Here is a 69,833-nt window from a genome sequence, read left to right as displayed (position 1 = left end):
TGTGCTATATAGTACCAATTTGGAGCCAAATTTGAGTCGATCTGGGAGGGAAATCTGCCGCTATTTTTTTTTTATGATTCAGACAACAGATTATTCTTGTAACCGTTGTGCAATGACCTTCTAAACAAAAACTTCAGAATTTTAACCACCTTATACAACGTAAGTTTACTAAACATGTTGTGTGATTCACTTTTCTTCATCACACAACACATTTTTTTTTTCGTTGTGCAAAAAGTGTTGTCTGATAACAAAATTGGTGTAGTGTATATTACATACCGTCAAGCATAAGCAATAACCTTGTAGGTCGCTCCCGCGACATGGTTAGTCCTGTCTACGATATGCATCCGGTAGACCGACGTCCGAGCTACCTCGCTATGGTGGAGGTCAGCCAGTATCTTGCCAGGAGGCCACCCTCCCATGCTCTTCAAGTGGCTTCAAGGGAAGCAAATATGTGCATTGTATCCCACATCGGAAATATAGAATAGAATGAGAGCTCCTTTAGCTATTAAAGGAAGTCCTCCCCTTCTTAGAAGGGATGAGATTCATGATCCCCCCACACTTGTATACTACAAAGGCTACTTGACCTCACTCATAGTAGAAATATCTAAGTGGAAGTAGCCTTACCTCAAGGGTAAGGTGAACCACTATACATGCTTGTGTCTTTCTCTCTCTCTCTCTCCCCATCATGATCCATACTTAGTTCCCGTTCCGTATTCTCACACATAAACAATATGTATTTGTTTTTTTGTTTTGAATAGGATTTGATGTTATTAGATATCAAAGCCATGAAAACAGGCCAGAGTCTAACATACACTTACATAAGAATCTGGTGAACCGGATAAACCTATCTAAGCCAATACTAAACTCATTAAAGTCTAAAGGGACGCTCGCCGGAAAGCAAGCCTAAAACGAGTAAGAACAAACTCACTATTCTAAGGAAAAATCATTCATCTAGTCTAATTTGCCAACATGTAATATGTATTTGTTGCTGATTGATTTCCTTAATTTAATTTTTTTGGGCTAAATACTAGTTACTACCCTGTAGTTTAGGTTCAGAATCAATTCAATCATTGAACTTTCAATTTCATCAAAAACACACCTGCGTTATAAAATCTCGTCTAATAGGTCCTTCCATTAATCATCCGTCAACTGAAGCCGTTAACTCGCTGACGAGGCATGCCAGGTCAGATCATGTGGGCCCCACCTATCAGGAAAAATTCCAAACTTTCCCCTGCCTCTAATCCACCTCCAAATCTAGGGCTGTCCTCCATGGCTACAGGGGGTCGAGAAATTGCGTCTCTTTGGATTAAGGTAAGATTGATTTACCTAGTTCACGAGGTCGTAATTGTTGAATATCTTGTACCTACCATCTGGTTTTGAAGATATCATTTTTGAACCGTTGAAGCTGATGATATCAGCAACACTAACACTTCCCTGTTAAAGATCGAGAACTGGGTAAATCAATCTTATGAACACAATTTCAGATAAGATTAATGGATAACAGCTTCAATTGACAACACACCATAATATCCATTGCCTCTAACAACAACAACTCGGTTGTTGTAGAGACGCCGAAAATCTCTCCCACTCTCATCTCCGACATCGTTTTCGCCTCTCAGACCCAACCGGAGAAGCAGCAGCCAACCACCACTCATCATGATCATGTCTTCAAATCTAAGCTTCCGGACCTTCCCAACATCTCCAACCACCTTCCTCTCCACACCTACTGCTTTGAAAACATCTCCGACTTCTCCAAACGACCCTGTCTCATTGTCAACTCCACTGGAAAAACCTATACCTTTTCTGAAACCCACCTCATTTCTCAAAAGACCAGAGCCGGCCTCTCCAAGCTTGGCATCACCAAAGGCGATGTGATCATGATCCTCCTCCCAAATTGCGCCGAGTTCACTTTCGCATTCATGGGAGCTTCCATGATCGGCGTCGTCACAACTACCACTAACCCCTTCTACACCGCCTCCTAAATCTTCAAGCAATTCAAGGCCTCCAATGCCAAGCTCACCGGCCATCACTCAATCCATATACGGAGACAAGCTCCGACACTCCAGTACCAACTTTGATCAATACCCGATGCTCGGCGAACACTTTCCCGCAGTCACCATTGACGACCCTCCCATCAACTGCTTACATTTCTCAGTCCTCTCAGACGCCAACGAAAATGAACTTACGGGTTCTTCGTGGCCCAGATATTCGCTAAAGACAATTACAGCTTCAATTCCTTTCTCAATCTGTTTAATTGTTGCAGGCTTATCCGCACCCACGACGTCGTGTTGAGAAAAGAGACGCAATTTCTCACCCCTGTAGCTATGGAGGACGGCGCTGGATCTGGAGGTGGAATAGAGGTAGGGGTAAGTTTGGAATTTTGCCTGATAGGTGGGGCCCACATGATCTAACATGACATGCCTCGTCAGCGAGTTAACGACTTCAGTTGACGGATGATTAACAAAATGACCTATTAGACGAGATTTTATAACGCAGGGGTGTTTTTCATGAAATTGAAAGTTCAAGGACTGAATTGATTCCGGACCTAAACTACAGGGTAGTAACTAGTATTTAGCCCAATTTTTTTTTTCACACGTGCAATGGTTTCCACAAAATTTGAGTGATTTTATTGACTGAGATCAAAACATGGCTATATCATGTGGTAATCAGGGACCACTGAATAATTACTCGAGTCTCTACAATTGCCTTCTCAGGTGATAATGGTTCTCAAGGTTTCTCATCTAGTCTCTTTGCTATCAAGTTCTAAAGTAAAGTGCTCTGGCTTCTCAACCATAGTTGGAACTTGGAAGAGGTTGATGGTGGTGGTTATTGGGGTCGTGAATGTACAACGGTTAATTGGTTTGGCCGCTATGATTCCACCATTGCAAAGAAGTGAAGACCATCATCGTAGAAGAAGTGAAGATCCTATTATACTTCTTCATGTCAGTTATTATTACATTTGTCCCTAGTAATCGTGATCCAGCGACAGAACTTCTTAGAAGGAATGAGCTTATGTATCCCGTCTTTTACTATTTAAATCGTAGATGAGTCAATCTTGCTATCTCATATATTAATATATGTTGTACTATGATTACATTTTAATATGGTAATTTCACATTCAATAAAAAAAAAATATTATATGTGATTCAAGAACCCCTTTATGTATTTGTATGAGTACTTCAATAGCCAGGTTAGTAGAGTTACCTACAAGTCACTGAGATTGGGCATTGCGTTTCAATCATTAGCGAGTATAACATCTTTAAAAATGCTTCTAGTAAGATGGGCAAAAAATTCATCTTTATTTTTTTTTTTTGGCAAATTAGAGTACAAGAAATTAAACTACAAAATACAACACCAACCACTGAGATAGATGCAGATAGCCAAGATGGACAACCAAGCTTATCTATAGGAAACTAATGGAATTACCTGTAGCTACTTCTAGAGTCTAGACCCTCTACTTGCTACAAGACATGATGCACTGAAATATCCTTGGGGAGCTTCTCATAAATAAGCTTCTTAAGGTAGAATAATTCCATTATACAGAAGTTTTATCAAATTTGAGAGATAAGCACTTATTTTTGGCAGAGTTATCTATACTTCATAAACATAATGTCGCCTGTTTGCCATGTTGGGTAGCCCATGAGTTTTTTCCTAAGACAGTTGTCTTAGAGTATGAGAATTATTTACCTAGTAGATTTTGAATTCCTACTGATGAATGAAGTTCCAATAAGGAAGGAAGATCCTTATTGATGTAGGATTACCTGTAATCCTTGTTGATTACAGAGAAGGAAAAGGCATATCCTAATGGCTATATAAGGAGGGTTCTGCTCTTGGTTTTGCATCACAGAGACAGAGAGCAAAGTGTATTCCATTCTTGGAGTTAGAGAGTGAGAGAGGGCAAAGAAGAAAGAGACAGGAAGAGAAGAGAGAGTTCTTGTTTTCTTATTCTTTCTGGTTGTTCATCAGTCTGTTTGAGGCTTGGTATGATTGTGTATCCATTATAAATATAATGGAAGACTGTTTTTCTGCCCGATGGACGTAGGCAAAAGTTTTGCTGAACCACCTTAAATCTGTGTTCTTGTGCTCGTATCTTTGTGGTTGTTTCTCTTGGTGCGCTGTGCTTATATGTGTTTTTCGACTTCACATATTGGTCAATTCTCAACAATTGTCTCCTTCACGATGAACCATGATCTACCCAATTTTTATTCCTCGCCAACATGCACGTGAATCACGTGATGTATCTTCTAGGTGCTCACCACTAACATAACAAACAAGAAAAGGTTGTTGGTATATGTAAACAAGACACCAATATTAAGTTAGGAAAATTCTTTTATGAACCAGAGGTTTAAGCTAAGTGAACTAGCAGATCCAGCAGATCTCAGCCGTTGACACACACACACACACACACACCACACAGGCCAATCACCACATAGGTCGCTATACATGCCATTCACCACACAGGTCGCCACATAAGCCAATCACATCTTAAATCACACAATTAAGATGGTCACACTAGAACCATGGTATCTCAACAAAACACAATTCTACAATCACAACTCGATACACAATTGTGCACACACAACTCAAAACACACTATCTGTTAATGTCTAAAAGTTCGGCGGTAGCTGAACCTTTGTTAACGCTGATCCGGTGGGCTGATCGATACTTGTGATGCTCTCAAAGCTTCCGCTACCTGTCAAATAAAATACAAAGAGCGTCAGAGGGAGACCACGCTGGGCGGTCTTCAACTCTCCGATGCCTAAGTTAGTCAATGTATTTATGTTGACAAAGTAACAGTAGGTAAGTATTGAATGCGTAATTAATGAGGAGAGAGGAGAGAACCTTTTATAGGTGAGGAAGAGGAGGTTCTTCTCTTTGTTTTCGATGTGGGACTGAAGTGTTTCAGTTCCCAGCTCTGGGAGCTACTGATGCCATTTTGGCACGGCGCGTGGCGGCGCGTCGGCGGTGATCTGGGGGTGATCCGACGCTGAGGTTGTAGCACGCCTGGCGGTGTACCTGTGTGTCATTCCTTTGGTTGGAATTAGTACCTTTAGCGGTACAATGAGCGTGGCCCATTATAGCTAATTATGCTTGCAAATGTACATGTATGTACAAGTCCCCAGTCAAGGAGGGCAATCTTGGTTGGGGAGTTGTTCGGCGGTTTGAAGCGTTTTCTTCCGCTAGACTTGCAAGAGCATAATTAGCGTCAGTGCGTTGTCAACCATGGATTTTAGTGAGCAAACGCTTTATACCCTTTCGGGTGGGCCCCTGCTAGGCCCCCTAGGGAGTCCCCCACTCCCCGGCCAAGGTAGACCTCCGGATGGTCGGCGAATTGTTTGCTGAGGGGGAGCTGCACTGAGCAGAGGGTGTTGGGTAGCGAACCCAATCTTAGTACCCGAGTGACGGGGGTCAACGTGCCTGATCAGGGTAGTCGTAGACTGTTGACAAGTCCCCGTGTCCCGTAGGGACAGTCTGACCGTAACGCCGCGTGGCGGTCGTTGTCAGAGTGAGGCGTGGCCTCGGGATCCGCCGCTGGCGGATATCCCCCCGCTGACTGTAGCAGGAAGCAGTGTCCAGTAGACATGCTTAGCGGTATGTTATTGAGCGGTATTGCTCTGAACAATCGTATGCTGTTTGCAAGGTGACCCGAAGGATCCGCTACAGGTTTTGTAGCGGAAGGTTCCCCGCTGGAAAGATGGCGAGGGTGAAGTTCTGCTGGCGGTGTTGCGCTCAGCGGAGACTTCGTTACTTGGAAGATGAGACTACGTCACTTGGAAGATGACAAGGGAGAAGTTCCGCTGGCGGGGTTTCGCGCAGCGGAGACTTCGTCACTTGGAAGATGACAAGGGAGAAGTTCTGCTGGCGGGGTTTCGCTCAGCGGAGACTACGTCACTTGGAAGATGACAAGGGAGAAGTTCCGCTGGCGGGGTTTCGCTCAGCGGCGACTCCGTCACTTGGAAGATGACAAGGGAGAAGTTCCGCTGGCGGGGTTTTGCGCAGCGGAGACACTACACCAATTTCGGAATCAGACAACACATATCAGACGACAGCAAACATTTTAACTGTCGTCTGAAATAATCAGACGACAGCAAGAAATATTCTGTCGTCTAAGTTTTTGAATCCAACAACAGTTTTTTCTTGGCTCTTGTGCAAAAGCATTTCAGACAATGGTTGATTTTTTTGATGTTGTCTGAATGAGTCAATTCAGACAGCAGTTATTATGTGATGTTGTCCAAGGTTCATTTATACAATGGTTTATTTTTGCTGTTGTCTGATTATTTTCAGTCACACAACTGTTTTATTTTATTTTAGGTGTCTGTTGTCTGATATCTTTTAAGTCAATGCCTGCTGAAAGATGTTGTCTGATTGTTCTGATTCACACAACAGTTTTTAGGTTTCTATTGTGCCACTCTCTTTCAGACAATGTACTTGAGTTGATGTTGTCTGAGTTTTAGGGTTCAATATGCTGGCGCCCTAGAATTGGCTTTTAAGGCTTGGTTAAATTTTCAAAATTCACTTCCCTCCGTTCGACCAAATTTTGGTGAAATTTTAGAGCAGTATATAAAGTAAAGGGAACCCTAGCATTTCCTCCTTTTCTCCTTCTTCCTCTCTCGGGCCGCACACGCCTCTCTCTCCCCTCTCCTCTTACCTTCTATTCTCTTTCCCTTCCACTTCTCTCTGCCATCATCGGAGACCACCATTTTTGGCCACCAATTCACGACACCACCCTTGGATCAGCTCCTCTGCTTGAAGACGATAAATGGAATCAGAGTTCTGCAATTCAGGTTGGGTTCGTGATGGGGAAGCTCAGCTCTACCCTTGGTGGATTTCGTTTTGGTCTTTTCGATTAATCGCATACTTTCATCATCTATTTTTGTTTTCTCTGTGCCTCCTTCTCTTATTACTGTGCGAATTTGTGGGTTCAGGTACTATGGATTCATCAAGAAATCCATGTAATGGTGCCTCACTACATATGGGGGGATTGGGGTGCATGCAGTATGCACTTTCATAGGTACTTGACATGAAAGAGCTCTGGTACCTATATATGTAAGCACTTCCCCGAAACCCTCTCTCTCTCTCTCTCCATCCCCCCCCCCCCTCCCACCACCCACTGATCCATTTTCTTTGGGGCTCATCTGGAAGGTGGACTGAACGGAACTATGTGACCTTGCTTCTAGTCGTGGCCGGAGGACGTGCAGTCTGCCGTTGACTGGTCGGAGGAAGGCGAAGAAGATGGTGGCTGCGGTGAGTCCACCTTGGTGGTCGGAGATCAATGACGGAGGAAAGAGTCTTCCAGATCCAGTTTCTCTCTCCTCCATCTCTCTCTATGGAAAGGAGTTTGATTTTCTTTAATTTTGATTCTATGTAGTTTCTGGGTTTCGTTATGTTTCCCAATTTGTCAATTAAGTTTTATCGGGTTGGATGTTCTTGTTGAAAATGTTTAATGGTGTTTTTCTTTTGTGTGCATATGCTTCAGACGTTGGCTGGATTGCATTCTAACAAATTGGAATCACCCGAGCTGAAGACCCGCATTGAGGCTTTGACAGAAATACAGGTTGGTCTTCTTTTAAGATTTATCTTCTTTTAGACTTAGTTTGGATGCTAATTTGAGATGTTTCTAACGAATCAGTAGACAATTTTGAGGCTCCTGAATTTTCAAGGAGGACTTTTGATGGGTATCGATTAATTTCCGACTTTTAATTTAGCATGAAATTGATATGGGTCTGTTATTCGAAATAGTTATATAGATAGATGTTAACAGCTTCCATGTTTAATTTGGGTTGATAGTTTTGATGGGGTTTCTTTGATTTGCTCATATCTGCCTACTGTTTTTGTTGTATGATTGATTTGGTTGTAGAAGCTCAGAAAGGTTTTTTTTTTCAATAAGACTGTGTATTGTGTTTATATGTATTGAGGATTTGGATAGAATATTTGAATGGTGTGTCTGGCTACTTCAGGTTTGTGGAGAATTGCTATTTCAGAAGCATAGAGCTGCTTTGATTTCAAACATGGAGAGGCCCATGTGGAAGGTTAGCTAAAGAAACTTTATCTCTACTTTCTAATTGAAGAAAGTTTGGTTTTTTATCTGGGTTTTGAGGGTGAAGTGTTCTGGGATTTGATAATGGTTTGTGTTTATGTTTTTCATGATAAAGTTTGAATCTTTTAACTGGGTTTTTGAGTTTGAAATTATGGGTATTTGGGTTTGACATGTGTAGGTTTTGTTATCTGTGATTGCTGAACTGTAAGCATCTGGCTGCAATTATTTAGTTCTAGACAAGCCACAAAGGTTCGATCTTGTTTGTAAGAATCTTGACATGCACAGTAATCTCTTATCTAATCATCTGCTTACTGATTGCAGATGTTTTTGGATGAATCTTGTGTGGTCTTTCTGGGTACCTACATAATAGCTTCTTTGGCAATCTCAAGTGTATATTCATTGTGAAATTAAAATTATATGTTTTAATTTACTGCATTTACCTGGTGTTGCTTTTCTTGACACTAAGGTAATTTATCTTTTTGTGGAATTAGAGATTTTTTTTTCCCTCTCTTCTTGATCTGGAAATTGCTGTAATTTGTACTTGTTTTTTTTTAGAATTTTAGTGTCATTGCGGTAATTGAATCGGTGACTCTAGGGAGATATGAATTTGGTGAATCAAAATGTCTAGAAGTGGAGATGAGGTTTAATAGTATTCTTTACTTACTGCCCTTTCTGCTCAATGAACATGAACTGTTATGTAATTGTACTACTTTGCAGGGGTCACTAGCGTTCAAGCTAGAATTTCAATATTGCAGATGCAGCAGTGGCTTTGGAAACGCAGTCACAAAAAAGTTCACTGCTAACGTAACTTCTGGTACTTTGGAGATCCGTTTATTCTGGGCTGGGAAAGGGACAACAGGTGTTCCTTACAGAGGAGACTATGGTCCTCTTATATCAGCTATCTCTATAGATTCTGGTATGTCTTTTTACGCTATAAGCTCTCTGACCTTCTTCTGCTAATGTCACTACTAGAATTTTTCTCATATACATCGGCCAAAAACCGATGTAAAAAAAAATTTCTACACATGTGTTAGTGGGTGATGTAAAAGATCGCCAAAAAATAGACATCGGTTAAAAACCGATGTCCCATATAACTATAAACATCGGATTAGATTCTAGACTCGATGTTAAACTGCTATTATGATCTCAAATTGGTGTTTGTAGATATTGTTAAAACTTCATATTTTTGCATTTAATGCTTAACGAAATATAGGTCCAATAGCACTAGTATTCATTTTAACATCGTTACTCATTCTAGAAACGATGTGTAATATATTCTTACACATCGGTATTTTTGAAATTTGCCTACTGTTTATAAGGTTTACGGGTACTTGCCATATACCAAACTATTTCCAATAGAATCTACATTCTTTTGCATTATAGGACCGATGTACATTATTATGTTAAACATCGTTTCCTTTTATGAAGTGATGTGCAAGCTTATATTAAACATCAGTTTTTGAGATTGTCACCAATGTTAATACTTATAGTAAACATCGTTTTTAATTTAATAAATCGATGTCCATTTCATTGTTTTACATCGTTTCTTACTTAAAAAGTGGATGTCCATTGCGCTGTTTAACATCATTTCTTACTTAAAAAGTCGATGTCCATTGAGGTGTGTTACATCGTTTTTTACTTAATAAGTCCATATCCATTGAGCAACTTACATCGTTTCTTACTTTATAACTCGATGTGCACTGAATAAAGAGACATCGATTTTTGTTTCCAATCTGATGTATCATCTGTTTAATGACATCGTTTTTGTAGTTTAATACTGATTTGAAATACACGTATATACATAATGTCCTTTACATGAGCATGATGTCCACTAACTTTGTAATTGCTACTACAATGCATCTATAATCCACATTTGACAACATGAAATGCTAAATAATTTGAATATGGGGCATTGCATTAATTTGTATAATCCAACATCAAAGATATTAATAGTTCAAAAAATAGGCAAAAATACCCCAACCTACTTCAAGGCTAGCCTAAAACATACCATTGCAATAAGTGTACATGTAGTTTTGTTCACATTTGCTGCAACAGTACAACTACTCCAAAATAGTTCACAAAAAATCTAGCTAGCCTTGCTCAAAATCACTTTGCTAGTCAACATCTATAACAAAGTCTGCAAATAGTCAGCCACCTTAATGCGCACCTCGTCAAGTTGCTGTTGGGTGTATCCTTTCCGAGTCTTTGCTGCCCACTAGGAATGTATTTTCATAACGCAAGTCATAATCATCAGGTAAACGTGCCATTTATAATTAAACAAAAGTTTATATATATCAACTATAATGCATATACCTTAGTCGGAAACGAAAATGTGTCATCATTTATAATCTCCTTCATATATCTCATTATATAATAGCCACATTCAATTCCACCCGGTTGTTTAGGTACGCCCTATATATTCATATTATTGAATTAGAAAGACTTTACCATACTAAATCGAATATGGTAACTTAATCAACCACATATATCATACTAACCGGAAGTAGTTTCAATTTCGGCACCTTGTTAGCCCTACCCGTTTCAGCATTGAAACTTTTAACCGCACTGCACCATAAAACTATGTAATTAAGTAGCAAAACATTACTTGGTTATAGAGAATTACAAATAAAAAATCATTCTGATGTGCTTACTTTATCACCGAGTTCTCCCATGCTTGGTAATGGACTGATTTCCCCAAAGGGTCCAAGATGTAGATATCATCCTCCCATATGATTGTCAATATCCAATGTTCCCTACATTATTAATGCAGCCCACATAATATAACCAATTAACTAATTAAGCAAGCAGCAGCTGAGAACCAAAAGACATGAAGAATACTTACCCTGGATTGTAGGGCATAAAGAATATGCGATCAGTCTTGCCCTCTTTCAACCGATTCACTAAATAGGAACCAAAATCTGATCTCTCACAGTTATATGTAGCAGCAGGATCAATAAAGGCAAAATTATCAAACTCGTCTCTTTCAGTAACAACTTCATGTAGGTGGCTGTGTCCAAAAAATTCTTAATTAATTTGCTGAAACTTGACACAAGAAAAATCAAACATTTAATCCGAGTAAGAAAGTGCTTACGCCATGTATGCTGCTATCACTCCTTGGCCAATCTTCTGCATTTCTAACAGATCAATCACATTCTCTGTCAAGATGAAGAGTTCTTTGTGTACGCCAAAGACTTTATCGTCCAATACTGTGGATATTGCCTCACTAGTATGTGTCATGATTGTTGTGGCATGTTTGTACAATAGCTTGCAGCGCTTGGGCACAAACGGGTTGACCTCAGCTTTATTGAACAATGATTTGACAAAATCATTCTTCCTTATCTTTTTCTGTTAGCAAATAAGTTGAATATATGAGATCATCATTTAAATAAACCTTGTATAATATCTACTCCTAGTTTGACAAAATCATGAAACAGATCCTCTTTTTCTGTTAGCAAATAAGTTGGATCAGATCATCATATAATTAAACCTTGTATAATATCTACTCCTACAATGGCAATATGAAACAGATCCAACATTATGCAACATATAGTTACACATACCTTTGATGGCTGTCTCCGAATTACAAGCTCCTCAGGCCAAGCCACGTGACTTCCAATGGCTTCTCGAACCAATTCCATCTCACCCGCTATAGGGCATGGAAGTGGTGCATCACCTTGAATCTCACCATCCACTGACACTCTAACGCATCCCTCCTTCAATGCAGCTCCATGTATCATCTTATTAATATCCACATCATCGAATACGGTACCAAAAGCAACTATGTTGGTGATGTTATTCACTGCCAACTCACATACGCCACCCTAACCAGAAAAATCAGATGCACATATTACCAAATAGCAATGGTATTTCACACATTAACTAGTTTGAGGAGTATTGGAATTGGAGTTGGAATAATATAGTTACCTTATCAGTAGGTGGAGGAACAATTTCACAATCATCCACATTTTCTTGCACCTTGTCATCTAATATAGGGGAATTTTTTTTCACTCTATCATGAAAACTGCCCTTATCTGATATAGGGGAATGGGGTGCATAGTTCGCCTTGTCTGTTATTAGTGCTTCTAGTTGAGCAATCCTTTTGTTTAAGAGATCTTCTGCCTTTGCTTGTTTTTCAATAAGCATTTTCTTTGTCTCCTCCAACTCCCGATTACGCTCTCTATCACGTGCCATTAATTCTGCCTTGGTAATTCTGACCCTTTTCTGCTTTGGAAGCTTAAAGTAGGTGGACGGATTGACGAAGCCTCCAACACCCCTCACCCTACCCGAGTGTTCAGAAGTTTCTAGTGCTTGAGTGAGAACATCATCGCTCCCTGATATTTCTAGCTCACCCTTACTCTTCTTCTCCAACAATTCATCCTGATAAAATATGTAAAGATGCATTACATGAGGTAATAGACTATATTTTTACATGAAATCCATCGAAAGCACTAGCATAAGTAATAAAAATTATTTAGTACCAGCCAAAGATGTGATTATATGTCACTATCAGAATATGCATTTGATTCGGAAACTGCTTCAATTGATCAGTGTAATACACATACCTGATGCAACTTCAGTTCTCAAACATATGTTTCTTTTAATCATTAAATGACTATTGATGCTTGTCAATTCCTATATACAAGTCTACTGGTGCACATATCAAGTCCCAAAATACTGAACAGCCAAATCCATCAAAGATGATTAATACCCATCAAATATAGACATGCTTCACATCAGCAGTATTAACGAAAATGTTAATTTTCAGACATTACAATTTCCATTTGAGCAAAGAGGAAGATGGTTGTCCAGAAAAACAAAACTAAAATTAAAAACCATTCAGTCCTTCAACTATATCACAAGTCTTTAAACCATCAGTGGAATAGATTCATAGAACAATATCTGTGATACTTACTATCTTTCTTGCTACCGGTGTGACCTCTTCACTTATCTCCCCATTTTTTAGTAAACGGGCTTTCTTCCACATAATAGCGCGATCAATTACCTCTCCTTCAGGCCAAGTATCTCTCTGTGCATAGGTTAAAAATTATAGTGAAAACATCAGACAAATAAGCCGTACAGTTATCATTAAGCTTAAAAAAAAAAGACTACAATAACAGATTATTACCAATTCTTCCTCCAGTCCAATATATCCCTTTCTTGATAATCTATGATGATATTTTCTCTTCTTGACTCGTTCCCTTTGGTCATTGTTAAGTTTCTGCATGAAAAGTAAGACTATAAATCATTTGTGATACAATATACATGTATCCGAGTTAGCGTAAAATCAAAAAAGTACTCGTAAAGTAAACCATACTTTACTTATATGTAAACTCATCATACCAGCCATTCCTCTGTCTTCCTCTGAGTTACAAATTCCTTCCATGGTTGTAACCCAACGAATGCATATTGCTTCGGTGGCTTCCTCAGTTTCTTCTTCTTCCCCAAGTATGGCAGCACATGCTTATTTGTTAAGTAGGTCTTGAATTGTCTCCATTTAGTGCCGGCAGATGTCAACACCAATTTCTTGCTTTCAGGGGCCACTTTGAATGTATCCTGTACAAAGAGGATTAATAGACGTGTAAGAACAATCGATTCAAAGTCACAAATTGACAAATAACAAGCTATCAGTCCAAGTCATTGATGTTTGCCCAATGGATATTGTTTCACAAGAGGTACAATCAACAGTAGCTTGCGTACTCCAAAAATAAACTTTCATATTTGTTTAGTTTAATTGCAGAAGTTTCCAGAAACAATGAAATGTAATATCACTGAAAAATTGAAATGTGAAGCCCCCTTATTCTTCTCCTGTTCATATTTTTCAACTTCCACAACCTAAAACAGACTACAACTTTCCTCTCCTTGCTTTCTTTGCTTTTCCACTTCAAAACTGTGTATGTAACTTTTATATAGGAAACTAGAATTTGACAAAGAAACACCAGCTAATTTATTCAAATTTAGGCCCAGTGGTCGAGAACAAAAAACATGCCAACAGGCTACTAGTGCCAAAACTAATATTGCAAGTTGATCAGAGGACTCGATCCTTCAAACTGAGTTAGAACCGAAACTCTGTTTCCTAAAACCTAACATAGATATGGAAACATAATTCCCTCTACATTCTTAAAATTACTTTCTTAGCACATATCTGATGCACCCACAAGTATCATCATGTTTCAAGTAAAAGTTATGATATATATATATATATATAGAGAGAGAGAGAGAGAGAGAGAGAAAGAAGGAGACCACAGCTTCTTCGAAACCAAACATTTGCCATGAAACAACAGTCATAATCAATTGACAATAGCATGGATAAATACCTGGACATCAATCCAAATTTTATCTTTCAAGTCTTTGTCCACTGCAGGCCAGCTTTCAATGTTGATCGGCACCATTTTACGCGCCAGCATTCCTATGTATGATTGCAGATTGTGCCGTGCTCGTCCATTTGGATTGCCAGTGTCAGTGTATGTCACTTTCAACTTTTTACCCAATGCTTTCTTGATCAAAACTTTTTACCCTCTAATTTTAGTTGATTCGCTGGTTGTGACGGTGTCTGCTGATATAGATTCTACTTGCTTCTCAACAGACTCATCAGACTCGGGACAAGTCTTCACATCCGCTTCTTCCACTAATTTTTTCTTTCTTTCAAACTTTCCCTTCTTCTTGGAACCCATGGCTTCCTACAATCTGTTGATAAAGCAGAAATAAATGTTATAGACAAACAATAATGTAATAAATCAATTTCCACAGTTAAGTACTAAATCAGTAAACACAGTAAAGTACTAAATCAGTAAACAAGGATCAATATGGTATTGGAGCTGCAAAGCAAGTTCAGAGAGACGAAGACTACCACAATCAAATACAGTTAACAAAATCACATATTCAATTCAAAGTCATGAAACAAGAATAGAAAATAAGGTTTTAACTCCTAAAACAATCAATATAGAAACACGACACTATTATTCTCTTGGAGTGGTGAACTGGTCAACCCAGAACCCCTCCACATTTGGTCTCCTATAAGTGGCATCATCCTCATTCTCCTCTTCATCACAAGGCAACGGTATTTCTGCACAGAAAGGTTGATGTTCCATGGAGGTGTCCCCTAGATCATCTTCATAGAAACAATCACGATAGTCTCTATTTGGGGTCGTTAGTACAACCGACCAGTCTGCATCGATCGGATCTTCCACATAAAAAACTTGCTTCACTTGACCAGCAAAAGCAAATTTGTCTTTCTTATGGCCCTGTCGATTAAGGTTGACCAATGTAAAACCAAACTCATCTTGTTTTATTCCCTTTTCATTCTCTGCCCATCGACACAAAAACAAAGGGGCTTTGAATTAATTCATGATAATCGACCTCCCAAATCTCTTCAATGATCCCATAAAATGTCATATCACTCTCAACTGGATTTTTATCCTTGGCACTGGAAACCTGCATCGTCTTAGCCACTAAGGTCACACCACTATTTTGGACAGCTCTAGCATTGTCTCGCTGCTTTGTGAAGTATTTCACTCCATTATACCGATACCCTTCATAACTAAAAACTGTAAAACTTGGTTTTCCAGCTAGCCATCTAATTGTTTGGGAAACCTCAGTTGGACTTTCCTTCATTTGAGCTGAAACCTGGTTACAAAACAGCCATATTATGTCAACTTCAGCAATCTATACACTTGATTCTTACAAAATTAAGCAACTGAACACAATGTGTAATCACCTTCGCTTGAAACCAATCTGCAAATGTACGATTGTGCTCACTAATTAGCCACTGTTTACTCTTATGTTTCCCAGCGTACAACTGCTCTACAATCCTTTTATGTGCGCTGTCCACAAAAAAATAATGAGCAGATGCGAAAAACATTCAGAGCAGCTGAATTTAAATTGCACATATAAATATAAGCTTAATGTACTTACATCTTATACGGATCCACCTCAGCATTATTGGACAGCACATGAAGATGTGCCTGGTCTCTGACTTTCTCATCTATGGACTTCAGTTTCGCACTAGAAAGTGGGCCCGAGAGCGTACTTGGATCCTTAGGAATCCCAATTGGATTACAACGTTGAACAAACTCCGAGCAAAACTCTACAGCTTCTTCTCCAACATAACTCTCTGCTATACACCCTTCGGGATGAAAACGGTTACGAACATACCCCTTCAAAACTTTCATGAACCGTTCAAATGGGTACATCCACCTATAGAAAACAGGGCCACATAATCGCACTTCTCTAACTAGGTGCACAGTAAGATGTACCATTATGTCAAAAAAGGAGGGAGGGAATATCTTCTCTAACCCACACAAGGTCAGAACCAAATCAGATTGCAACTTATCCAACTTTGACACATCAACCACTTTGGTGCACAGAGCATTAAAAAAGAAGCACAGCCTCATTATAGAAATTCGAACATGCTTGGGAAGCACCGAACGAATGGCCACAGGAAGCAACTGTTGCATTAATGTATGACAATCATGTGACTTCAATCCATACAATTTCAAATCATCCATGGACACCAAATTTTTAATGTTTGATGAATGACCATAAGGAACTTTCATAAACAAGAAAGAAGTACACATTTTTATCTTCTCTGCTCTCGACAAAGTATAAGGGGCAGCAGGCAAAAATGTTTTTTTCTCCCCAATATTTGGACCCAAATCAAGACGAACACCCATGTCAACCATATCTAAACGGGCAGCCACACTATCCTTTGTCTTAGAAGGCATGTTTAGTAGGGTACCAATCACACTTTCGCAAACATTCTTCTTAATATGCATTACATCGAGAGAATGGCGAATATGAAGAGATTTCCAATACTCTAAGTTGAAAAAAATGGTTTTTTTCTTCCAACAAGAAGTACCGGCAGCCATTGAATTCTTCTTCTTTTTTCCCTTCCCATACTCATAACTAGCATGTTCTACCCTCTTTAACACTTCCTCTCCGGATAATGGTGTAGGTGCAACTTCAAATTCTTGCTCATTATTAAATGCTTTTTTGGCCCTCCGATAAGGATGATGACGAGGCAGGAACTTACGGTGGCAGGCATAAGACATTTTCCTACTATGGGGCAAATGGATGGCTGAAGTTGTGTCACCACAAATTGGACATGCTTTGTAACCTTTAGTGATGCACCCCGATAAGTTTCCATATGCGGGAAAGTCGTTGATGGTCCACAACAAAACAGCCCTTAGAGTGAAGTATTCTTTCCTATGAGCATCATACACATCATTAACTCCATCCCACAAAGTTCGCAAATCATCAATTAATGGCTCCAGGTAAATATCAATGTCATTTCCTGGCTGTTTGGGACCAGAAACTAATAGAGATAACATCATAAACTTTCTCTTCATGCATAACCATGGAGGAAGATTATAAGTCACCAATATTACGGGCCAACAACTATACCTACTACTTAGAGAGCTATGTGGGTTAATACCATCTGCTGACAATGCTAACCGAAGATTTCTTGAATCACTACCAAATTCTGGCCACTTATAATCAACCAACTTCCAAGCAGGAGAATCAGCTGGATGGCGCATGTATCCATCCTTAGTTCGCTTATCCTCATGCCAAGTAAGCATTTCAGCAGTTCCGACAGATCTAAATAAGCGCTTAAATCTGGGAATTATAGGAAAGTACCACAACACCTTGGCGGGTTGCCCCACTTTGATTGTTTTATCCTTCTTTAGCTTCCAACGAGAGACCCCACACTTAGGACAAGTACTTGCATCAGAAAACTGTTTCCGATACAATATGCAGTCGTTAGGACATGCATGTATTTTCTCATATTGTAGCCCCAAATTAGTGAGAGTCTTCTTTGCCTCATATATAGTTTGAGGCAATACATTATCTTTTGGAAGCAAAGACCCAACAGTAGCAAGTAACTCAGAAAAGCAAGTATCACTCATGCCGTACCTAGCTTTCAAATTGTGAAGTTGCACCAATGCATCTAACTTAGTGTGTTCACTATCTTCAAATAATGGAGTTTCTGCGTCATCAACAAACTTATTAAACTCATATGAGTCCTCATCATAATCACCTTCATTGAAAGCTGCTTGACACATATCAACAGTTTCAGAACCAAATACAAGGTTTGGAGGCTGGCCTAAACCACTAGGTGCACTAGCACAGGAGGACAATGTAGGTTCTCCATGCCACATCCAGTTTGTGTACCCCAAACTGAAGCCATAATCAAAAAGATGTCCCCTAATGACTTTAATCGACTTTTTTTTGAAGTTTACACATCTTGAGCAAGGGCAACGAATTCTCTTAGAGTTACTAGCATTTTGTTCAGCAAAAATCAAGAAATTTTCAACACCCAATTCATATTTTAAAGTATCCCTATCTGCATTTATCCAAGATTTATCCATGGCTGAAAATCAGAAAAAAAAAAAAAAAAACAAACAAAAAACAATGAAGTCAGGCCATCAAACCAAAAACAAACAATCAAGAATCTTAAATTTCATGCACAAACCAAAGTCTGGAACAGTTGGATTGCTTACCTGAAAACTTGGATTTATCTTGAAGTTTGTCAAAACCAAAATGCAGCAAACGCTTTTGCACCTCCTCAGATTTGACACCCTCTTGTTCAAGCACTTCCTCAACAAGATGCCCTCCTGCCAACATATTGTAGTTTAGAAAAAGTACCAGCCTTTAAATAATATGGATATAAGTATGAATTAAAGCAACTGCCAGATAACTATAGAATATAAGAACTATATTACATTTGGTTCAAGCATTCTGATTATATACAATGTTAAAGCATCACCCAGTGAACTGAATATGAACATACAAACCAAGCCAAAATCTTATTAAAAAGGTGAAGAGAACTAGTACTGAATCCCAACCATAAATTTAACTAGTTTGAGGACAGATTTTGTCTTTATAAAATACAATGACTACATCCTTTCTTCTAACTTTCTACATTACAAACCAAATAGCAAAAATCACTTATCCCAGTAAAAATCAAAAAATCCACATTCTAGTAAAAATCACTTATCCTACAAATATTAAGTAAATTTGAATGAAATGCCACAAGGTATATCATCTTAATAAACTACGGGTGAAATTTAAATAAAGACTACCTTCTGAAATCTATGTCAACATCCACTCCGGTTGCAAGTCGAGGGAGTAGATTGATACAATCGGCTATACTCTACTGTTGGTTTCCTACATAGATCATCATTTATTCCACAGAATGACAAGAATGATCATTTTAATTTCAATTTACATTGATAACAAACAAGCAAAGTATAAAAGTGAAAAACAAAATTACGATGTGATTACATAAAGCTTACTGTTTGAATCAATTAATCTTCCAGCACAGAGTGAGAGTAACTTTTCTTCAACGATTATATCAAAATGTTTGCACTTAAATTCAGCTTGTTTTCTCAGGGAGATAACATTATCTGCAAGAAACCAAAATGTAAACTGAAATTAGTAGGCGTGCATCACTCTCTTGCAAAAAAACAATAATCCAGGTACGCATACCATTCCATATGAGCATGGAACACCATCATTCATGTTCAACTTTACAAGCAAAGACATAATGTGCAAGCATGAATGAAATCTACATTCCTAGTTTCCCTCCTGTAATGAAAGACATATAGATTCCTAATTTCCTATTCAAGTTTAACATCTAGACCAGTAGAGTTGTATTTGAATTTGGGCCAACGATAGCAGAACACCTGAAAGTCAAAAACTTTGACATTTATCTCCTCAGATTTTTGGGATCCAAATTCTGTACTATAACATTATGTGCTAGAATGTGCTTGGACTTCAAGATGATACTACCACATCATCAAATGGAAATCAACAGCTTAAATCAATCTTTCCCTTCTTTTGGCAGTTTTGGATTCTGAATCAGTTCTGGAACTAACTTGCTTTGTTCAATGAAACAGAATGAAATATATATATATATAGATGGCGTAAAAAGACACCAACATGCACATACTGCCACAATGACACACATACACAAACAAACACAAGCAGCTGCAACATCAGAAACCATTAATTGTTTACAATGAAGTAACAAGCAGAAGGAGTAGTTACTGTTTTCGCTTGTTGGCCCAAGCTTAAAACTTCCAAGGTACCAAAACCTTCATGACTAGATAACACAGTTCCAAGTCTCCTCTGCAAAACCGAAAACCTATAACTCAACAAAAGTACAAAAATTTCCCAAAACCAAGCACAAACAATGAGAAGAATCGAGAGAAAGCAAACCAGATATGGAGAATGCCCAGCAAACCAGATATGGAGAGTGCCCAGAAAGGTCAAATGCAGCCCACAAAGCTTCGGTAGATGAAACACTCCTTGGAAGCAAAATAAGAAACAAAATCAAATCACTGATTTAAGGACTCACAAATCCTTCGACGACATGCATTGAACAAATTCTTCAATTACCTATGACAAAAAGCTCAAATTTTCTCCCAAACCCCGGGCTCCATCTCTGATTCTCTTCACCGTCTTCGAGTAGCGGAGCTGGTCTGAGGATGAAAAGGAGGAGGACGAGGCGGGTCGGGTTGTGATTGTAGCTGGAGAATGAAGACGAGGAGGAGGGTTGTGGTCGGAGGCGGAGAACGAAGAGGAGGATGGTTTTTGTCAGATGGGGAGAACGAAGAGGCTGATTCTCTTCACCGTCTTCGAGCAGAGGAGCTGGTCCGAGGCTGAAAAGGAGGAGGATGAGGAGGGTCGGGTTGTGATTGTAGCCGGAGAACGGAGACGAGAAGGAGGGTTGTGGTCGGAGGTGGAGAACGAAGAGGAGGATGGTTTTAGTCGGAGGCGCAGAACGAAGGAGAAAAGGGAGGTTTGGTCGAATAGTGTTAGGGCAAGCTGAAGTCAATGTTAGTCCAAATATGTCTAAGTGTGGGAATGAGTTTTTCCTCCCCCGCGCTTCTTTAAAATTTTTTAACTTAGCCGCTCAGCGGTTTTCTGAAAATTCAAACAAAATTTTTGTCATCGGTCAACAGTAAAAAACGATGTCAGTTATATACATACAAATCGGTTTTTGCGAAATCAATGTTAATGACATTGTTTTACATCGCGTGTTTTTCTCACCGACTTAAATGGCGTGATGTCTATGAGCATAATTCTAGTAGTGTGTGTTGAAGTTTGGTGTTCCACTTTTCGTTTTTCTTTTTCAATTTTCATTAGTTTTGCTTTAGATCCAATATTATATGCTATCTATGTCCTAAGTTATGGATCTGTGATCTCGCTTTCATTTTCATATTGTCCAGTCTGGTATGGTGAACCAGTAAGCATTTTTACCTTTGGGTGAGATTTTGGTTTCTCTTTAATATGATTTTTAACTCTGACAGATTCAATTTGTTAATGGACGTGTACCACAATCTATATCAGAAATACGAGGGTATTTGGAGAATAATTTGTTACAAATAATTGAAATCTGAGTTGCAATTCAGCTCTTAATACTTTCTGTTGTTTTATTGTCTAAGGTTGGTGTGCGAGGACATAACTGGGGGTCTAGAGGATGTTGCCATTCCAACTAGCAATTTGGTCGATGATCCGCCTGTTGCTTTGCCAGTTGATGTTGTAAATATGGTTATCTTAGCAAGCATAAAGGAGTTAAGGCTTAAAGCTGCTAGTGCATTGTTTTCACTTATTTGTGAGGTTTAGGACGTTAATGCGCATCACATTTATGGACAAGTATAAGTTTATGGTTAGGGTTAATGTTGGGATGGAATAACTTTGTTGAATATATGGATGAATGTATCGGATCTTTACATAAATGAATTTGTTTTGAATGTGTTGTCATTTGGATTCCATATATGCAGAATGTCGGTCTTTTGAATGTCTCTCAGACCATTCTATTCCAGCTAAAAACTATTGTCTAATAATTATTCATCATAAAATGCCTAGCAAAAATTGTTGTATGAGCTATCTAACTATAATACATTAAGGACTAAAAGAATGAGAAAGCCATTGTCTAGCAAAACAACAGACAACAGTTTTTCGGAGAAACCTATAATATCAATAATGGATAGACAATGGGAATTTCAGCTACATGTTGTCTGACCCAACCTTCAGACAACAGCAAGCATATAAGCCCCTGTTGTCTGGCACAGCCTTCAGACAACAGCAAGCATATAAGCCCTTGTTGTCTGGCACAGAATTCAGACAACAGCAAGCATATAAGCCCCTGTTGTCTCGCACAGAATTCAGACAACAGTAAGTATATAAGCCGCTGTTGTTCTTTGTGGTATTCAGACAACAGACTGGGTAGTAACTGCTGTTGTACTAAATTTTATCAGACGACAGTTTTCTGGTATTGTCTGATTCATGTATCAGACGGCATTGAGATAGACGACAGCAAACCTTATACTCAGACGACAGTGAAAAACTGTCGTCTGATTGAAAAATTGGTGTAGTGAGACTTCGTCACTTGGAAGATGACAAGGGAGAAGTTCCGCTGGCGCGGTTTCGCGCAGCGGAGACTTCGTCACTTGGAAGATGACAAGGGAGAAGTTCCGCTGGCGGGGTTTCGCGCAGCGGAGACTTCGTCACTTGGAAGATGACAAGGGAGAAGTTCCGCTGGCGGGGTTTCGCTCAGCGGAGACTCCGTCACTTGGAAGATGACAAGGGAGAAGTTCCGCTGGAGGGGTTTCGCTCAGCGTAGACTTCAGACGGTTGGTGAATTCATCCCAAGTGGTTACTTCCTCTAGACGCTTCGTCTGGTGGTGGGTGACACGTGTCCAACCCGTAGAGGGTTAGCGTGCGGAGGCCTGTCCCCTAAGCCTGGCCGTCTTCTCGCCATTAATGATAGTAATTATGGATTTCGTAACCGAGGCGACGCCTCGGTTAATCCGAAGAGTAAGTGGAGACCTGCGACACATGTACGGCTGGTGTGTGATGTAGTTTTTGAGCGGACGGCTGAGAACGCGTTGATGTTGACATAAAAGGGGGGGAACTTTAGCGAGATTTGACACTTTGTGAAAACTTCAAACCGAGTCGTCGTCTTCAAGCTCTGTGTGATTTGCGAAGAGAGTTCCGGGGGACGAAATCTGTTGAGTTATCGGATCTTGGGGACGAGGCCTTTATCGGTGAAGACAAGCGCCTTCAATCACACCAAAGACTTCACCTTTGAGGTTGGTGCTCTGAATCTCATCCCTGTTCCATTGAATTTCTGTGTGTTTGCTTCTGTCAGTTTTTTGGGTTTCTTGATTTTGGGGTGTTCTGCTCTTGTTTGGCGTGCTCTGAGTGTGTAAAGTGGGTTTTGGGGATGGGTTTTGGTGTTTTTGACACGGTTGGGATTCCGGGATTTATTAGATGGTCGAATCTGGGTTAAGTGTTTGGGGGTTGTTTGTTCTTGTTTTGGTGTTTTCTGGGTAAACTGTTGCTGATGTTCTTGGCTATAACTGATGTAAGAATAGGCTAGATCTGTGTTGTGCTAACTGGTGTGGGTTTTAGGGTTTGGGATGGCTAACGTCATAGAGATTTCTAGCAGTGAGGATTCCGTGTCTGACGTGTCGTTCAGCGCGGCGGATAAAATATTTATTGACTCGTTGCGTCCGTCTGCCCATGCAGGAACCTCACTGCCAGAACCGCTAGAGGTTGAGCCGCTACAGACCACACCTTGGGAAGTAGTTATGGGTCGTGCTTCACGTCCAGAGAGCTCTAGGGCGAGTGAGGCCGCTGCTGCCAAAACTAGGTGCGACGAGCGGTTGGCAAGCAACAGCGCTGCCAGCGGCTCCGCTGAAGGAGAAGAAACGGCGGGGGAGGACGCTGAGTCAGCGTGGTTCCTCGAGGATGGCACCGCCGTTGACGAGGCAGGAGGGCGAATGAATGTTGCCGCCGTTAATCGAGTGAAGCGGATGTTCCGGTTACCCGGTTCGGTGAAGCTGCGTCCGCCGCTTGCGGACGAGAAGGCATCCGTTCTTCCGGAGGGGTTTGCCGCGGTGCACGAGGCTATATTCCGCCAAGGAGTGACACTTCCGTTGGTGCCGAACCTTCAAATCCTGGTGTGCAAATTTGGCCTGGCCTTTGGTCAAATTTGCCCCAACATGTGGCGGTTGATGCTGGCGCTAAACTCCCTGTGGCGGTTGTCCGGTTGTGAGGGGCCTACCGTGGCGGAGGTACTTCACTTCTACGAGCTGGTCTATGTGAATCGCCAGGGTTGCAGAGGGCAAGTGAACCTGAGCCGCCGCCAGGGAGCGCCCAAGCTGATCGAGAATCTAAGGGATTCTATGTCCTACTGGAGGGGGACCTTCTGTGTCGCCACGGAGGGGTGGGAGTACCAAGCTGGGTCCAACGAGGGAGAGCCGACGTTTAGAATTAAGTCGGAGTTTCAACATATCCGAGGTTGTTAACCGGTTTCCGCTAAACGTAGTTGGCGACTTCTTGTACTTGCAGACTTGTATTTTTACTAACGACTATTGTGTTTGTGCAGCGGGACTGCGGTATAACCTAACGCGCGAAGAAGAGTGTCGCGTAGCACGGATTAGAGGTTGCTGGCGGAATCGCAACCTGCTGGACTTTCGACTTCTAACCGGTTGGGAGCTATTGGTCGACCAGCGGCTAACTCGCTCCGTTGGTAAAAATCTCCGCCATACTGTTTATTTATTATTATTATTTTTTAATAAATAACCCAGGCTGACTGTTTTTTTTTTTTTTTTTTTAGAAACTCCGCCGGGTAACAAAGCGAGTCGCGACGCTTTTGAAAAAGCAATGGACCGTGCGGAGGTTGACAACTTCCTGGAGGCAATGTACGCCAAGGGGCTGGCGGCCCAGAAGACTGTAGTGAACCCCGAGACACTGGTGCTGAGCCAGTCCGAGGTTCCGGTGGTGCTGCCGATGCCGCATCACTCCCATCTTGGTGACGACGGCCTGCCTGTCGTTCAGGCGGGGGCCTCCGTGGCCGGCGGGAAAAAGGGGGCCGCAACAGCGGCTTCACAAAAGAAGAGGGTACCCGCCAACAGGCGTGGTCCCCATAAAGAAAGAACGGTGCAGCCGGCGGAGACTGTTACCGCGCCAAGGGAGGAGCCGCCGGCGAAGGGAACGAGGGCCGCTGCCGGTAACCCAAGGGCGCTTGAGAGAAAGCGCAGGCAGATTGACTCCCCCGAAGAGGAAGAAGGGGAGGATGTGGAGACAATCGGGGCCCGCCAGCAGAAGAAGGCCCGTCAAGCTCCCCCGAAGGCTGCCGTGGTGGAGGGAGAGGCGCCAGCCACCAGTGACTTGGACTCGTTTGCCGCGTATGCGGAGTTCATGACGGACGGTGAGCGGGAGTTCCTCTTCCATCTCTGTGAATGGCTGGGGTTTGGCGGCCTAGCAGGGATCTCGCGCCCAACGGCTATTGACCAGTTGCCTTACAGCTCGGCGTTTGGTCAAATATCCGCAGGGCTGCACGACATGTACGAGGCGGCATCAAAGCAGCCTCTGGTCGAAGGGGAGCTCAAGGAGGAACTCCAAAGTCTCCAGAGGGAGCTGGCGGAGGTGGAACGGTGTCTGGCAAAGGCGGATTGTGACGCCGCGGACGCCCGCGGCAAGTTGACGGTGGCCATCCAGAGGGACTTGGAGAGGAATGAACGCGTCTCCAAGTTGGAGCAGGACATCGCCCTGCTGCAGGACCGGTAGCCGCTAAGGATAAGAAGATCATTATCCTGCAGCGGGAGTCAGCCGCCAGACTGACGGAGGTGAAGCGGCTGGAGGGTCAGGCTGCCTGCCTGAGGGTTGAAGGGAATAACGCCGCGGCCGCCGCTGTTGAGGCATTCAAACAATCGGCGGAGTACAAGAAGGCCCTGACTGAGTCGGCGAAGGCTGGGGCCTTAGCGAACGTAGAACTGCTGAAGCGGAAGGGCGCCATTGACTTCGCGAAAGCGTCCCAGCCCGATGAGCCACCGGCTAAGAGTGCCCCACCGGAGAAGGGTGTCGTACCTGCCCCAGCGGAAGGTGCCCGGTCAGGCAGTGGAGAAAGTGGCGCACGCCCGGAGGAAGGGTCTCAGCAGACTCCTCCTCCTACCCAGTCGAAGGTGTCACGTGCTGGCTTCCTGGGGCCCACACCCGGGCGGATGGCACAATAGAGACCCCAAGTCCCCCAGCCCGAGGGTCTGATCAAACGAGCCGCGCAATCCCGCCGCAGCATGCTGAAGCAGAAGATGCCGAGGGCAACCCCTGATGCTGGATCTTTACTATATTTTCTTTCTTTTTCTTTTGTAGCCGCTGAGGCATAACAACTTGTAACAAATATTTTGAAATGGAATGAATTTTTTGAATTTGTGTTTGTTATGATGTGTTTGTACCGCTAGTATTTTGACTTAGAGTTTTCTTTTGTCAATCAATGAAACATTAAAGGAATTAAGATTGGTCCAAGTGCACCACGTAGCGGACGTGGTCCGCTGACGATTGCTGGCGTTGCCAGTTGCCCTCGGTGCTAGACTTGGTAACAATGGTTTGAATAATTCCTCGTTTCATTGATAGCTGATTGATCAGCGTGTACAAAAGCGGGGTAGTACCCGTTGGGTAGCTTCCCTTAGCTAAATATTGAACAAAAATTTAGCTAAGTCAAGATGCTCCTGGGTAGCGGTATGACTATTTGTAGTAATACCGAAGGTGTTCAGTATTCCAAGGGTGGGTCGTTGTGATGCCATCCTTGCCCATTAAGTAGAAGGTGCCTGGGCTAACGACTTCCACAATTTTGTATGGACCTTCCCAAGTTAGGCAGAGTTTTGTTGGCGGTGGAATGACTTCCTTCATTACCCAGTCCCCCAATTGGAGGTTCTGGGCCTTCACTCTGGCGTTGTAGAAACGCGATACCCGCTGTTTGTTTTGCAAGTTGTGTAAGTGGGCCTTGTGTCTTTTTTCTTCTAGGAGGTCCTTGTCCAGGTTGATGTCGTCGCTGTTGGTCTCTGGGCAGTAGCCTTCGACCCTAGCGGTAGGTTGAGTGACCTCGATGGGTAGGATAGCCTCTGTTCCGAACATCATACAAAAGGGTGTTTCGCCGGTGGCGGAGGTTGGAGTTGTCCGGATGGCCCATAGAACCTCTGGAAGTTTCTCCGCCCACAAACCCTTGGCGTCGTCGAGTTTCTTTTTTAGCAACTTCTTGATTATCTTGTTTGCTGCTTCAACCTGGTCGTTGGTTTGGGGATGGGCGACAGATGCAAAACTCAACTTGGTGCCCAAGTTGGCGGTAAAGGAGATGAGTTCCTTGTTGTTGAACTACGTGCCGTTGTCTGTAATGATTGTATGTGGGACACCATAGCCGCAGTAGATGTTCTTCCAGAGGAAGTGAATTACCTTGGCGGTAGTTATTGCCGTCAGTGGCTCCGCCTCTATCCACTTGCTGTTGTAGTCGATGGCAACAATGATGTACTTGAACTGGCCCTTGGCGGTTTGGAACTTTCCCATCAAATCGAGGCCCCACGTGGAGTGAATCCATGGGCCGATGATGATTGACAGCGGTTCTGCCGGTGCATGTGGGAGATCTGCAAACTGTTGGCATTTGTGGCAAGACCTCGAAATCCGTCGGGCGTCATCACCAAGTGTGGCCAGAAGTAGCCCTGTCGCATTGTGCGGTTGGCCAAGGATCTGGCGCCCGAGTGGTTTCCACATTCTTCGCCGTGGATCTCTCCTAGAACAACCTTTCCCTCCTCCTGGGTTAGACAGCGGAGGTTGGGATGGGTGAATCCCTGGTGGTAAAGCTTGCCATTCTGGATGTTGTAGCAGGTTGCTCTCCATTTGAGCTGTCTCGCCTGGACCTTATCCTCCGGCAATGTGCTGCTGCGCTTGTATGCGATGATCTCGTCCATCCAGCTGGGACTGACCTCAATGCTGAAGATCTCCGCCAGGGTTTTTGTGATACTTGGTCTGTCAAGGCATTCCACCCTTGTGTCCGCTGGACTTTGATGTGGTTGGGCAGTTTCCAGTCTCGCCAGTGAATCAGCCTTGGCGTTCTTTTCCCTGGGGATTTGTGTGATGGTGTGAAATTTGAACTTTTTAAGCAACGTTTTTACGTACCCCAAATATGCCGCTAACTGCTGGTCCTTGGCTTGGAAGCTGTCGTTGACCTGGTTAACGACTAATTGAGAGTCGCTGAATATGTTGACGCTGTCAGCACCTGAGTCGATGGCAAGGAGTAGGCCGGCGATGAGTGCTTCGTACTCCGCCATATTGTTTGAAGCTTTGAAGTTGAATTTCAACGCGTATTCCGCGTTCAGTCCCCCGGGTCCTGTTCAGATGACTCCGGCGCTGCTGGCCTTGGCGCTAGCGGAGCCGTCCACATGCAGGTTCCAATCCGAGTGTGGGGGGGTTGCTTCCTCAGCGGTTACCATTTCTGTTCCGGGCTCTGTCTCGGTACCAGGTTCTGGCTGACGCTCGGTGAGTTCAGCGATGAAGTCCGCCACTGCCTGGCCTTTCATGGCGGTTCTTGGTTTGTAGTCTATGTCGAACTCGCTGAGTTCAATGGCCCACTTGCTGAGGCGTCCCGAATGTTCAGGGTTCTGCATCACTTGCCTCAGTGGTTGATTGGTTAACACATGGATCGTGTGAGCTTGAAAGTATTGGCGGAGGCACCTGGCGGCAACGATGAGTGCGAGGGCTAGCTGCTCCAAGGGAGGATACCTTGTTTCTGCCCCGTTCATGCCTCTGCCGGCGTAGAACACTGGGAGCTCGTCTAGGCCCTCCCACTGGACAATGGCACAGCTTACCACCGATACCGAGACCGCTAGGTAGATGAACAGTGTCTCTCCTTGCATAGGGACAGAAAGGAGAGGGACTGCCGCTAGGTATTCCTTCAGGCCCTGGAACGCCGCCTGACACTCTGGGTTCCAGTTGATGACTTTCTTGTGAGTCGTTTTGAGGAGTTTGAAGAATGGGGCACACCTATCAGTGAGTCTGGAAATGAATCGAGAAAGGGCGGTTAACTTGCCCTGGAGGCATTGGACGTCCACCTTATATTCGGGGTCCGCCAGGTCAAGGATGGCCTGTACCTTGTCCGGGTTAGCCTCGATGCCTCACTCGCTGACGATGTAACCCAGAAATTTACTGGCGGTGACTCCAAAGAAACATTTTTCTGGGTTGAGGCGCATACCATAGGTCAGGAGAATGGTTACTATGATCTTGAGGTTTGCCACATGTCCGCTGGCCTTTATGCTCTTAACTAGCATGTCGTCCACGTAGACCTCGATGATTTTTCCCAGATGCTCAGCGAACATGGCGTTCATCAACCGCTGATAAGTTGCACCGGCGTTCTTCAGACCAAAAGGCATGACATTGTAGCAGTAGAGGCCTTTGTCGGTGGTGAAGGTGGTGCATTCCTGGTCGCCGGGGTGCATCTGGATCTGATTATATCCGGAGAAAGCGTCCATCATGCTGAGGAGCTCATGTCCGGCGGTTGCATCGACTAGCTGATCGATACGAGGTAGCGGGAAACTATCCTTTGGGCATGCCTTGTTGAGATTTTTGAAGTCGACACACATGATCCACTTGCCGCTGGGCTTCTTGACCATTACCAAATTGGAGATCCACTGGGGATAGATGACTTAGCGGATGAATCCAATGCCCTGGAGCTTGGCAACCTCCTCTCCTATTGCCTAGTACTTTTCCTCATCAAAGGCCCTCCGTTTCAGCTTGATGGGATAAAAGGAGGGTTTGATGGTCAGCTTGTGAGTGATAATTTCAGGAGAGATACCTGGCATGTCCGCGTAGGACCATGCAAAGACGGCGGCGTTATCACGCAGGAATTGAGTGAGCTCTGCCGCCACCTCTGGGTCTAGTTGGGCGCTTATGCGGACTGTCCGCTCAGGGTGCTCGTCTGAGATGCAGACAACTTTCAACGACGTGTCCGGGTTGACCGGCTCTTTCTTTACATATTTGTTCTCCTCATATCTAAAGTCCTCGAAAATATTTGGGGGTGGTGCCTGGTTGCCCACTGTCAGGATCTCATGGCGGCGCGCTGAGCGCTCTATAGTCGTTGAATAGCACTCTCGAGCCAACTGTTGACTTCCTCTCACACAGCCCGTGCCGTTGGGTGTGGGTAATTTCATGAGAAGCATGTATCCGACAATGATGCACTTGAGCTTGTTAAGCGCTGGTCGTCCAATGATGGCGTTGTACGAACTGAAACAATCGACAATAATGAATTCCGTATGCACCTCCGCCATGCATGGACTAGTGCCAATAACCAGTCGCATGTAATCCGACCCCAGCGGTTGTGTGACGTCGCCGGAGAAGCTGAGCAGTGGCTCGTGATCCTAGAGTAGTTTCTTGTTCCGCTTGAGGTGGTTGTAGCACCCGCTGAAGATGACATTGACAGCGGACCCGCTGTCCACCAAGATTCTCCCCACTGAGAATTTGCCAAGAATGGCGTCGACCAAGAATGGGTCGTCATGTGGTAGATGCACCCCGCACTCCTCCTCCTCTAAGAAGGTAATAGGTTTCCAACCTGATTTTGGGAGCTTAGCGGACCTCTCGTAGCGGATGTTGCAGACCTCCTTTGGATGATTAGCGCAGGCATAGCGCTTTCTTGCCCTGTGGGACATGCTAGTGATTGGGGCACCGCCGTCGATGGTGTTGATACGGCCCAAAGTCTCAACATTGGCGATCACAGGTGGCGGTTGGCGCACCTTGAACTGCTCCATCTTGCCGTCGCGGTACAAGGTCTCAATGGCCGTTTTGAGAGCATTGCAGCTGTTGGTATTGTGGTCGCTGTCCTAGTGGTATTTGCACCACTTGCCGATATTTCTTGGTTTTCCCGTTTTTGGGTATCTTGGTGGGGGTGGCGGTGGGATCTGATCTTTGCACTGATTGTATGTTTCCTCATATGAGGCCGTGAGGACAGTAAACACTGCATACCGCTGAGAGGACTCCGCCTGCTTGTTGCGGTTATCCCCATGGGTTGGGCGGTTGCCCTTGTTGTAATGCTGGTCCCTCTGCCGCTTGTTCTGGTGGTGGCCCTGCTGCCACTCCCTCTTTTTGTCAGTTGGCGGTGCTGAAGGGGTTTTACTGGCGGGGACCTGATGACTGGAGGGTGGTAGTGCTGACTTTGTTGGAGTTGTTGGTGGTGGCGGCGGCGGGGTTTCTCCATATGTGAGGAATTTCGCCTGGGCATGGATGACCGCCTCACTCATGACGTGGTCATATGCCGCATTAGGATGATTGTAGTTGAGGTGATAGAGGAATGGCCCTTTGAGGAGTCCCTGCTTGAAGGCCGCCAACGCCATTGTTTTATCTAGGTCACGGCACTGAGATGCTGCCGCCCGCCACCTTGTGACGAATGCCTTCAATGACTCATCCGCCCCTTGCTTGACGCCGAACAGCTGACTTGTGTTGTGATGTCCGGCGGACAATAGGATGAAACGAGAGAGGAAGACGTGTGATAGTGCATGGAATGAGTCAATGGACCCTGGCGGACACTCGAAAAACCAGCTCATTGCCTCACCGTCCAATGTTTCGCTGAACAAGTGGCACAGGGTGGCGTCGTCAAATCCCTTGTTGTTGGTGACCTTCTTGAAGGTGTCCATATGGACGAAGGGGTCGGACATGCCGCTATAATGTGACATCTTTGGGGTTTTGGCATACGCTGGTCTGATAGCTTGCAGAATCGCAGCGGTGAAGGGCCCAGGCCTGGAGGCGAAAAGTGGATTCTGAGTTGGCGCTGGGGCGCCCGACTCTGCCCGGATTAATTTCTGCTCCAGTTGTTGCATCCTTTCCAATATCTGGGTGGTTGCATCACCGGCGGAACCAACTTGGATATTCCGCGGGACCTGTCTGCGCCTTGGCGCAGGTGGATTGCCCTCGGTCCTCGCCCTAGCTTCCGAGCGGTTGGTGTGCGGTAGTGATTCCGCCTCCTGCTCCAGCATTAGTTGGGGGATGGGTGGTGGTCCCATCCCCAATAGTTCAGGTGGGTCCAGCGGTACCTGCATTTGTATGACTGGCTCTAGTACCAATGTGCCGGTGCCAGGCCGACTATGCCTGGAGCTGCGTGAGTGCTCGCTCTGCGCTGGGTTGGCGGTGGTCTCTAGCATCCTCTTCAGTTCTTCAAAGCGTGACATCAGCGTAGCCACTTGTCTCTGGGCCTCGGCCTTTTCTCTGCGTTCCTCCTCACGCTCCCTGTTTGCCTTGTGGAGGTCCGCCAGTGCCAGCTCGTACATAGTGGCGAGATCTTGGCCCGGCGGGCGGCTGCTGCTTGGATTCGCCTCACCGCCGGGGTTGTTGGCTGGGGTTGTAAATAGTGCGCGGTTAACGCCTATCGCTGGGTCGGGGGGTTGGGGAATGGCGGAATGGTCTGCCTGCTCTTCAGCGTTTCCCCCGCTACCGTTAGTCATGGTGATTGTGGTGGGATGACATTTTGTTCAAGGATTCCCACAGACGGAGCCAATGTTAATGTCTAAAAGTTCGGCGGTAGCTGAACCTTTGTTAACGCTGATCCGGTGGGCGGATCGATACTTGTGATGCTCTCAAAGCTTCTGCTATCTGTCAAATAAAATACAAAGGGCGTCAGAGGGAGACCGCGCTGGGCGGTCTTCAACTCTCCGATGCCTAAGTTAGTCAATGTATTTATGTTGACAAAGTAACAGTAGGTAAGTATTGAATGCGTAATTAATGAGGAGAGAGGAGAGAACCTTTTATAGGTGAGGAAGATGAGGTTCTTCTCTTTGTTTTCGATGTGGGACTGAAGTGTTTCAGTTCCCAGCTCTGGGAGCTACTGATGCCATTTTGGCACGGCGCGTGGCGGCGCGTCGGCGGTGATCTGGGGGTGATCCGACGCTGAGGTTGTAGCACGCCTGGCGGTGTACCTGTGTGTCATTCCTTTGGTTGGAATTAGTACCTTTAGCGGTACAATGAGCGTGGCCCATTATAGCTAATTATGCTTGCAAATGTACATGTATGTACACTATCATAATCTCAACTCAATACTCAATGAAACGATTTCACAATTGCACTCTTTACAATTGTCGTTTCCACAACTCAAAACGCTTCCAAAACAATATCAAAATCATTTTCAAACTAGTGTCTTCACACCTCAAAAAAATCACCAAATCATACAAACTTCTTTCAAAACTCAAGCCAACAATACCGTCATTTCTTTTCCAAAATCATTTTTCCTCAAAATCACTTCATAAAACAATAGTGAACAAAACACAAAATTCCACCAAGATATATATATTTCACGTAAATACACACACACACACACACACACAAAAGTAGTCATCCACACAAGAATGTCACTAATACCAACTATAGTTCACAAATTACACAACTCGAAAATTATTTTATAACAAACATTCGTTTTAACTTACCCATGAACCGTTGACGATCTAGTTCATATATTTCAAAATAAATATTTATTTGCGATAATTATGATTTCATAGCTAACAATTAATTCTAATAAAACAATAACATCTAATTCATCACCAAAAACAACTTGAGATTTACTCACCTCGAAATCTCACTGTGTCTTCATAAGCTACACGAGATAAAGCACACAACCATCAAACTCCGCTCAAAACGACTTCCTCAAGCACCTAATCACATCAAGGTCACACGCAATACAACACAAAGTACAAAAGCGTTTAAAGTTCGGAACACGTGAACTAAAAATCGAAGCCGACGTCAATCGAGACGAAACTTCACTCGAGACACCACATGGTCTCCGAAATACTCCTAGGATCTTATAGCCCAAATGAAATGATGATCCAAAGGTCGGATCCTCACGGATCGAAAACTAAACGAACTGAAACCGAATAGAACCTAACTTGTCCAAAAAAATTGAGCAATCACAAAACTAAACGTACCTACACGTTCGTATCGACGAATAGAGGCTTACGGAGCAAAGAATTGTTCCAGAGGTGGCAGGACACGCTGCCACAAGAGACTGCAAGTGATCCCCACACACCACCTAACCAACTTCAAAATCTGGAAAATCAGCTCCGACCAACTTGTAGAGCACAGCAAGGGGAGCAACTTTCATACCTGACACTAAGGCTGATTCGGCCTGGATTGAGTTAGATCAAGCTCGAAAGTTTTTGGTGGCCAGAAATTCAAATCCCGACTTCGAGCTCCACACTTCAAATCGATCTTCAAGGCTACCATGGATCGAACGAGGAGGAAGAGGGATTCAAAACGCAACCGGTTTGACGTCCTGAGGTTGCTAAAAAATGTAGTCATGATCGTGTCAGCTCTGCCGCTAATTGCGAGCTCTGATCCGCCGTTAGCAGTGCATATTAGAGGACATGGCCATCAGGGGTAGGAAGAGGAAGCACGGCGAGATGCCCTTTCTTTTTAGCAATTGGATTTTTAATTTTATCCCCTGATGTAATCAAAGCAGTTAAGTGTATGTGTCGCCTGATACCTTGGTAGAACATCCGACTGCAGGTTTGAATACTTGTTCTGAAACCAGTAATCATCAGAATATGCAATTACCGATGATCTGGGCTAGTGGGGTTGCCAGAGGACGCTAGACGATGGAGTTCTGACCGGGTCGGGTCAGCCGGTTCGCTAGTTAATTGGGTCGGGGTCTGGGGAGAGAATTCTTCCAAAAAAATCCGGATAGTTTCCCAAAATGGAAACGGAATATATATTCCGAAAAATTTCAATTTATACCAAAATTTTAAAAAATGGAAAGAACTTCCGCTGATCATAACTCCTTCATACGATCTCGGAAAATAGCGTGCCACATGTCTATGAACTCGTATCGAAGCCATCTAAGACATATGTGAAGGAAATGTTTGGAGAAACTCAACGAATAAAAAGTCAACTCTTGGCCCCTCGAAAATAAAATATTTCGATTAATTATTCGTCCGAAACACTTTCACTTCACCCACAAAAACAACCAATCGTACCAACCAACAACTTATTAATTTTTGAAAATTGCACGAAAATTAATAAGGAAAATTCAGAGCATTACATTCACCATCCCTCCACGCAGATAAATACGTCCAGTAGCGGGTAACCTTTCATCAAGGTAACCGGTGGTAGTATGACCGACCTTGACTTTTTCAAGTAAAAAAATCGAAAAGAGAACATTCTCCTACCTAAGTAACTAAAAAAATAAATCCAAAATGATGCAAAAAATAGACAAATTGACAACCAAATAAAAATAGCCACCCAAACTAAGATCCAGCCTAGATGCCAGATCCTATTCTGGGCCCAAAATCAAATCCGACCCGAATCCTAGATCCAGACCCGATTCCAGGTCGGACGAGGATCCCAAATCCGGCTCTCGGCCATAAGACCTATCTTCACCCAGCCGTCGCACGGTGTCGCCAGCCTAATCTGATCCCCACTCCAATTGATCGTCGTTGTCCAGCCCATCGTCACCGACCTCCATTGCCGCTCCCAACAACGACCGAGAATCGAGCCTAGCCACGAACACTTTGTGGCACCGCTGCCCCATTCCAGATCGTCTGTGTGAGCCCCCGTAAATTTTGTTTAATTTTTAAAAGGTGATCTAAGTGAAGAAATCGATTTCAGAAATTATTTTGGTGTCGTGATCACAATTTGGGCTCTATAATTTTTGTTTGGGCCAATGTTCTTCCATTTGGGCCTAAATTGTTACTAGAATTTATCGAGATAAATTGTCGAAGTAAATTGGAGTAGGATACGAATTGGGTTGTAGCGAATTTGAACATTGAGTCTGTTAGAGAAATCGTTGGTGAAAAACGAATAAAAGTTACGAGCCCGAAAACCGAAAGCGATCAGCAAGGAGTATTACGTAATTTGACGCGAGGGCAAATTCGACATTTCTCACGCGCTAGTATAAATAGGAAAAATGGAAAACCCTAACACCTAAACTCTCATTTTCTCCCTCACTCTCGGCCGCACCCTCTCTCTCCCCGACCTCACTCTCTCATTCTCACCTTCTCCCTCTGCCAGCGCCGGAAACTCCATCTCCGGCCACCAGCTCTTGTTACCGCCACCACCAATCGACGCCGCACCCAAAACTGACCCAAGCCCGAGTCTCACCGTCGACATGCATCGCCTCCAGCCTCCGCACGGGTTCCTCGAAGCAGCGACGCCACTGCTCGTTGGCCTTCTCTGATTTCCGGTCATCACCTCGCCACAACGACGCCGCCGCCTAACTCAGCAAGCAACGAGGAGCAAAACCCAGAAGTTCCGCCACCCACCGAAGCCAGGAAACGCTGTGCTAGCTCGCCGGAAACCGTAGCTCTGCATGTCTTCGTTTTTCGACCTCCCGTTTGAAACGAACGAAGTTACCTCCAAGGATAGAATCAGTACCTCAAAAATCTCCAACCCTCAAAACCCCAAAATCCGGCGCTGCTCCGAAACGTCGCACGCGCCGCCGTCTGCGCGTGAAAGTTTGTAACTCCGCTGCCCACGACCGCCGGACTCTCAGATTGATTTAACTAGGTAATTTTCGACACCTCTCTTTGGTTGAGGCCTCTATTCTATTATGAACTGGAAGCCCTAATTGTGTGTTATTCGATTTGGAGGAATTTGGAGGAATTGAGGTTTGTGGAATCTGCGTTTCTGGAAGTTTTGGGGAAGGAGAAGATTGCTGGGTCAGTTTCAATTGAAACGGGAAGAGGTAAGGACTATGCACAGGTTCTGTTTGCAATACGAAAGTGATTAAGGGTTGGTTACTAATGATCTGGTATTTGTTAGGTGTTTACATGACTGTTGATGGTGAATTGCAGTGATTGGAATTAACTTCCAAATCTGGTAAAGAAGAATGGTAAGGTTTGGATGCTTGGATTTGTTACTTGGTGAAGTTGTTAAAAATCAGCAGAATGTTGTTTGTAGTCTCGTGAATGGAAAAGTGTTAAAAAGGGGGATATTGCTATGTTGTTGAATTTATGATGATTAAGAGTAGTTTGTTAACTATCATTTCGGATACCACGGTTGTAAGAAAAGAAGTGAGTTGGTTATTGTTAAGGAAAATGTAAATTGCTCAAGTTCATAAGAAATTGGTATCCGAAATGAAGTTATATTGGCTAATGATCATTGGGCCGAACTTAATAAGAAATTCGTTTAGTAAAGAGTTTGACGATAAAAAGGGAAATTAAGGAGGCTAAGGTATACCAAGAAAATAGAAAGGTCTAACGAGTTGACCAAAATTTAATTTCGATCATAGCTTTGTCAATTTCTCCATGTCCCGAAAGTTTAGAGAAATTTATTTAGTAGAATGTTCGGGAATGGAAATTGTCATTTGTTTTTATAAAATAAAAAGGTAAAAGAAATAAAGGTCAAAGTGCTAAGCATAATCACCATATCTCAAATGGTTCAAATGCCATGTCACTTGGATCATTCGGGGAATGGTGAGTGTATTTGTTACTTAAGAAAGGAATGCTAGTGAATGGCATCAAATATTTAACTAGAACTTTATTATCGAAAGAAGCATGATCACCAATCACCATATCCCGAATGAGCTTACTATTCTAAGTGAATTATTCGGGAATGGTTTCTACTAATTATTGATCATGGGTTATTTGGTGAATTTTAAAGTGAGTTATGAATTAATTACTCATCGGATATAATTTTATTATAAAGGACCCGAGCGGGTGCACTTGGATTTGGATAAAGGATCGAAAGTCGGGAACGAACCCGAATGTGGGCAAGCACTCCAATTCCAGGTAGGGTGAGCTGTCCCTTCCTTGTTAGAGGCTTTTCAAGATATGTGGAATGCTCTAGTATAATATTATGTTGCCTGCAAGTATGTTTTTGGTTGTTCATTAGTCGATGCCTCGTGATACGAGTGTTTTCAGAACTGATAATTGATGATTGCGAAAACCGAGGCTAGACTTGCATGTTGAGATACTGTACCCTTTGTATGTTTGTGACCTGAAAGTGAATGGGACCTAGACGCGTTGATTGCTAAGGATCCCACGGTGTCGATAACCGTGAACCTCCGGAGGGGGCTGTGCTCCTATGTTTGTCAAGGAAAAGCAAATACGGACAGTGAACCAGTCATAGGAGACTCAGAGCCAGGAAATGGACACTTTCGCTACTTGTAGTCACAAGGACTACAGAGTAGTTGGCTGGTTCTCATACTCAGGACGAACCAGGTCGGTCACTGATTTATTTTACTTTAGCCGGCAGGTAAGTATCTCGGAGCTCCAAGTGTGTGAAGCATACTGCACATGTTTTATGAAAGAAAACAAATGTTTGTGGTTGCCACTTTTCTTAAAGCATTTTTCGATAAACGTGCACAATATTATGTAGTAATATTTTCAAGTATATTATTTTTCAAACCTAGCATGGTTGGGTCGGCCCCTACTGGGCATGCGAGGACGAAAGCTCACCCCTACTATAGTGTGCAGGTTTCGAGCATGTGGTCGGGAAGCGTACAGGGGAGGCACATGACACGGCTTGGCGCATTTCTCTTTAGTTTTATCAAAAGAAGGTTTTGGTCCTTAATCGGATTTTGTAGTAGCTTGTTTATTTACTTTTTATTTATTTCCTACTCGTTTACAAAAAAATTCCGGGAGACCCGTAACCCTGGGGCGCGTCTCCCATACTTGTCGTTACTTAGAGATCAGTTTTATTTTCCAAATTGGGCTCCGATCGCAAGCCCAAAACTCTTAGCCCATTTCGAATTCCGCTTTTGAAATTGTGTTGTTAGGTTGCTAGAATGACTTGTCCAAGAAAGTGTTTTGTAAACCAACAACCTAAACTCAAAAGGCCTTGCGGTTTCGGGTTGATGAGCTATCGAGATGCCATTCGTGACATGTTGATTCCTCATTGGCTCGGAGTCGCGGCGCTATGGGACCCCCTCTCGGGTCATCACAGTCTGTGACGCGTTCCTCAATTCCACCGTTGCCGCACATGACGACGGTCATGGATAAGGACCACCATTTGTTGATCATGGTTGCACAGAAAACCTCCAGATAGATCGAACCACATTGCACCGCCACAACCACCATTCCACCTTCAGAGAGTTGGCCCTAACACTAGAAAGCAAATCGGAGCACGCTCGATCCACCCATCATCTCCCTGCCTCACTGGCCTCCTAAAGCCTCCATTCTCATGGAGGAAGGATTCAAAGACGGACCGCTCTCTACCCTAGTAGGCCGCTAGGTATTTTAACAACTAATATATGTAGAACCTACATTAAAAAAAAAACAAGAAAATTGAAATTTTTTTATGCACTGACTGTGCAAGTGACAAACACTTATCAGATATGGTTCTAGTTGGACCTCCAAATTTGATAAATTTGATATTTGGACCTCTATTTTTTTTCAATTGTTATTAGAATTTGTCAACTAATATTAAAAGACAAATAAGGACAAAGAGAGAAAGAAAAAAAATACTCTTCGTACCTCCCCTATGAATATAAGTTACCTAAAACAATTAAGTAAAAATAATTAATTTCTATACATGGCCCCCTCCTTTGATACAAAAGTAAATTCAAAACGATCTGATTTGGAATTTCCTTAAACTAAATTCATTGAATATTTTGGTGTAATTACTACTAATTAAGATCCAAGGCCAAGTCTTTTTAATTATATTTAATCAATATATATTATTTATTTGAGTACCAAAGTCTTTTTTAGAACGGGAGGTTCTATTCATACCTCTAAAATTGGCATTTGGACCTCTCTATTTTCTTAGTGATAGTTGACTTTGTCAACTATTGTCAAATTACTAATAAGGACACAAAAGAGGGGAATTTTTTTTTCACCTCCACGAATAGTACAGTACGTAGTCTTCAACTTGGAGAAAACATTTATCCTCCAACTTAAATTTTAAAATATACATCAAAACCTGTGGAAAATAACTTGGGAAAAAAATTGGACTAAAAACCCTAAATATTTTATTTTGAAAAATAGGGGGAGGTGGAGGAAAGTAGATGATCATTAATTGGTGAAATTCAAAGATTGGAGTGGCCTCTGTGGGTATTGCATAGAATTTTTCAGTTACTGATGTTGAGAATTGACAGTTGAAGTTCTGTTTTTTTTATGAACTGGGCATTGGATTTTGGTTCAAGTTTTAGTTTTTTTGTAATCAAATGTTGCTGTGAACCTACAAAGAGTGTTTGATTCATTGGTTCAAACGTGTTCTTTCCCCCAAATTTGCCTGCATGGAAGTTTATGGTTATTGGCAATTGAAAATAGTGTGTGTGGTGGTATCCAGTTAGCCTTTTTTTGTTGAAAGGGAGAACATATATGGATTTGTGGGTTGTTGCACCGCCTGGATAATTGACCAATTATTGGCAGAAACTTTCGAGGGAGAGGATAAGGATGGCTTGTTACATTTTTTCTTTTTGGGATGCAAATCTGGAGAAATCCGAGTCCCCAAGCTAGTACGCAATGAATCCACCTATCTCATTGCTTTATATATCATATGCCCTAGCATTGATGCATTGTTACCTGCTAGGCATTGATCAAAGTTTATTAGACGGGGGGCATTGTAGGAAAATGAGGGAGGTGTAGATAGCATATTAGTTATTTATAAAAGTAAGGTGGAGGTCTATTAAGTGGGGAGGTCCAAATGCCAATTTTAGAGGTATGAATAGAAACTCCCTTTTCGAACCATTCATATTGCAAAAAAAAAACTATCATTTGGATTAACAAAAAAAAAAAAAATCTTTATAATTGTCTACTTGTTCGACCCTCTAAGAATTAATTTTTTTGGTTCCACCACTGGATGAAAGTACACCAAAAATGTAGGCAACTACATTCACAAAAATTTTCATGGTTGAAATTATAGAGATAAAAAAAAATTTAAAAAAAGGGATAATGATAAAAAAAGGTTATTTTGAAGTGTCTTATTATAATTTAAACACCACAAATGTCCCTATGATAATTAAGGTCACCTGTTCACAACCTACCACTAGAGTTCAACTTAATTACAAAACTGCCACCGTCAGTTTCTTTAGCAGTTTACTAGAAGTGAAATAACACGGGTTACTTCTTATCTTTTCCAGATTATATAATTCAGAATTTTAAACCTCCAAAAACCGCTCAAACCTACTCCGAAATAGAGAAATCTCAATCCTCTTCACATCTGGCGACCACATTCTGAGACACATACATTCTCCGACGATTGTTTTCCTCCACGGTGAAGCAGCGCCACCTCTGCAAAAGTACTTCACAAAAAAAGCCCCAAATTTTAGGGTTTTGAAGAATTGCAGACCTTCAGTCGTAGTCTACCTCGACCGGGTAATCTTTCAGACTCGATTCTCAGAAACTTCTCTTACTTAATTGCGATACATTGAGATAGTGTTTAGTTTTGGAATTATAAGTCGAATATGATATAATTATTTCTGCATATGATTATGAAACAAAACAATTCGATTCCAAGTTTTGGTTTGAGTGAAGATCTAAAGCTTTTTTGAGTGGAGATGATAAATGACTGTCTTTAAATTTTAGTTTGATGTTGTAACATGGCCAATGACATAGGCTACTGAGTGGGTGTGATTTGATTTTGTTGTGGCTGTGTTTTCATTTTGGTGTGATTTGATACAGAGACACGGACAGTAACATAGCCATTTATATGGAGATAATGAATGTGTGTGATGCTGTTTAGGCTGTATGCTTTACTAAAATGGAAATGCTGCTAGTTCAAATACATACTTTATAGGATCATATAATGAAACTGGCTAGTGAGGTCACTGGCCAGGTCACTAGTCAAGTCATTGGCCAGATAAGTCACTGGAAAAGGCCAACTCCTTGGCAACGTGTGTTAATCTCATGTAACTGATCATGTAATTGGTCATGTAACTGACCATGTAACTTACAATGTATGTAACTGATCATATAACTGAGCATGTAACTGATCATGTCATTTACAATGTATGTAACTGACCAAGTAATTGAACATGTAAATGATCATGTCACTAACGTTGTCATTGACATGGCCTGTGACTTCACTGGCCAGATCACTAGTTGGCCAAGTTACTGGTTATGTAACTTGCAAACTCAATGCTAACCTTCTTATTTTAAAATATTTCAACCGAATTTAAACATCAGAAATGGTAAGACCAAAAAGAAAAGAAAGGGAAACAAGCGATGATGATGAAGACTACCAAGAGGTGGAATCAGAAGATGAAGAAGATGATCGAACAATACAGAGAAAGAAGAATTCGAAGAAGAGTTTGAAGTCAAAAAGAAAAAGACAGGAAGAAGTAGAAGATTCAGAAACAGAAGAAGAAGAAGAAGAAGAACCATCACCAAAGAAGATTTCCAAGAAGCATTCAAAAGGAAAAAACAAAAAACAGAAAGTGAAACATATAGAAGATTTAGACACAGAAGAAGAATCATCACCAAAGAAGGGTTCGAAGAAGCATTCAAAAGTAAAAAGCAAAAAACAGAAAGTAAAGCAAGTAGAAGATTCTGAAGAGGAAGCAGAAGTAGAAGAAAAACCTGAAGCTGCGCCAAAAAGGAAGAGACATGTGAAACCAGGACATGTGTAGTACAGGTGCACATTAATAAGTTTCTTGAACACAATATTAAAGATAACAAGAAGAATCTGACTCCAAGAACATTAGATTTACTCAGGCAGACACCATTTGGAAAAATTGTCGATGCATTCCATGATGGCTACATAGAGGAGAAGTCAGCCAAGAAATCTGATGATTTCATTACCCTCCTACTGCATGCCTACAACCATGAAAAGGACCTCTTCTTCTTTGGAAAGAAGAAATTCAGGATCTTGACAAGAGATATTTCAAAGATCCTAGGACTGCCAGCAAAAGGTGAGTTGGTACCAAAAACTTTTGAAGGTGCATATCAGTCCGAATTTGTAGAGAAGTTTTTCCAAAGAAAGCGAGAATTAACAAGAAAGCTGTGAAGAAAGCTCTGCAAGGTGCCATCAAAGAAAAGCCAACAACAGAGGAAGGGATTGAGAAGAAGGACAAAAATGTGGCAAGGTTAATCTTGCTGGACTTGTCAATCAAGTTTTTGTTCCCAAACGCATGGGGAACAATTTCATGGGACTACGTCAAAGCATGCGAAAATTTGGATCAGATTGGATCTTATGACTGGGCAAAGGAAGTTGGAAGCTTCTTAAAAAAGTCTATAAAGACTTTGAAAAAGAAGAACTCAAGCAGCTCATATGGTAATACGGGGGGCTGCGTTCTAATAATACTGGTAAGTTACTGTCAGACTGAAATGTCACTGGTCAAGTCAAACTGCATGTCACTGGCAGAGTTGAATTTCAAATTGATTATCACTGGCTAAGTTGTTATGACTAATTTTTTTTTTTTTTTTTTGTGTATGCAGTATTGGTTCTGTCAAAAGACTGGAAAAATCAAGCCAATATGTAGAAGGGAAAAGGAAGAGCATGAGATGGGAAAATAGGACATCCAGAGGCTGATACAGAATTGGACAAGCTTTAACAGCTTGAAAAAACTAATTGTAAGTTGTTCTCTGTCAATGAAGTTGTCACTGGCCAAAGTCACTATCTTGATTAAAAGTCACTGTCACACTGAATGTCAATGACCAAGTCACACTTTATGTCACTGGCCTTTATAATTGTTGTAAACATGTACGTCATTGGTCATGTCACATATCATGTCACTGACATATGGAATATGTTTCTTTTAGAAAATCTTTGAAAAGCTGAAGGAGGATAAAGATGAATTAGAATCCGAGGAAGAGGAGAATAGTTCAAATGAATGAGAGGAAAAAGGAGATGATGATGAGAATTCTGAAAAGGAAAAGGATAACCTAGAAGTTGAGGTGGCTGAACAGGAAACAGCTTCAGAAAAAGGAGGAGGAGATAAGATGTCTGACTGTGGAGAAAGATAATTTGCAGAAAAAACTAAAGGAAGAGGGACTGAAACTAAGGAAATTCACAGAGGACAAGGTGAATCTGGAGGAAAGAAATGCTACACTTGTGACAGAGAATTTCTGCCTTGCATCATTGGTGAAGGAGTTAGAGGCAAAAGTCAAGAAATTGGAGCCAATATTGACCCCAAAGACTCACACCTCAACAGCAACTCAACAGCACAGCTCCCCACCACCTAACTCAACAGAAGAAAATAATGAATCAAATGCAGCTGCATCTAAGGCTGCTGAGAACACAGAAAAGAAAGATCAATCGATTGTTGAGGAAGGTCAATCCCAAGGGATCTTCACAGTCAAAGAATCTGCAGTCGCAGCAGCTCAATCTCCACCTCCCTGGACAGTGGCAGAAGAAAGTCAATCGACACCTCCATCACACAAGGACTCGCTGTTCCAGAGCCCTACAGTTCGCATACTCACAGTCGAAGAAATGGAAAAACAACCTGACATGTTTCAGATAGTGAAAAGTCCTATAGCTGCGCATGCCTTTCCACTTCGTACGTTGAGCCAAGAGAAAGAGCAGAAGACACCAGAGGAGAACGAAAAGGGCGAGTTAACAATGCACCTTATAGAGCAACATTCCGGTGAAACGGTATCATCAATGGGTCTCTACTCATATGTCGTGAGATTGAAGAATAGGAAAAGAACACAGAAAAAGGACAACATTTACTAGTAGGGGGGATGTGAAAGCAAAAGGAGAGAAAAAAGCAAAGGAGATGCAAGAGAGATTGAGAGATGCTGAAAAGAAAGAAAAACAAAAGCAGAAGAAGGCCTCTCAAAAACTGCAACCTGCTGAACATAAAAAACTAGAAGAGCTGCAAGCACAACAGAATTTGGACTGTTTACCAGAGGACGTTCTGAAAGCGATAAGAGAGATGGACGCTGAGGAACAAGCACACATCAATGAAGAGCCAGAAGAAAAACAGATCCCTCCTGAGGTCGTAGACTGGGAGAAGAGCAAAGTGTACAATTATATGGACCAGGAAACCAAGAGGAGAGTGTAGAGATACTGGCAAAATGCACCATCAGGGTAATACTTTAATTAAGTTAAAATTCTATTTTAAACATATTGTCACTGGCCAAGTCACTGCTCATGTAATTGGCTAAGTAACTGGCCAAGTCTTTGTTCATGTAGCTGGCAAGGTCACTGTTTATGTAACTGTACATGTAGCTGGACATGTGAAGTCCTTAGCGAAGTCACTGTCCATGTAGCTGGCGAAGTCACTGGCCAAATAGCTGGGCAAGTGAAGTCACTGGCCATGTCATTGTCAAGTAACTGCATATCACAGTACATGTTACTTATACTATTCATTTTGTGTAGAGTGTTCTTCTGGGTAGGTAGGCGCTATGGAGCAGAGGTACCCCAGACAGAATTTGAAGGACATGATCATGAATGAACCTATTGCAAGCAACTGCATAGAATGCTATGGGATTCTGTTGACTGATCAACTATTGGACAAAGAATCACAGGGTCTGGAGGTGCCATGTTTTATGAATCCCTTATGCTGGGTAAGTAGTGGCCAAGTAACAGGAAAACTGAATGTCATTGGCCAAGTCACTATGCAAGTTACAGTAAAACTCAAGTAACTGACCAAGTCACTGTAAAAATCAAGTAAAGTTACTGGCCAAGAAACTTTAAAACTCTAAGTCACTAGAGAAGTCACAGCCAAAATGATATTTCGATTTTAGTTTGCAGCGTGTCGCTGCACCGCTGCCCATTAACCAACCAAATTTTTTGCGGATACTTCTTTTTTTATTTTTCATTAACATTTGCAGCGTGCCACTGCACCCAACGATGGCGTTCCGCTGCCAATGATCAAATCAATATGTAGCGATCCAACTACAAGTCATTGAACAAGTCACTGCCAATATGACTAAAAACTAATGTCAATGGACAAGTCAATGTAAATCTAAAGAAAACGGTTATGTCACTGTACATGTAAGCACCTTACAAGCACCTCTCATCATTTATTGAAAAAAATGAAAAACCAAAACAAAATTTCAAACTGTATTGGAGTCACTTGCTATGTCACTATGTACGTCACTGTTAAAGCCATGTAGGCAGACTTGAACCTATATTGGAGCTGTACAACTCTTTCTGTTGTGACCATCACATTTTTCACACCTACCACACTTGATCACCCTGGTTTTCTCGCTCCTTTTTCTGAACCTCTTCTTTCTTGGCCTTCCAGGTGGTATTCTAGTCAAAGGTGGCTGCAATATCACCACATCTCTACCAAAATCACGCACTGGCTTCGAAATAGAGGGAAGAAGATTAATTGGAAAAGAATAAGTTTCTCGATATTTCTCCACCTTGTACAGCTCATTGACATACGAATAGTGAGAAGAACCATGATGTTGGATAACTATAAGGGCCTGGGAACATGGGAAGCCGTACAGCTGCCATTCTCCACACGAACAAAAGCGAGTTTTCAAATTTACCATGCTATTGTACTTTTGGCAGTGAACTTCATACACATAGGTATCAGACCTGCTCACTCTCCAATGTCTTCCCACTTCCAAATTCTCATTCAGCTTCTTTTCAATCATCGGGCACAACTCAGAGAACCATTCCTGCCCATCCTCCTTCCGAGAAACAATTGACACCATGGACTTCACTCTAATCCCATCATTAATATCAAGAATAGGAAGACTCTTCAAAGGCAACACCCAATTGTTGAAAGACTCAGCCAAGTTATTTGTCATTTCACCAAATCTTTCGCCATTAAAGTAAGCCATACACTAGTTCTCCTTGGGGAGATCCTCTAGAAATTGAGCAACTATGTCATCGCCTTCACTCCTCAAGATTTCCATGTTGAACTCATACATCTCCGGTGTGTGAGAATAAGCACAACACATAAACAAGTAAGGAATCCGATCCTTGAGGTAAGATTCAGCTGGAAATTTGTCAGAAAGGTTAGACATCAGGTGTCTAAAACAAAACCCATGTGGATTATTAGGAAACACTCTAGGGAAAGCACTAACAAGCCCAACATGACGATCAGAAATGAACGTCACCCTCCTCATAGGGTGTTTTGCCAACTCTTCAGCCAAAACCTCAAGAAAAAATCTCCAATTACTCTCATTTTCAGAATCCACAATAGCATAAGCAACTGGATACAAACCTGAACAGAAAAACAATATCATGTCACTGTCATGTCACTGACCATGTCGCTGACATAACTGCACATTACTTGACAGTGACATAGCCAGGGACATGTCATTCAAATCACAGGACATTTAAGTCACTGGACATGTGTTTGTACCCACATTTGCATGTCCACTCAGACATAGCCAATGTACATAACTACATATAGTTATTGAATGATTTCGAATTACAATGAGCCGCTCAACAAGTAATTGGGGGCCGATAGCCAGAAATGTTGGCCAATGAATAATTGGACAGTTCAATTGGTCCAAGACGAGTCAGACAAAGCTAGGCCTTTGGTTATCAGCCGGCCCATAGTCATCAATAGTCAGAGGGGCCGATAAGCGATAAAGATGAAATTTGATCAAGTTAGTATTTCAATCGAATTGAAGTTCGCCAGCCGATAAGGAGAGTTCAATCCAAGATAGTCTACTTCAAGATTAATTACAGCTGTTGATGACGACCATCAGAGCCGATCAAGATAGAACCCAGCGTCAAGTCAGCCGACGATAAGTATTGGAGCCAAATCAAGATAGAGTCATTGAGCCAAGAGGAGGCCGAATTCTACTCAACTTCAAAGCGCCAAGAGATCAGTTCAAGTCACAGAGCAGCCAATATAAATAGAAGCATCGACAGAAGACATGACACACACAACTCCATAAACTCAAGCCATCAAGCTTTTCTCTTTCGTTTTACCTTTTGCTTAGGTAGAATTTCCGTATGTTCATTAGTTAGTTTGCTCTGCTAGTTACAATTTCAGTTACTTTACTTTCCTTGTAGCCTAGTATCGATTTTGAATTGTTTTCTTTGTTTTCTTCCAAACAATAATTAATAATTTTCAGCCATTCCAGATTTCAGTTTCGTCATTATTGTCTTTGTTATTTGCTTTATGCTTTATTTGTTTGATCATGTTATTTACTGTTCGTAGTCGCATAGTAGCTATCAATATTGAAGATTTCATTAGTTACGAGTTCACTTTTACTGTTACTTGTTATTACTTGGATCCAATTGACTTAAGCCATGCATGTGACCAGACAATTCGTATTCACTCATACTCTCATAACCACACCCAATTCACCCGACCTTCAGCCATCAAGTCCTTGATCCAAAGGTAGCGATCTATCGGCCGAGAATAAGTTCCTTCCTCGGCCAACAATTGCTTGATAAGTCAGAACACGCGCACTTCATCTACTACATCTACAATTGCACACTTGGCCTTTTGACCGTGTGCTGGCACGCCCCGCAATATATTCATCGAGAAGGACATTTGTTCCTTGATCTCTCGGCTATCTAGGCCGAGGTGATTTTCAGAGGCAACAACATGTCAATGTCAATGAACATGTAACTGACCATGTCAATAGCTATGAAACTGACCATGTCACTTACATTACAAAAAATAGAACATGGCAAGAAATAGAGAAACAAGAAAAATACAAAACTAGAAATAATGAAAGGGATTCAACCTTGATTGGCGTCCTTTGCCGATGCAGCAATGATCTGCCCCTTGTACTTGTTGGTAATGAATGTAGCATCAATGAAAAGAATAGGTCTACAAGATTGAAAACCCTTCATCCATGCACCATAGGTCACAAACATACGCTGAAACCTGTGTGTTTCTCGATGAAACTCAATCACTATCCTAGAGTCGGGGTTTGACTTCATAACACACTCACTGAACCAAAATAGTTGAGCATAAGAATCAGCTTCATCACCATGTAGGGCTGTTTTTGCCAACTCTGTACCATACCAAACTGTGCGATAAGCAACATCCAAACCATAATGACTCTTGATCTCATCAACTATATCAATTGCCTTTTTGTTTGGATTGACACGAATCTTATCAAGAACAATAGACTTGACAACCTTGGATCCCATCATCTTACTCTTCTGCAAACGAATCACACCATGACATGTGCGAACATTAACCAACCTTTTAATCATAAAGAAACCATTAGCCCTGCATAAATGAGCCTTCACAAGCCAATTGCAGCCCTGAGAATGTTTCTTAGAACACTGAGCAATAACACGAACCTTGTCATTTCTAACAAACTCATATGAAAAGCCAATTTCTATGGCATACTTACGCAGCTTATCCCTAAACTCAACAACCCCACCCTCAAACTTTTGGCCTTCAGAATGAATATAACTCTCCCAACCTTTTGTCATATAACTCTTCGGTGCCTCTGCCCTATAACACCCCAAATAATCATTCTCCTCAAGCATGGTATTAGAATCCTCACACACTGTATTACTCACCACACTTTCACTACTCGAAGGCAAAGCAATCACAAACACTTCAACAAAATCAGAATTGTAATGAACCAAATTCCTAAAAATCATTCTCATATCAACTTCATTCTCTAGGAAGCATGAAGTAGAATCCGGAGGAATAATGTACCTCAACATAAACTTACCTTGAATCAAATCAGGAAAACGAGAGCGTATAGAATTACATAGGTCAAGAAACGACCAATTCTGCAACATTGGAACTGTCACTACTTCACCAGAATAAATAAACTTGACAACATAGCTAGTATCCATAACAATTGCACAAAAATAAAACAAATCACTAGCCATGTCACTACTAAGGAAATCAACAGAATCAACAAAAACAAGTCACTGCCAAAGTAACTATTAATGCTTGAACAGAAGAACAATATTAAACGTGTTACTAGCAAAGTCACTTATAATTCCTGAACAAAAGAACAATATTATAAATGTAACTGGCCATGTCACTACTAAGGAATCAACAGAATAACACAAACAGATCACTGCCAAAGTCACTGTTAATGCCTGAACAGAAGAACAACATCATACTCGCAAAATCAATGATAATTCCTGAACAAAACAGCAGTATTAAAAATGTAACTGGCCATGTCACTGATAAATAATCAAAGTATAGAACACATATAGTACCGCAATAGCACAAAACATCATGAACATAGAAGTTAACACAAACAACAACAATACACTGCAAAATCCAAAATGAACAAATTCACAGAGAGAAGGCTAACCGATCAAATCAGAGAAAACCAGAGAGAGGAAGAAAGAGAGAGACTGTAACTAAGGACTGAGTCGACGAAGAAGAAGAAGACAGTAACATGATCAAGACGAAGAGCGATGAAACCAGAGATCGAGAAAAAGAGAAGAGCTGCGGAAGCTCCAAAACCACTCAAAAGTGAGATTTCAGATCGTCGCTGAGGCACAAAGCAAATCGGAAGCTGTCGGCGGAGAAGAAAGAAACTCGGAAAGAGATCTCCGATCAAATCGAATCAAAAGAGAGAGAAAATTTGAGCTCGCAGATTTTGAAATGGAAGGTTATAATAGTTTATTACCTTAGGGACAGAATCGAAATCAAAAAAATTAAAAACTGACCTTTTTTTTAACATCACCTGATTAATCATAAGTACTAAATTAATATTAGTAACAATTCACAATGAACCTTTTTATCAAGTGGGAAACTATGTGACATTTTTATCATTTCACTCTCTAAAGTGACATTTTCCATCATTTCCCTAAATTTTTTTTATTGAAAATACAGATTTGATTGTTCAAGGGTGGTTTGGTAAAATTAGGGAGGTGCACTTAGTTTTTTAAGTATTCAAAAAAGTGAATGGAAGGTTTAACAAGTAAGAGAAGTTTAAATATCAAATTTGGATGTTGAACTAGAATCATCCATAAGATAATTTTTAATCAATATTTTTTTCAATAACAAAAAAAATATGTATATTTAATGTAACCCCTAATTTGCCCCTTATTTATCCCTTTCTAAATATACATACAAATGGGATTTTTATTTGCTGCTCCTCTGTCGATGATAAAAGACGCGACATGAACTGCTGAGTTTTGTGGAGCAAACAGAAGTGAAACTCTAATGGCGAGAGCAGAAGAAGAAGACAACTGGAGTGAGGCGGTGGAAGATCTTGTAACAGCAGGAGACACCGACGCAGCCATAGCTCTTTTGGAATCGGTAATCTCCAATCTCGAAAACAAAGACTCTCCTGAGTTGGCCTCTGCTCTCTGCGACTTGGCCAAGCTCTACTCCTCCAAGGGCTTCTCTCTCAAAGCTGACGACCTTCAGTCTCGCGCCTCCCTCATCAAGCTTCGTCACTCTTCCTCTTCTGGGTACTCGCTCTTTTTTCTTTGATTTCGTGTTTAGTTGCCAATAATTGCAGGAAAAGAAAAAGTCCGGACTTAAATTATGATTTGATTTCAGTGTTGCTACAGAGGAGCAGAGCTCGATGCCTGGAAAGCATTCAATAGATGGTACTGTTTCTTTTCCATTTTGTCCTCTGTTTAGTTAACCAAAAAAGCTGATCATATTGCATTATCAGAACTCATTTACATTTACTCGAATTGCGATCGCATCGGAATACTTAATGAGCTTTTGTTCTATTTGTCAAGGACATGTTGAAAACTCAACGAAATCGCAGGGTTCTTCTTCTTGCAATGGGTCTTCGGATGATGGTACCTCTCTGTTTCTTTTGTGTTTTACTTTGTATGAGGGTCAATTGTAGTATTTTGTGGCGAATAACTAGTGTCTGATCGTTCTGCCTTTGTGGGAGAGGCAAATTGGAATTGTTTAATCAATTGGCATAAATTTGAATTGTTGGAGCTTTACTTAGGAATTGCATTCAATCTAGTTGTTAAGCTTTTAGGGTTTGTTTCAAACCATCTGTTAATGGATGGGTAAAACATGGGTGTCGTAAAGCACCTTAAAAGAAAAAGGTGAACCCAATTGTGCTTAGTTGGTCTGAGGAGTACTATCTTGAAGACAAGGTAAACATAGGTGCTGGTTATATTCACTTTGAGAACAAAAAGTAGAGAAATCAGTATATAGATACTGAGAATTATACAAGGGGAAAAATTGTTAATCAAATATAATACCATTGCTTTATCAAATAACTAATCCCACCCTTCTATGAGATTCCCTTCGGCATTCCGCAAGACTTTATTGCAACTGCCATTGTTAGTGCCATGGTGGTCTTTTGGGTACTTTTATGCTCTCTTATATCCAGTAAGGTTTTGGTTTCTCCTATTTTCAAGTAATTATAGCACAATTATGATCAATTTGTTATTTTGCAACTACAGATTGGGAAGCTATTGCAGACTGCACACCTGATGAATTACTCTCCTCACAATCTTTGCCCGGAGTATCAAAACTTTCTTTGGAAGATACCAAAGTTCAAACCCCTAAGCGGCGTGGAAGAGGAACATTTGCATACAAGAAACGTGAACTGTACAGTGATCAAATATCTAGTAAGATTGTAGTTGATAATGATAGCTTGGAGGAAGAAAATGAGGGCCATAATTTAGAGGGCAGTGAAGAAACAAGAAACTGTAAGTTAATCTTTCCACTTTTCAAGTCACCGCATTGTAAGTTTGCAGGGTCATAATTTTTTTCACTTCACGTATTAAAACTTACTAGTGAAGCAAAAAAGAATAATTAATGCCATATAGTAATCTTCATGTTGATTGCACACAGAACTTATTTAAGCTAGTTTATCATATGATAGAATCGAGCTGTTTTTTAATTCTGAGCTGTATTGAAGAGCATCTAGATGTTTTAGGTCATTAGGTGTATAAATTTTATCTCACATAGTATGCAGAAACTAAAGATTGTTCTTCTGACTTCAGCAAAATATGGCACACGTCACATTCTTGTTTTAGCTGACTTTCCACCAAGTACTAAGACAATAGAGTTGGAGAATCTTTTTGAGGACTTCAGAGATCATGGAGTTGTTATTCGCTGGGTTAATGATACGGTTGCCCTTGCCATTTTCAGAACACCAGCGATTGGTAAGTGCAATTATTTAGTTTTTGAAGTTATTACTTTTGGCTTTTGTGAGAATACATATAGGGTTAAATAACTTTTGGTCTCATGTGTTTTAGTTAAATTTCTATTTGGTCCCTGTGCAACCAATTTAGCATTTTAGTCAGTGCTTCCAAGTTCCAACTGTTTTCAATCTTGGTCAGTAGTGCCAAATTCCGTAAAATTGCCATTACAAATTACATACGAGTGGCCTTGTGCACAGTTCCTTTCGTCTTTTTTCCTTAGCCGAATGACTGGCCTGATTTGAGTCATGGCATACAGGTGTTTCATGTGCTTTTTAACTGCAAGTTGATGAATTTGGCATTGGTGCCCAAGACTTTTTTTTTTTTTTTTTTGGTCATTGGTGCCCAAGACTAGAACATTCAGAAACACCATGACCAAAAAGCTGAATGTGTAGCACAGGGATCAATATTTAATTTGATCAAAATATAAACCAGATGGAAGAAAAGGATAGATGACAGTGATGTAGGAGAAGTCAGGAGAACTTGCCTGTTTATATTTGTGTGGGGGGTTGGTTTGCTTTGAATGAAAGTAGTTGTGAGTAGGTTGTTGCAATTTCTACATGTTGGTAGGGCTTGTTGGAATTTCTACATGTTGGGAGAATTTGTTGGAATTTCTACATGTTTCTACCGATGGGAGGATAACTTCTCAAATGTTAGGCAGGGAGCTTAGCCCTTATTCGAGTCACATCAGATCATTGCCCGGGTTTATTGGATTGGGGCACCCTCCTTTTAAAGAAATGAAAATCTGAAATGTTGGAATTTCTTATTTTCTATGGATGGGAGGATATTCAAATGTAAGGCAGTGAGCTTAGCCCTTACTAGAGTCACATCAGATCATTGCTTCATTGCCTGGTTTTACTGGATGTTTGTCCATATGTGATTGGAGTACCCTGCTTTAAAGAAAACTTCCAGGTAGTGGTGGGCTGAACAAGTTTTCATAGCTGGTAATTGATGAGGAAATAAGGAGTTTGATAGAAAAATTTAAAAGATTGGGGCAGGGAAACAATTAGTGATGTTTAGAGGGAGAAGAACCAGGTGGAAGCTATACTTAAAAGAGTCGGACGGAAGATATGGAAAGAGGTTTGACTGCTGATACGAGGAGGTGCATAAAATTTTGGGGCCATTGGACGACCTGAGCTTTGGAGAAGTTTCTTTTCTTTCTTTTTTTTTTTTGACGCAAAGACTTCAATCAGGTTTGGCTAGAAAAAAGGTGGTGGCAATACAAGGTTTCATTGTAGAATATTCAATGGCAGAAGAAAGAGGAACTTCATAGAAGGACTAGAAGTGGGCAGTGGCTGGGGTGAATTGGGAGACCCAAGAGGGAGGATTTTTATTTTTTATTTATTTATTTTTTTCTCTTTCTTTCTTTGTTTCCCATATTCTTTCCTCGTCAAGCCAAAGTTCTTTGGGTTTGGAGTGTGTTGGCTGGATTTGAGTGCTCTGAAAGGAAAGACATAGAAGAAATTTTGTAAGACTACAAAGGTGGGGGTGGAGGAACTTTGGCTCCTGAAGTCTTTTGTCGCGCCGTTTGGGTTATTACGAAAAGCAGGGTTCTTGCTAATGGACCCAGATTCTCACGAGCTTATGGCCCTTTACGTCTTTATTTCACTGTTTGGGTCAAGTGGTCTTTAAAATGGACGAACTTTGTGGAACAATAGATGTCCCCATTCCATTTCTAATATGGGTCAGATGGTCTTTAGACCGCACAAAGATCTGGAAACTACATGTTTTTCTGTTTTTAGTTTGTTGGCATTTTTGTCGGAGTTTCTTTTTTTATGCTTTTTTATCCGTTTGGCAGTTGGACTACCTTGAAGCATTATTTGTAAGCTTATTCAAGCATTATTGTGATTTGTTGTCTGCTTGAGTTTTGCTTTACAATTATTTGAATTACCTGGTGAATTTTGCAGCACTTGAGGCTCGTAGTCATATTCAATGTTCTATGACAGTTCGAGTGCTTGATGAGGATGATACCCTTCTGAGTTCAATTTCACCAAAAGGTAACATAGCAAAGTAACTTTTTAAGTTTTACCCTTTGTCCACGTTCTCTTGCACATACACCTTACACAGGACTTTTACCCAGGATCCACAAGTGGTTTTCCTAGTAAATGAATTTTAAATCTGAGAAGTTTAAATAGGGTCTTCAAGGGAACTTATTCATCTCTGTGAATAGCTGTTGATTTTTTGTGTATTTAGCTAAAGTATATGTTCCCTACAAGTATTAATGAAAGGCCCAAACTTTTGATTTTGTTGTCCTACTGATCACTTTCTTTTGACAGTCATTTGGAAATAAAACTTCAGGAAATTGATAGTATAAAATCAGCATAAGCAAGTAAATTTTATTTCCTGCTGTATATTCTTTGTAAAGTCAGAAGTTAGGTGGATTCATCACTGAATTATCTCCTCCAGTTTAGGGTTTCGTCAAATTTTAATGCAAGTCATTGGTGAATCTGTACACAGTCTGTGGATAGAGATATCAATCAAATAGGTGATTAGCAACTTGCATTATTCGAAACTCAGTTGAAGAGATAACAGAAAAATGTAGCGTTGCTGGAAATGTCAGAAGAATGTGAACATTTATTAAGGAACACATGGTAGGTTTTTATGATAAATTAAAGAAATAGAATCTTGAACCTCCTCCACAAATGATTTAGATTCTCTCCAAGTGCTTCAAATTCATAATTGGCTTCAGACCAAAGTTTCCCATAGCGGGAAAGTAGACACAAAATAATTTTCTAAGAAATTTGTATTCTTCATTTGATTACTTGCCTTTGGGCTCTAGGGCATCATACCTAACAAGATAGTCATAGATTAGAATTTCTAATTCCTAATATTCTCTAAAAAAGAAAAAATTCTAATTCCTAATAAATTTCTGGTGAATACTTGCGTTATTCTTTAAAGGAGGAAACCAAGCTGCTGTTGGATCCCTTCACCAGAGCATTTTGTGCAAGTTTCAGGGGACTTCTGATCAGATTTTGTCTTATTTTTATGGCAAAAGCTATTTAGGGAGGCAGGGGTGATTTAGGCAATCTCAGAATGGAAGTTTGATTTGTCAAGTCAAAAGCCTCGTGCTTTTGGCAAAGGAAAAAGGCCAAAGGCCTATGGGGTTGCGGTTTGTTTGCTCTGATTTGTATGGTATGGATAAAAAGAAATTAAAGGATCTTTGAAGTCTATAGTGGTGCAGAGTTGGAAGAACTTTGGGATAGAGTTGGATTCTGGGCTTCTCTATGGGCATCTGTTTCTGGGGAGTTTAAGGATTACTCTTTCCTTTAATTTGCTAGATTGCAGAGCAATTGTAGTCTAGGGTTCTCTGTCTAGGCTGGCTTGCTGGCTGTTGAGTTTGTCTGTTCCTCTAAGTATGTTTGCTAGCTGAGGACTCCTTGTCCACCTAGCCTGTTTCTTTCCAAAAAAGAGAGAACAATTTCCTGATGCATGTATATGTGAATAATGTGTTATGCATGTACCGGACCCCTTCTAAAGAGGACATCCTCTTTTTAATGACCAGAATATCTATCTTCGAGGTCCTCATCCAAGGATCATTCCTGCAAAAAGTCAGCTAAATTGAACATTAGTTAGCCTTTTGATTACCAACATCACCATTTCAGTTTTATACAACATTGTTTTTGTCTGCAAACTCTGCGTACATTAGACGACCAAACAGTGACTGATTTCACTGATTTGGAGGTAAGATCTGTGAAGATATCCCAAAATATTGGATATACAAGTGTAGTCTATTAGGTAACCATAAGGCCTATTTGTATAGTAGGCAATTCATGCCCAATTACCAAATAAAGCCAACAAGAAAGTTATAAGAATATTAGGAAAACAGACATCCCAACTAAATCAAGCAAGCTCGCATGAAGTGAAATATTAAATATCTCTATATAATATCAGGAAAACCCATATAATATCAGGAAAACCCCTTGGTACTGCCATTAGAGCTTCACTTATACTCTTGAATTTCAAGATGAGGTCTGCATAGGTTAGCGGTTAAGTATGGACTATGGAGGAGCATGAATAATGGCGGCTTCAGAGCATATTTACAGTAGAAAACAATGATTAAAGAGAAAGAAAAGAATATTAGTTAATTCAAGCTAGTAAGAAATTCTCTAACATCCTTTTTCTGATACTGTTACTTTAACCAAGGAAATATTACTACTTCAATCTGAGGTGGAGGAAGGAGAAAGGAGAAAGGAGAAAGAATTAATTGGGTAATGAGAAAAGAGTTAACTTATTAATTAGATAGATATCCTTGAGACTACTTGCAACTTAGGGTTCACCCATGTTTAAAATTGAAAGACCTTCAGTTGGCAGTATATTTATATTCTGTTGTGAAGATCTCAAGGATAAGGGAAAACTATATCTCTGTGTTTGATGGCTATCTAAATTGAAGTAGGATCCTCTGCTTTTGCTTTTCGTGTTGATATAATTGTGTTTAAAATGATGTTCTTTTGGGGCTTAGATTTTATAATAATACATGGTTGATATTGGAATGATAGTTGAATGAATACCTGAAATGACCTGGTTTTGGATACACAACCAAATAAAAGAACATCAGCAATGTACCTGAGCTTGTACATGTAATATTTATTTGGTCTGATTGTCCATATACTGTTGATATTCATGCATTGTATAATTCATTTTAGATCTGGAGCCTCCTCGGCAAAGGCCACAAACATCAGCAAGAACTGCCCAGAGGCTCATTGCACATGGAATGGGATTGAAATTACCTTCAACTGCCTTCGGGTCCAGAGACTTGAAGAAACAGGAAAATGATCGAAGGAGCCGCATAGTCACGCGACAAAAATTGAAAGATGATGCTTGGGGTGGGGACGAATAGTGACATTTTTTTTTTGCTAATATTATAATCCCTTACTTCATTTTCTTTTTATGGACCTTGCCCTTTGTATGCAATTTCTGAGCGTAAAGTCCTTCATTCAACTCTGAATCAGCAGTTGTTTTCTGTGCATTTAGCTAAATATACCTTACTACAAGTATTAATGAAATCCTAAAACTTCCTTGTTTTTGTTGTCCTACTAATCACTTTCTGTCTACAGTACCATTTGAAAAGAAAAAAAATTAAAATTAATGTGTGAAACTTTTGAATTTCCTACATTTCTTTCACCATAAACGTTTTTTTTTTTTTTTTTTCTGACAAAAATAACAAACAAAACTAAACAACAAAACATTTACAAACATCTCCTCCCAACTGATCTAAATGGAACGCTGAGGACACGGAAAGGGGTAAACAGAAAAATCATATCAGATTATTCTAGGCATTCTGTGCTAAAGAAGCCAAACAATCTGCTACAAAGTTTGCTTATTGAATCGAACTGCTGTGCAAGCTACCTGATTCATTTACCAGCATCTTGATCCTCCATGGTATTTGACATCTTCCTTGAACACAGTCCATAAGAAGTTTTGAATCTCCTTCCACATTAATATTTGAGTACTGATGTCAATAAATGGTAACCATTCAATAAAATGTTTTGTAAGTTATACTAATCATCAACCTTTAAATTTTGTTAACACTATCATCAATATCTTATATTTTTGTTTCTAACTTAATCTGCACTGGAATTCAGCATGATCAATCTATTTTACGGGATCTAATCAAGATACTGGTTCGGTTGATTTGTTTTTTTTTGTTTTAGGAAGGGCTAAAACGACTGCCCTCATGCCTTAACCATTAATGAAACAACAAAATACAATATTGTTCGGTACTTTATCAATTATGTAAGTTCATTTTTCCTTGTGCAGGTGTATAAAGTGGCACAATTTGTTATTGATTTTACTTTGATCAAAGAAAGAACTTGATCAGCTGCAATTAACTATTATGCATCATATATCTAGTTATGGGAGCCCTTCTAATGAGGACTAGTTGAAGACTTTCTAGTTAACAGTTTAGAAGACCCACTTTACGATTACATTACGGCAAATCAACCGTTGAATGTTTATGTATGCAGGAAAATATCACTACTGAAAATTTTCTTCCAAATCACTAATCGTTAAGATATCGAACTAGATCAAATCAATGGACGATCAAACTTGTCAAACATGAACCGCTCATGTTCATAACTGATAAATCACGATTATGAATGTCTCAACAATTTTCAATTTGGTTGAAAAATTGCATAAATGATCTACACATAAATATCTAAATATCTAATGGTTGACTTGGGAAAATGTGATCGAAAAGTGGGATTAACACATAAGTCCTTAACTAGTTCTCATTTTAGTGGTTCTTATTAGAATGACTCCCCTATAACTATAGCTATAGTAGATTAGATAACGTATCTTTCATCTCTCATTTTACCTATGCTATTGTTATTATTGAAGTCAGATCATGTAACATACTACTATATGCTACATTGTTATAACCAAAGAACTGTAGATACTGCTCCAACCAAAAACCCAAGTTAGAAAGCAATAGGGAACTCAATCACTTACATGATTTAGAATTACCAATCTTTATCTCCTAACTAAGGTCAGAAACTAGGATTTATGCTTGTATGATATGCTTATTTTCAGGATTTTCATGCGCTAAAATGCTATAGTGTGCGCGCACGTGTGTGTGTATTATACGTTAAAATAGACTATATTTATCTTTTTCCATTAGTGTGTAGAGAACGATATATTCCATGTCGGAGTAAAATGACTGTCCATGGAATCTGGTTGGTAATAATTGACTTCGTAGTTAGACTTATTGCCTGAATTGCAATATTATGCAAATTGGAAAGATCTCATTGCTTTTTGGTACAAAAATGTAAAAAGTTGCACACGTTTCTTCATGCAAAGCTATCTGTATGCAAACACTTGCTATATGAAGTATGGGATGGGATCTGATACTGCTCCCCAGGCATTTTGATGCCGAAATCTGGATCCTAATAAATGTACCTCTATAGGCTTGTCTTAGCTGCTTGTTGTCAGAATTAATGGCCATCATATTTCCTAGAATGTAGCTGCTTCTACTGTTTTATAAATGTTTTCATTTGGAAAAGACAAATATTTGAGGGCCTAGAGGCTTGATAGCTGTTGACCAAGTTGAGAAAAACCATTACAGGAGATCCATCAAAAGCAAGTGTTACCCCTAGTGGAAGCTGGAAACTCTGGCCTTTCCGTTTCAGGAGAACAATTCCCAGAAGGCTATGCAACCAAATCTGAATGATAGTGGAAGTCCTGAAGTTGAGAATGCTTCAGAGAGAGCGCGGTTGGTGTGGATAGTAGTAACATTGCTTACACTGAAGGGGATGAAGAAAACAGAAAGGGCAACCTCTCCAACATCTGAGCAGCTGGCATCCTTAAATCTAAATGAAGGAGAAATCACTACTACAAAAATCGAATCAAACAACACCTTTCACACGACGCATCATACTTTTCCGTCGTCTGATTAATTTTTATTTTTTCGGATGTCGTTTTTATAAAATATGTCGTCTGATATGGGCTTATGAATTAGTTCAGAAGGCGTTTAAGGACAAAACCGTTGAGCGGCAAGTTTCCCACCATGTAAGTGGTGCCAAACCCCATCTCAAACCCCAAATTTTTCCCCCAACATCTATTGATCATACATGAAAAATAATAAAATTGTGGTCTAATCAATATGTTTGACAGAAAGGAGGGAGATTTCCCACCACCATTTTTCTCCAACTTCCCAAAGAGGGAAGTCAAATTGATCTCCTAAATTTCAAATGGCCGCATACATACCACATTTTTATAAAATTCTGTTGTGTGAGTCGTTGTCCAAATTGAGAGGGCTTGTCCAAATTAATGTAGGCCGGGCATGAAACACTTTTAGAAAAAAAAAATAACGAAGAACTCAAACCTCCTCACTCTCCCAACAGCGTCTCCCCAAAACCAAAACCTACACTTGAAGTCCATCGGATCCAAGACCTTTGTTCTACACTGACACCAAATTCATCGGATCCAAAACCTACACCTAGACCTTGATTTCCTGAATTTTGGGAATTTTGATTTCTGATGCGATTATTTGTTTGTTGCAGTAAGAAGACCAAGAGGGAGGTCATCGGGCTCAAAGTGGAGGGTCCGAAGATCAGAATCAGAGCTCTGGTTGACGGCGGAGGAGAAATCTGATTTGGTCGAGAGCAGCGGAGGCGCTCATGTGAATACTGAAAAGAAAGACAAAGGTTGGTAGTGAATCGAATCCATTCGAAGCAAAAGGGATAGTGTGATTGATACCGAAATAGAGATGAGCCAACTTTCATCTCTTAGTTTCCGGCCTTATTATGGCTCTCTCAGTTTCTCAGTTAATCGGACTCCCTCTTTTTGTCGCTTCAACCTCCCCTTCCGATGCCCCACTACTAGGTATTAATAATCTCTCGTATCTCTCTCTCTCTCTCTCTCTCTCTCTCTCTCTCTTCTGGGTTCTCATTTCTTACTTGTCTACTTTCATTTGCTTCATTGTTTTTGTCAAATCATGAACTGTAACTGATGGTCTGTAACTGTTATATCTCTGTGAGTACTTGAAACAAATACTCCATGAATTTCTGTGTATTGCATTTGTTCTTGCTTTCATGTGTGTTTTTGATTCAGTAGATTATTTACAATCCTTTGTTTTGTAGCTACTTTACTGTATTTGGTAAAAGTCCTCTATATTTCTGATTCTCTTGGTTGGAATTTGAGTTTACAGTGGATTGCGAGGCAACTCTTTGACTGGAGCACTGTCCCCTGATATGTGTCAATTAACTGGTCTGTGGTACTTGTAAGTATTTTCCTTCTGTATTTCAACCAGTTTTGGTTTCTTTGTGTTCTTTTTGTGTTTATGTTGGTATTGAAGTTTTCTTTTATTCTCAGTGATGTTAGAGGCAATAACCTGACTGGCCCCGCGTCTCGTATCAGATCACCAAAATCAATCTTTACAAGGTTTGTTTATTGCTGGGTTTTGAGAAATGATAGGGATTTGAGATTGGTTTGAATCTTCTGGTTTTGAATTTGATTGCTTGTGTGTAATGTGGGAGTGGATTTTGTTTTGCATTTTCTTGATTGTTTAAGGGTTTAGGGTTTATGCTGGTTTTTCAATTTTGACAGGATGGTAGGCATGGAAAGGCTTGGGGTGTCGTTCGTAAGGAAGGTGGGTTTTACATTTCATGGAATTGACCTTTTTCTGTGCTCGATTTTAGTTCTATTTGCATCAGTAGTAGTTAGCTTTGTTCCATTTGTCATTTATCCTCGTTCTTCTTATATTGTTGACTACTTCATTAGGTTATTAGTATTTCTTCTGGGCTTATCATTCATGCTTTGGTCTTTGATATTTGTACCAGGTTTCAGGTGAAAAAGAAGCAGTTTTTTTTTCGTAATTTCATTACTATTGTAATGTTCGGTGCTATTGGTACATTAGTGTCCTGCACCATCATAGCATTTGGTACGTCTCACAACTCTCTAGCTAGATAAGGTTTCCATGATGTGAAGTACGTATAGCATTAGTGATTTATGAGTCAAAATTGTTCTAGTGTGATACAAACATTTGAATAGTTAGCTTACTGGTCTTTTCTTGGTAGTTAAGCATATACTAAATCTTCAGGTCAAAGAAGTAAGTTGTTGGGTATGTACATATCTGTTCATAATCTTAGAACTTTAGAGCTAAGGTGCTCTGATATTACTTGTTCTTGGGAAATTGGAATGATTTTTGTTTACAAAACGAGTTTGGTTACTGCTTTTGCTTTGTGACATGGCTCACATCAGTGGACTTGTTTGTGCTCTGGTGTGTTTTGGATCCTTTGTGTTCCAAAATTATAGTATTGTCAATTATTCAAGATTTGCTCAAGTATTGTCATTGGCAATGCATATTGGAGGCAGTGATCTTTTTGATAAAGTAGCTACTTTGCGTATCTTAGCTTCCACATTCATGTGATGAGTTAGCGCTTGTAGGAATTACGTCATTCCAAATGATGCATGCATTACGGCTATTTGTTGTTCCCTTGAATTTGGTGAAACATGGAGCACTTAAAGAAGCTTTAGATATAGTCCAGTTTGTTGTTTCCTTTCCTAAATGACGCATTTCCTTTCCTAAATGATGAGAACATGTATAAATTCAGTATTTCATTGACCACATATGTGAATAATTAAGTATATGTTGTTTCCTTTTTTCTAATCTCAGGTACATGATCCTAGCATTGACTGGTGAGAAAGGGTATAATTGAATTGCAGTGTTTCTGTTTTGGCATGTGTACCCCTCAGTGAACTATTGATCCATATGCAGTTGGAACTACAGAAAGAGAGCAAAAAGCTCCTACAGAAGCTTCTAAAGTTAGACTCCAATGAGGCCATGAGAGCAGCAAAGCTTGCAAAGCTAGACTTCTTAAGTAAATTTCTGGATGTATATTGCTAGGAGAGTAGTATTAGATGTACTCCTTTTGTAGATGAAAGATTACCTTTGCACAATCTATTTTGGTGCATGATATGGATTATAACAATTTCTTCTATATATTGATAAGCTACTGTTAATTTGATAATTTTTTATTTCAGTTTCAGCATATACAATGCATTGAATCATTCTATTAGGACAACAATAACCACAAAAAAATTGTCGTATGTGCACAATATTCACAATGACCCAAAAATAAAAACTGTCGTCTGAATTTAAAATAGATCATGGAAACTTTGAAAAACTATCGTCTGAATGAAAGTCACACAACGGGCATAAAATAAAGCGACCTCTGAATTGCAATCACACAACAGTTTCTAAAGTCGCCCGTCTTTTAAAGAATAGTCACGCAACAGCTAATGCTGTCGACAGGCTGCCGAGCCCTTTATACGACGGTTCCCTACAATCGACCTTCATCAGACGGCGCCTCGATATACGACGGTTTGCCTCCATATCAGACGACGGTTTTTAGCCGTTGTTTGATTCAATTTTTGTAGTAGTGATTCCTGATGGTGTAATTTGTTCCATAAGATTTTTCTTGCTTGCATATCTTTGCAATGTGGTTTTCTGATAAAATTTTTGCTTATTTTAATAATACCTATGTAGTATGATTATTTGCTGATAATTGTTGATTAATTGATCAGTCTGTGAGCTTTTAGAATGTTTGTTGGTAATATTTTAGTTGCACCATTCGTTTCGTTTGAATATCTTATATTTTCCTAGTTTTTTTTTTTTTTTTCAGGATATCAAATCGTTGTTCCCTTCTGATTGCAGCCCGTTCTTTGCTGGTTTTGGAAACAGAGATACTTATGAATTCAGCTACCTTAAGGTTGGAATCCCGTTGGGTAAAATCTTCATCATTAATCCTAAGGTAATTAAGACCTTCATGACAACTTAGCAGTTATATTGAAATCTGTAATGTATCTATGTCAAATTCTCCAACTTTTTTTTTTCTGATGATTTGGGTATGCAGGGTGAGATTGTTGTGAACCGTCGTGTTGACGCAAAGACATATTCCTCCCTTCATGCTCTCGTAAATGGCATGTTTCCCCCCACAACCTCCTCACACGAGCAGGTATTGGATCTAGGGCTGGGCATGGGACGGGACGGGACGAAATTGTGGTGATCCCGGTCCCGGACCCGGAAATAAAATTCAGGACGGGACGGGACGGGTCGGGCACTTTTTGAGAATTGATCCCGACCATCCCGAACCCGAACGGGACCGGGACATCCCGAAAAAAAAAAAAAAAAAAAAAAAAAAAAAATTCTCCTGCAATTTCTGCAATTTCCCTGTTTTGCATTTCTACATTTCCATTAAAGCAAGCTGCAACTCAAAGACCAAAGTATCAAAGCAAGCTGCAACTAAAGCTAATGCATTTCTACATTTCCATTAAAGCTAGCTGCAACTAAAGCTAAACAAGAAGAAAAACATGATATAATAAGCTAAACAAAATGGACCAAAGTACCAATTACCAAAGCAAGCTACAACTCAAAGAACTGAAAGAAGACCAAATCTGCATAATTTAATAATCCATTACAGTTCACAATCTGCCACTTCATTGAAAATGTGCACACAACTAAAAGGAATTGAACAAAGTTCAAACATCTATCACATTACTAGCTGCCCCAAGCTTTCCCTTGCCTTTTGCTCTTGGATTTGGAGCTGGACATACATTGGTTTTGCTAGATGCAGTGCTTTCATGCTCTAAAAAAAAAAAGAGTTAGTAAATGCCAATGCACTGGAAATACTGAAAACAGTCAAACACATGTAAAAACTACAACAGTTCATACCTTGCTCAACGTCTTCATAAACTGCCATGAATCATGATATCTCATTAATTGTTTCTTAGAACTAATATTGCAACTGCAATTAAATACATAACACCAACATAACACCTCCAATAATTTAGCTTCTAATAAAATTCCATTTCCAAAACACATCGATATATGGTATTCACAGTTCCACACCTCCTATTAATTAATATAAGAATCTCACTCAAAAGAAACACATTAGTACACCACACCTCCTATTAATTAATATAAGAATCTCACTCAAAAGAAACACATTAGTACACCACACCTCCTATTAATTAATATAAGAATCTCACTCAAAAGAAACACATTAGTACAGAATTAGTACAGAATCAAAAATGGATAAGTTTTCAGAATCAAAAATCTCTATGATCCATCAAAGTTAGCAACTTGTGTATGATTTTCTTGCTTTGATTGTCCATGAACTTTGTTGAAATATCCATACACAATATCATGACAATTGATTTCAGAAAAAAGTTTATGAATATGAGTAATCAAACAGAGAACGAAGCTATCCCTATATGAAGGTTTACAGATCGAGTTACCAGCATATATCAAAATTCATCACATCACAGTAATCATTCTCAAACTTTTGAAAAATAAATTCAGATATTACAAAGTTACTTTCAGATCATTACTAAGCAGAAACTGTAAGAACATTAGATCACTGGTAAATTATCATCCAAAACGGCAAAACAAGAGCAACCCAGAATAAATAAATACCCAGCAAAGCAGCAACTTACCAAGCGTCCAAGCAAGACTTCGACTGAAGGTTGAAGAATAGAACCCAGAAGGCCAGAATATGGAAGAGAGCAAAGGAGGAGAGGCTGGAGTGCAAAGGAGAGGCTGGAGAGCAATCGATCCCAGATATTCGATCGGTGAACTGAAATTGCTGACCAGGAACTTTGGGAAATTGCAATCGATTGGTGTCTCACTGTCTCATATCGCGTCCGCCACCACAGCTTCACTCTCAGACTCTCGGTGTCGGTGATGCTTATGAGCTGAATTGATAGAGGTGAATTGCAGATCACTCGGTCTTGTGCCTTGATGGAGGTGAATTGATCGGTGTCTCACTCGGTTATTGTTGATCGGTGTCTCACTGGCTTGTGGATTGTGAACGATAGAACGAGAGGTCGAGAGGAATGAACAAGAGGTCGAGAGTTATCTGCTAGGTCAAAGTGTCAAACTAAAAAACAAATAAACAAAATGAGTTTTAATACTTCGGGACGGGACGGGTCTTTGCGGGATTCCAGCGACCCAAACCGAAGCCCGTCCCGTTAAAACGGGACGGGCCCAAACAGTGAAAAATTAAGTTTTGAAACCGTCCCGTCCCGGCAATTTTCGGGACGGGTCCGGGTCGGATTCGGTTTTCCGGGTTCAAGTGCCCACCCCTAATTGGATCTGTAACAATTTTCTGTTTTAAATTTGTTGCTCTTTGGCCATGCTAACATATTTTAAAATATCCAAGTCAGGAGGAACCCCTCTGACCATGCTTTCCTTCTCCTGTTGGATTACAGGACGACTTTAATTCGTCGAATTTCTGGAAACTCCCACCACCTGATGTCAGCTGAGGTATAAAACAGGGAAAATTCTGTAATAGATTTATAAATGTGATGTTGTCAATTTTAATTTAGTACTCGCAAGTGCACGAATCAAGTGTAGAATAAATGTGCAAGCACAAGGTCATTTCCTCAAGGATTGATTGAAACAATCTTGTTATGACAAATGTGCTATACTTAAGTGAAACAAACTGATTTTTATGGTGTGATAGAGTTTTAAACAAAAAATTAAAGAAAGAAAAACTAAAATTAAAGACAAGAATGATCGAGCAATGAGATTCTTTAGAGTGTAAGAACAGATTATGAAGATGCTAAAGCATTGAATCCACCACCTAATACTTCTATCCGATTCTCTAGTTGATAACAATTGAATTCCCTAGATTTTATTCTATTTCATGCGTTGAACATAGGTAACTTGATATCGTGGATAGTTTACAGAAGTAGAAGCATTATGTCCGTATGGATTACTATTGTCTTGTTAATTAATGCGTTGGAATATAAGGTCTCATATGGAAAGAGTTTTTCTCGAAACTAGTTAAATTCTTTTCTTTTAGCCTTAGTCACTCGATCAACTTTGACCTGAACAGTTTTGGTTGGCTCAGAAACCCAATCTTGTGCCTCAGTTATGACTAGTAGCATGATACTGCATTGGTTTTCCTTTCATTTCCTTTGTCACAAATGGTATATGTGTCTCCATACCCATAAAATTTCATGAATTGGAAGTTCAGCTGGCATCTAAAGCATATAATTCAAAGTCTGCTGTATAAATTTGACTAAATATGTTGCTATAATAATTATATTTATAGTCTTTGTAGCCTCTAGTTATATTGTTGCTATATAATGTTCTAGCAATTGAAAAGTTTGGTAAGTCTTTTGATATCAGTTGCTCTACTGGACTTGAAAGAACATATAATTCACGGAATGGGGACTATGGTGGTAATGTATGCTATTTTTCCAGCAAATGACTGACTTTGTTTTTTTGGTTTCAATTTTTGTTTTTGCTTTTCTATTACATTGGAGACTATTGTGCTTTACAATTTTTTAATTTTTTCTATCTACATAATTTTTTTGTTCTTCTTTTTTCATATGTGGTGGCAAGGTATGAAAGACTTCCCAAGATGAGCAAAACCGCCTCAAAGCTCAAGTCTTTAACAACTCAAGTCCTCAATTTTCAAAAAGCAAGCTTCTATACTGCAACATTTGCAGACTGTGAAGAAGAACCACAAAACCCAAAGAGACCCAAGTAGATGGTACATTTTCATGCACCATAAATGTGCCATGTTTTGGAACAATATAAATGTGTATCAAGTACTTTTGATGTTCAAATTAGATGGGCATGCATTAGAATGCTTTTCTTATTTAAATGTTGGCTTGGATGATCGGGACATGCACCCCTTTTTCTTTTGAAGTTTAAAGTATTGGTTAGATTACTCATTTAATGGTTTGCAATGTTAATATTTGATGAACTACTGCTCATTTGGTAAATGGACCAATTTAATGCACAATTTAATTCAGGAATGAATTGTTCAAATGATCAGACAACATTATATCACAATTCAATGTTGTCTGAATGGCCAAAAAATGGGATAGCCTAGGGGTCGTCAACGGGCCGGGCCGGGCCTTGTTATATTTTTAAATAATAGCGCGCCGGGCCGGGCCGGGCTTTATTAAAAATAGACGGATCCAAGCTCGTCCATATAAAGCGGGCTTTGCGGGCTTTTTCGGGCCGGGCCGAGCTTGGCCTTGCGGGCTTTATGTATAAATAAATATTTAAAGACACAAATATTTTTTTTTTAATCAAGCTTTGGAAATTCATTGGATAATGATCAAATACAATCAAAGATAACATATCTATAATTCTATATTGTACCAAAAAAAAAATTTATTTATATATAGATACTAATTTATTGATAAATAAATTTTTAAAGGCACTAATTTTTTATAAATCTATATTTATACATCATACACTCCAAAGAGCAACATATAGCAATTCAAAGAAAATGAGAAAACTGACCTTTGGATGTGATTATTACAATAAAATAAGAGTGTGGTTAAAAAGTTAGTCAATTTCACCATAGTTTCAAACCCGATCAGATTGGTCAACTGTAGTCACTTGCATGTTTTCTTGGTTGACCGATGGCGTGATGAACGCAAAACTTGCTTATTTTTTTACATCACGTTTGTAAATATTTCATCGATGGATGTGTGTGGACATAAGATAAAAATTTCTTTTAATTACAAATACGTTGGCCTATACTAATTTGTCTCCTAAAGTTGTATGACTTATACATTGCATTTAAATTGTTGAGGTCCATTCTAAAACAACCGTGAAGTGGAAGATGAATTTGGAGAAACCAACCGCTCGATTGAGAGATTGTAATATTTTATGGTGGTTGTAAAAAATCTAGCCAATTTGGCTATCGTTTCGAATTCGATCAACTAGGTCAAACGTAGTTACTCTTATAAACCTATATTTTATATATCATACACTCCAAAGAGCAACCCCTATCAATTCAAAGAAAATGAAAAAACCGACCGTTGGATGAGTTTATTACAATAAATTATGAGTGTGATAAAAAATTTAGCCAATTTCACCATATTTTCGAATTCGATCGGATTGGTCAACCGTAGTCACTTATATGTTTTCTTGGTTGACCGATGGCGTGACAACCGCAAAACGTGCTTATTTTTTCACATCACGTTTGTATATATTCCATCGATGGATGTGCATGGACATAAGATAAAAAAAATTAATTTTAATTACAAACACATTGGCCTATACCAATTTTATTCCTAAAGTTGTATGACTTATACATTGCATTTAAATTGTTGAGATCCATTCTAAAACAACCATGAAGTGGAAGATGAATTTGGAGAAACCAACCGCTCGATTGAGAGATTGTAATATTTTATGGTAGTTGTAAAAAATACAGCCAATTTGGTTTTCATTTCGAATTCGATCAACTAGATCAAACCTAGTTACTCTTCTAAACCTATATTTATATATCACACGCTCCAAAGAGCAACCCCCTATCAATTCAAAGAAAATGGGAAAACCGACCGTTGGATGTGATTATTACAATAAATTATAAGTGTGGTTAAAAATTTAGTCAATTTCACCATAGTTTCAAACCCGATCGGATTGGTCAACTGTAGTCATTTGCATGTTTTCTTGGTTGACCGATGGCGTGATGAACGCAAAACTTGTTTATTTTTTTACATCACGCTTGTAAATAATTCATCGATGGATGTGTGTGGACATAAGATAAAAATTTCAATTTTTAATTACAAATACGTTGGCCTATACTAATTTGTCTCCTAAAGTTGTATGATTTATACATTGCATTTAAATTGTTGAGGTCCATTCTAAAACAAC

At 40.5% G+C, this 69,833-nt stretch overlaps 6 protein-coding genes, 1 long non-coding RNA gene and 1 pseudogene across 15 annotated transcripts; 3 read left to right on the top strand and 5 right to left on the bottom strand.

Annotated features, from left to right (window-relative positions):
• The first annotated feature begins 1,269 nt into the window (after window positions 1-1,269).
• Window positions 1,270-2,292, top strand: LOC133730676 (4-coumarate--CoA ligase 2-like; annotated as a pseudogene).
• A 7,871-nt stretch (window positions 2,293-10,163) lies between these two features.
• On the bottom strand, window positions 10,164-14,512 carry LOC133730674 (uncharacterized). The gene is made up of 12 exons (XM_062158224.1): window positions 14,353-14,512; window positions 13,379-13,591; window positions 13,164-13,256; window positions 12,951-13,064; window positions 11,963-12,415; window positions 11,599-11,859; window positions 11,130-11,383; window positions 10,881-11,045; window positions 10,690-10,791; window positions 10,537-10,603; window positions 10,352-10,450; window positions 10,164-10,253 (listed from the first exon to the last, which is right to left on the bottom strand). Exons 1-12 carry the CDS (start codon window positions 14,440-14,442, stop codon window positions 10,164-10,166), a joined length of 2,001 nt encoding a protein of 666 aa, XP_062014208.1. The 5' UTR covers window positions 14,443-14,512.
• A 1,701-nt stretch (window positions 14,513-16,213) lies between these two features.
• Window positions 16,214-18,658, bottom strand: LOC133730673 (uncharacterized). Its single transcript, XM_062158223.1, has 3 exons — window positions 18,535-18,658; window positions 16,291-18,404; window positions 16,214-16,231 (listed from the first exon to the last, which is right to left on the bottom strand). Exons 1-3 carry the CDS (start codon window positions 18,656-18,658, stop codon window positions 16,214-16,216), a joined length of 2,256 nt encoding a protein of 751 aa, XP_062014207.1.
• A 27,140-nt stretch (window positions 18,659-45,798) lies between these two features.
• LOC133730672 (uncharacterized) lies at window positions 45,799-46,464 on the bottom strand. The gene has a single exon (XM_062158222.1). The coding sequence runs from the start codon at window positions 46,462-46,464 to the stop codon at window positions 45,799-45,801; it is 666 nt and encodes a 221-aa protein (XP_062014206.1).
• A 1,867-nt stretch (window positions 46,465-48,331) lies between these two features.
• LOC133730671 (uncharacterized) lies at window positions 48,332-49,357 on the bottom strand. The gene is made up of 3 exons (XM_062158221.1): window positions 49,288-49,357; window positions 48,983-49,167; window positions 48,332-48,886 (listed from the first exon to the last, which is right to left on the bottom strand). The coding sequence occupies exons 1-3, from the start codon at window positions 49,355-49,357 to the stop codon at window positions 48,332-48,334; spliced, it is 810 nt and encodes a 269-aa protein (XP_062014205.1).
• Window positions 49,358-50,660: 1,303 nt separating this feature from the next.
• LOC133732331 (uncharacterized) lies at window positions 50,661-57,729 on the top strand. Of its 2 annotated transcripts, none has more exons than XM_062159859.1 (7): window positions 50,661-50,998; window positions 51,090-51,139; window positions 51,278-51,340; window positions 51,965-52,213; window positions 52,511-52,672; window positions 54,616-54,705; window positions 55,607-57,324. In XM_062159859.1, the coding sequence occupies exons 1-7, from the start codon at window positions 50,748-50,750 to the stop codon at window positions 55,723-55,725; spliced, it is 984 nt and encodes a 327-aa protein (XP_062015843.1). In that variant the 5' UTR covers window positions 50,661-50,747; the 3' UTR covers window positions 55,726-57,324. The 2 variants fall into 2 exon arrangements, with proteins under 2 accessions (XP_062015843.1, XP_062015842.1); XM_062159858.1 differs by lacking the exon at window positions 55,607-57,324 and adding an exon at window positions 57,352-57,729 and having other exon boundaries at window positions 50,663-50,998.
• A 2,702-nt stretch (window positions 57,730-60,431) lies between these two features.
• Window positions 60,432-63,172, top strand: LOC133734191 (uncharacterized). Of its 8 annotated transcripts, none has more exons than XR_009858134.1 (7): window positions 60,446-61,027; window positions 61,353-61,424; window positions 61,517-61,585; window positions 61,751-61,793; window positions 61,984-62,084; window positions 62,820-62,842; window positions 62,922-63,172. XR_009858134.1 is itself a non-coding variant. In XM_062161827.1 (6 exons), exons 1-6 carry the CDS (start codon window positions 60,912-60,914, stop codon window positions 62,965-62,967), a joined length of 369 nt encoding a protein of 122 aa, XP_062017811.1. In that variant the 5' UTR covers window positions 60,440-60,911; the 3' UTR covers window positions 62,968-63,172. The 8 variants fall into 8 exon arrangements, 4 of the variants coding, with proteins under 4 accessions (XP_062017812.1, XP_062017814.1, XP_062017813.1 ...); XR_009858135.1 differs by having other exon boundaries at window positions 61,984-62,086; window positions 62,823-62,842; XM_062161827.1 differs by lacking the exon at window positions 61,984-62,084 and having other exon boundaries at window positions 60,440-61,027.
• Window positions 63,173-64,584: 1,412 nt separating this feature from the next.
• Window positions 64,585-66,286, bottom strand: LOC133733692 (uncharacterized). The gene is made up of 2 exons (XR_009857841.1): window positions 65,167-66,286; window positions 64,585-65,110 (listed from the first exon to the last, which is right to left on the bottom strand). It is a non-coding gene; the product is annotated as an uncharacterized LOC133733692 (long non-coding RNA).
• Window positions 66,287-69,833: the final 3,547 nt, after the last annotated feature.

The sequence above is a fragment of the Rosa rugosa genome, chromosome 2 (assembly GCF_958449725.1).
Source record: "Rosa rugosa chromosome 2, drRosRugo1.1, whole genome shotgun sequence".
Lineage (NCBI taxonomy): Eukaryota > Viridiplantae > Streptophyta > Magnoliopsida > Rosales > Rosaceae > Rosa > Rosa rugosa.
The sequence above is the reverse complement of the archived record's forward strand: the minus strand, read 5'-3'. Positions and strand labels throughout refer to the sequence as shown.

What these genes read in the sequence shown, in the direction of transcription:
- LOC133730673 (XM_062158223.1), bottom strand. Translation starts at nt 18,658, where the DNA reads ATGTTGGCAGGAGGGCATCTTGTTGAGGAAGTGCTTGAACAAGAGGGT. An exon ending in AGATAAATCCAAGTTTTCAG is followed by an intron (nt 18,405 to 18,534) that starts GTAAGCAATCCA and finishes TCTGATTTTCAG; the next exon opens with CCATGGATAAATCTTGGATA.
- LOC133730674 (XM_062158224.1), bottom strand. Translation starts at nt 14,442, where the DNA reads ATGCTGGCGCGTAAAATGGTGCCGATCAACATTGAAAGCTGGCCTGCA. An exon ending in TTTATGCCCTACAATCCAGG is followed by an intron (nt 10,792 to 10,880) that starts GTAAGTATTCTT and finishes TTAATAATGTAG; the next exon opens with GGAACATTGGATATTGACAA. An exon ending in CATTTTCGTTTCCGACTAAG is followed by an intron (nt 10,254 to 10,351) that starts GTATATGCATTA and finishes ATACATTCCTAG; the next exon opens with TGGGCAGCAAAGACTCGGAA.
- LOC133730672 (XM_062158222.1), bottom strand. Translation starts at nt 46,464, where the DNA reads ATGGCTTACTTTAATGGCGAAAGATTTGGTGAAATGACAAATAACTTG.
- LOC133730671 (XM_062158221.1), bottom strand. Translation starts at nt 49,357, where the DNA reads ATGTTGCAGAATTGGTCGTTTCTTGACCTATGTAATTCTATACGCTCT. An exon ending in TTTTCCTGATTTGATTCAAG is followed by an intron (nt 49,168 to 49,287) that starts GTAAGTTTATGT and finishes ATTTTGTTGAAG; the next exon opens with TGTTTGTGATTGCTTTGCCT. An exon ending in GCCAAAAGTTTGAGGGTGGG is followed by an intron (nt 48,887 to 48,982) that starts GTTGTTGAGTTT and finishes GTTATTGCTCAG; the next exon opens with TGTTCTAAGAAACATTCTCA.
- LOC133732331 (XM_062159858.1), top strand. Translation starts at nt 50,748, where the DNA reads ATGGCGAGAGCAGAAGAAGAAGACAACTGGAGTGAGGCGGTGGAAGAT. An exon ending in TGGAAAGCATTCAATAGATG is followed by an intron (nt 51,140 to 51,277) that starts GTACTGTTTCTT and finishes CTATTTGTCAAG; the next exon opens with GACATGTTGAAAACTCAACG. An exon ending in TTTCAGAACACCAGCGATTG is followed by an intron (nt 52,673 to 54,615) that starts GTAAGTGCAATT and finishes TGAATTTTGCAG; the next exon opens with CACTTGAGGCTCGTAGTCAT.
- LOC133734191 (XM_062161827.1), top strand. Translation starts at nt 60,912, where the DNA reads ATGAGCCAACTTTCATCTCTTAGTTTCCGGCCTTATTATGGCTCTCTC. An exon ending in CCAAAATCAATCTTTACAAG is followed by an intron (nt 61,586 to 61,750) that starts GTTTGTTTATTG and finishes CAATTTTGACAG; the next exon opens with GATGGTAGGCATGGAAAGGC. An exon ending in GGGTGTCGTTCGTAAGGAAG is followed by an intron (nt 61,794 to 62,819) that starts GTGGGTTTTACA and finishes TTCTAATCTCAG; the next exon opens with GTACATGATCCTAGCATTGA.